The 72,089-nt window shown below is 36.8% G+C and overlaps 3 protein-coding genes across 6 annotated transcripts in view; 1 reads left to right on the top strand and 2 right to left on the bottom strand.

Annotated features, from left to right (window-relative positions):
* Positions 1–13,836: 13,836 nt before the first annotated feature.
* On the top strand, positions 13,837–29,242 carry TOMM70 (translocase of outer mitochondrial membrane 70). Its single transcript, XM_014067048.2, has 12 exons — positions 13,837–14,183; positions 18,184–18,357; positions 18,874–19,000; positions 19,470–19,579; positions 21,323–21,471; positions 23,559–23,766; positions 24,650–24,784; positions 25,134–25,241; positions 25,418–25,534; positions 26,882–26,979; positions 28,238–28,360; positions 28,799–29,242. The coding sequence occupies exons 1-12, from the start codon at positions 13,914–13,916 to the stop codon at positions 28,950–28,952; spliced, it is 1,773 nt and encodes a 590-aa protein (XP_013922523.2). The 5' UTR covers positions 13,837–13,913; the 3' UTR covers positions 28,953–29,242.
* Positions 29,243–33,057: 3,815 nt separating this feature from the next.
* Positions 33,058–44,978, bottom strand: NIT2 (nitrilase family member 2). Its single transcript, XM_014067047.2, has 10 exons — positions 44,845–44,978; positions 42,966–43,084; positions 40,610–40,730; positions 40,438–40,526; positions 38,763–38,856; positions 38,194–38,268; positions 37,255–37,333; positions 36,863–36,961; positions 35,432–35,487; positions 33,058–34,923 (listed from the first exon to the last, which is right to left on the bottom strand). Exons 1-10 carry the CDS (start codon positions 44,870–44,872, stop codon positions 34,832–34,834), a joined length of 852 nt encoding a protein of 283 aa, XP_013922522.2. The 5' UTR covers positions 44,873–44,978; the 3' UTR covers positions 33,058–34,831.
* Positions 44,979–52,278: 7,300 nt separating this feature from the next.
* TBC1D23 (TBC1 domain family member 23) overlaps positions 52,279–72,089 on the bottom strand; it is a 29,396-nt gene continuing 9,585 nt past the window's right edge. For 2 of the 4 annotated variants that reach the window (XM_014067056.2, XM_014067054.2), the window contains 14 exons: positions 70,432–70,556; positions 70,299–70,345; positions 69,339–69,442; positions 68,491–68,613; positions 67,208–67,300; positions 65,574–65,744; positions 65,389–65,431; positions 64,541–64,650; positions 63,566–63,708; positions 59,302–59,346; positions 56,596–56,684; positions 55,507–55,642; positions 54,765–54,959; positions 52,279–53,819 (listed from right to left, as the gene is read on the bottom strand). In XM_014067056.2, coding sequence (XP_013922531.2) covers positions 53,738–53,819; positions 54,765–54,959; positions 55,507–55,642; positions 56,596–56,684; positions 59,302–59,346; positions 63,566–63,708; positions 64,541–64,650; positions 65,389–65,431; positions 65,574–65,744; positions 67,208–67,300; positions 68,491–68,613; positions 69,339–69,442; positions 70,299–70,345; positions 70,432–70,556 — 1,506 coding nt within the window. In that variant the 3' untranslated portion in view covers positions 52,279–53,737. The remainder of the gene's footprint in view (positions 53,820–54,764; positions 54,960–55,506; positions 55,643–56,595; positions 56,685–59,301; positions 59,347–63,565; positions 63,709–64,540; positions 64,651–65,388; positions 65,432–65,573; positions 65,745–67,207; positions 67,301–68,490; positions 68,614–69,338; positions 69,443–70,298; positions 70,346–70,431; positions 70,557–72,089) is intronic. The other 2 variants (XM_014067057.2, XM_087721377.1) reach the window with 1 other exon arrangement.

The raw sequence follows: 72,089 nt of genomic DNA, 5'->3' as shown, positions 1-72,089 counted from the left end.
AAAGACCAGCTTCATGGAAGCCCAGTGATGATTGCCAGAAACAGCCTGCATTAGGAGGGATCTTCTGCCTGCAGTTTTGACCAGCACTGCATTACTCCTCTTCAGTACCATGCTGCATTTAGGATTGCATGTCCCGCCATTCAAATGGTTCAGCCTGTCTATCCCCTTTTATGTATTTCCCTTGCTGAAATGCATTTTAGTCAAAGTAACTGTTCTCCTTTATCTCAAATGAAGGATTTTGGTTTATTTCACTTACTTCCATAATTGATATAAGGTAGCTTATGTGCAGAAATTGATTTGTAAGTTTTATTTTGTGTTGTTCTTACGAACAAGAAATGAGGATTGTGAGAATCAAGAAATATAGCCTATTGATCTATTAGATTCAATTAGTCCTACGGATGATAGAAGGTCCCAGAAGAAAGAGATATGAACCAAAGTTTTCAGCTAGTATGATTTCAAAATTTAATATTTGTAATCCTACTGAACCATTACTAATTGTGAAATATTTTTTTTTTGCAAAATATGTACTTGTATGGATAGTTTAAAACAGGAAGAATGAAACTGTTGGAAATGAGGAACTGAAGTAATGTACAGAGGTGTTCACAGAAACTGACGGTAAGGTTGTGAAACATGTATGGTTAGAAGAACAGTATTCAAGATTGTGTATTACTGCTATTATATCTTTTACATCTATTCATTTCTAATGTTCCAAATTATTAGAAACACTAAACCTCTGATCTTAAAGTAAAAATTTTTGCTTGCGTTGTTGCCTTTGTTTCCTATTGGAATTTTCCTTTCACAGGTGCGTCTTATACTCTTGAAAAATATGGTACTTTTGTCCATTTTTTTTTTTTTTTTGCCTTTGGCCATGTCCACCATATGATAGTACGAACACACTATCTGATTGCATTTCCAACATTTGGTGGACATGTCTTTAAACATCTTTGCCAGCCTTGCTGGTGGCAAATGCCACCTGTAAAACATTTTTTACAGGTTTTCCTTGTACATAGCTGCCATTGTCAATTTATAATTTCTATCCCAAAGTTTTTGCCATTTATCTAATTCTAAAGTACAGTGATGGCTAACCTTTTTGTTGTCACATGGTGAAAATGTCCGTGCGTACCCATAATTCAATGCACGTGTGTGCCCCGCATGCACCCAGCTCCCCCTGATCTCACTTGTTACCATCTCTGTTACAAGTTACTTTGAACTTATGTATAATACTGCCAAAATTTTAAAATCATCTGCAAAGTTATTAGAGCCACTTTTCCATTAAAAAGAAAAATAGCTGCATGGAAAACAGAAGTAAAACACACTACTTTTACAAGAATTCCTTTTCATGGTTTTCTTCTAGCCCATATTAAAAAAAAACCTCTCATACTAAAAAACCCAAAACCCATGATAACATAATAAAGGAGAGTCCTGTATCCCAGGGGTTCCAATATCTCAGAGGTTGCCTCAAAGAAAAGGGAGTCAAGCTATTCTCCAAAACACCTGAAGGTAGAACAAGAAGCAATAGGTGGAAACTAATCAAGGAGAGAAGTAATTTAGAACTAATGAGAAATTTCCTGACAGTTAGAACAATTAATCCGTGGAAGAACTTGCCTCCAGAAGTTGTGAATGCCCCAACACTGGACGATTTTAAGAAGATATTGGCTAACCATTTGTCTGATGTGGTGTAGGTTTCCTGCTTAAGCAGGAGATTGGACTAAAAGACCTCCAAGGTCCCTTCCAAGTCTGTTATTCTATTTTCTAAGTGATTGTATCTCCAGTCTTGCATGGTCTTTCTTCTCATCTCTTCCCACTTTTCTCATTTCCCATTTATTAAAGGGCAGATATTTCAGGATTCCCAAGCAGCCTCCATTCCCCCCCCATATCTCCTCTTATTTACTCTCCTGAAATTCCTTAGCAGCTGAACTGCCCAAGGAGTCTAGGTATTTCAATATATCTAACACACTCAGGGAAACGATCTAATCAGAACTCCGCTTGCAACTCCCCTTTCGTGCAGAAGCCAGCGAAAACCCAGAAACATTTCAAACAGACTTACCGAACTTGCGCTGCTTCTTTGCAACTTAAAGCACCCTCCAGAGTCTTTGGAATTTTACGAGGAATTCGACGCGCGGGATCCTGGATAGCCCATCGTCAAATGTGCGGACGTGCCGGAGCGCATCTCTTTTCCTCCCTGACGAGGAAGAATCCGGCTGCTCCTCGCCAGAGATGCTCCTTTTAGAGTGCTGCCTTCTCCACCCCGCCTTCTTCGACAGCCACCCAGAGGCTCCCTGCTGGCTCCACCGCTGGGGCACTCACGCCCTCCTGCCGTCCCGCTTTCATCTCTTCTCGCCTCAGGTTGGACTTCGGCGCAAATCCCTCCTTTGGACGGTCTCCCCTCCCCACTCTACCCCACCCCACCCGAAACAGCTGCCCTCTGCCGGAGGCGAGATACACTGTCAATGTAGTGATGTGGCAGTAAGCGGGAGTGGACGTAAGATCTGCTCAAAAGCCTCAGATTTCAGCTGCCTCTCCCGTTGCAGATGGCGAAAATGCTCGAACGAAGGATCCCAATGGTGCTCAGAAACTCAAGAGAACATCTTTGAGAGTTTCCAACTAGTTGTTTCAGAGCGCTCTCTCTCTCTCTCTCTCTCTCTCTCTCTCTCTCTCTCTCTCTCTCTCACACACACACACACACACACACACACACACACACACACACACACAAGTCCTCCTGCCCCCATCCCACTTAGGACTGTTTTTACCTCTTCCCTTAGAAACCACACATTCCTGTTTGCATTAATAGACACTTCAATACAATCACTATTGAGCAGAGAGCGTCAGTCAAATTCAGTTTCATAGGCAATTCTTCTACAGTGCTAAGTAACCAAACGCCTTTATTTTGGGCAAGCTGGTTCCATAATAACTTCATAAAAGGGGTAGTGGGGGAGGAAGCAGGCAGATATACAGAAGACGCTGCTAACATTAGAAGGAGAAACAAATGTCCCATTCTTATTTCTCAGATCAATTATTTGCAGGCACTTCATGGACATATCATATATTTGCAATGACTCCCTGAAATTCCATTGCTCTACACAGAACAATGTTCCTTTTAGTAACTTGAAATAATTTTAAAATCCTCCAACCACTATTGTGCCAAAATCACAGTAATGACAATTTACCATTATATCATCTCAATGATGACAGAGAAGGTACCATGGCCATGAAGATATAAGCCACCATTGGGAAAATGGTACAAGAGTATCCTATCCTTGATCAATTATTTTTGAAAATGTAATTCAGTGCCTTATGTTTTATATGTAAATCTTTAAGAACACCAACAGAGAATCAGCGCACAAAGCAACTTTCAGAAAATACTAACAACATTTGGAGATTTGCAGAGGTATCTTAGACAAATATTATTAATGGAATACAAAAACCAGAAGAAAATGAAACTTTAAATCAATTCTGGGCAAAAATAGTTTTTAAAAGCACGATGACTCCACATCATAATGCTTTTAAAAACTATTTTTGCCCAGAATTGATTTAAAGTTTCATTTTCTTCTGGTTTTTGTATTCCATTAATAACATACAACTTTCAGATGAACCGGTTACTGTGTAATCCTCAATTATAAATTTTATAAGATATCCAAATATAATCATTTTCCAATTATAACCCTTCCTTGTATTTTCCATTAAAAATTCTTTTTCCTTGGTGAATCCACCAAGGAGGGGGGGGGGAGAAGTAAGAAAGATATATTTTTTCTTAACCATAGCATCAAGGATCTTATACCATAGAAGTTAGAAAAAGGATGGGACCTGTGACAAAATATTATAGAGTGAAATGTTTTTGTTCACAATTTGAGTGATTTAACTATTGCTTTCTTCCAAAAGTTTATTCAGTTTGTCTGGTTTCCCTTCCCTATACGATCAAACTTTTTTTCAAAGCTGCAGTTACATGCGTGATGCCTGTTTGCTTGCGTAAGCAATAACAATTATGCTTAATACTTGGAAATAAATGAAACTTATAGTTACCCTTCAAAAATGTTGCAGTGTAAAATTGTTCTGTTAAGATTGCTATATATTCTCAGTTTTTCCTTCCTCCCTCCCTCCCTCCCTCCTTCCCTCTCTCCCTCCCTCTCTCCCTCCCTCTCGCTCTGCAGCATTCAGTGCCCTAACATATACTTTTTCTTGAAGTCCAGTTCTTTTGCTCTGTCTCTTCAACTATTTTTTCCCCATTATAGTTAGACAGGTACCAGTGCCAATGCATTATTTGCCCATTATTTCCCTGGGTTAACTTTCACTTTAATCTTATGATTCATTTAATAATTTGGTTTGTTTTCATTATGAACCAAAAATAACTTTTCCAGATAATTAGAAGAAATGTGGAAGCTAAATTACACAATAAGGTATGGTATGGTATGGTATGGTATGGTATGGTATGGTATGGTATGGTATGGTATGGTATGGTATGGTATGGTATGGTATGGTATGGTATGGTATGGTATGGTATAGTATAGTATAGTATAGTATAGTATAGTATAGTATAGTATAGTATAGTATAGTATAGTATAGTATAGTATAGTATAAGGACTTTTGCCTTGGGCACAGGGTTGCACTAGAAGAGTTTCCCTTCCAGCCCTATGTGATTCTAAGGTTCATTTTTAATATTTATATATTCCTCAATCATTTTTCAATCACTCCTTGCTCATTCTATTTTTATTCCTCACCCCTATGCTGGTCCATACACACACAGACACCACACACAAAATCTCATTAGTTTCCAAGATTATTGACAAACCTCTCAGTTGCTTGTATAAAAATATAAAAATGAGTAATGAAATAGAATTAAAGTGATGATAATTATGATGGTGATGACGACGACAATGACAACAACAACAATAATAATAATTTCAACTCAGAATGCTTTCTTTTAAAACTATACAAGAACACTACATGCATTTATCTATTGTTGCAGAATTAGAAAAAAGTAGTCCACTTTATTTAAAATTATTTGGGTAGCAAGAAAAATTAATTCCATTCTGCAATGAAGTCATGTTCTGCTGGCTATTGTATCTACTGCAGAGAATTATGCTTGGCAGAGGAAAAAATGCTTATCTAGTATTATAATCATCTCCAAACATAATAGTCACTGAACTGGTGTCACCAAACTCATTGACAAAACCATGTTTTTGAGGCCTTGAGAAAAGCCAGTAGGGTGGAGCTAATCTGATCTTCATATTCCACAGGATGGTATCCATGACAGAAAAAGCTCTCTTCCTGGGCTCCACTAGATGACACTCTCTGTCAGATGGGAACTCAAGCATAGTTGTACTTGTCAAACCTAATGGGACAGGTAAATATGATTGGAGAAATGGCTCTTCAAATAATGCTGTAGCATTCACCATCTTGAATTGTATACAGAAATAGACTGGCAACCAATGCAGCCAACAGAGAGGTTAGGCTGAGAAATAGTTACCAAAGTTCACATAGTGAAGTTAGGGGCAACTGGAGATTTGAAACTGTGATTCCAGAATCCTGCTTAAGCAACTTTAATTACACAGGCACATTGCCTTTCTATTAAACAGAAACACAGTGAATAGCTTTGCAAATATAAATATAAAGAAAGATACATAGCTCATGATGATTAGCACCAGTATAGTTTAATTCCAAAGCTACTTTTGTACTGGTCTATTGCCCAGTGACATCATTGCTGATTTAATAATTCTGCGATGCTGGCCTTCTATGATCTTGATGTAAGACAATTACCTGAATATTTCAGCAACTCTTAACAATGAAGTTGGCTTATAGGACAGGAAACCTCAGGCAAAAAGAGCTTTAAGTGTAAGGAAATATTTGTTGATAAAGAATGGGCAGGTATGAATACAAGGATATAACTTTCTTATTTAAAAGACAAAAACAAGTTTTAAAATTGTACCTCTAAAACAGTGGTGGGTTACAAAATTGTTTCGAACCTCTTCTGTGGGTGTGGCCAGCTTTCTGGAAGTGGCTTGCCGGCCATGTGACTGGGTGGGCATGGCCAACTTGTAAAATGTGGTGAAACTCACTTAACAATGCTCTTGCTTAGCAACCAAAATATTGACTGTCAAGTTACCCCTAACCCTTTAGAAAAAAAAACCCAAGGGTGTTCAAACTTGACAGCTTTAAGACTTGTGGACTTCAACTCCCAGAATTCCTCCTCTCGCTCTTCATCTTGATGATGTGCGGATGGGCTGGGGGAGGGAGCTGGAACCGATTCTAAACGGCACTGTAGATTTGTGGAACCTCTTCTATAGAAGAGATTAGAACTGGCAGGAACCCACCCCTGCTCTAAAACATTCAGTCAATTAGGCCTTAATAGTGGCTCTACTTCATGTCCAATCATCTTTGCTCCCTGTCCTTCACGTTGGTCATTCCTTAGCCTGCTTAAGTTTCCTTAATTCCATCATTAAAACATCCAGAACATTTATTGATCCATTTTATTTACCTGTTTTTTTATCATGATAGTGTGTGGAATTGAAATTAAACATTTCCATTTTAAGCTTAAACCAATCTTGTTTTATTGTTTTCTTAATTCTTTTGTTCTGTTAAGATTGCTTTCTTAATTCTTAAGAAGAAAAACATCATGAACAATGAATAGACTGATGCTCTCAATGAAATGGTGATGGGTTCATATCTAAATTCTAGTGAACACCTGCCTGCTGCATAAAACTCCAATGTGATTCTTCTTCCAAATAATGAAAAAGGCTACGAAGCAGCAGATATCCAGGCTACAGTCTCAGGTAGGAAAGAAAATAAATCCATTTCTTTTAAAAAGTTGCCAATAGAAATAAAATACATATATAGTTTAGAAACAGATAAAATAAGCTTATTGGGAAGAAATAAACACACACACACACAGAGACACTCTTCTAGTTGCTCTAAATATTTAGTGCTATTTTTCTTTGTGGTCATCTAGATTTATAGAACCATGAGTTTGTGGGAAATATTTTTCAGTTACATATCCCAATTAGTTGGGAACAAACATCTTATAATGATTACACTCAAATATTATATGCATGTTTATTCAGAATTTTGACCCATAATAAAGTTAAGAATTGATTACCAAGGTAAATATTTTTATAATTGTTAACCTAATGCGCTCTCCACTTATCTTTCTTAGACTTTTTTTTAGTAAAAAAATTTATTTTTTCATTTTCATAACATATAATCACATGTATACTATTACATAGCCAGCATCATTTTGTATTATTAAATGTTTACATCATCTTACCATCAACTCCCAAAACACAATTATTAACTCTTCTGCTCTCCATACACCATATTTGTCCTTATCCATCACTTTCTTCTCCCTCTCTTCTCTTCCTCCCTACCTCCTTTCTTCCCTCTGTCATCCTCCCCTACTCTACTTCCCCTTCCTCTCTCCTTTTTTCCCCACTCTTCATCTCATTTACTTGGTGTATTTCAGCTTCTGAGCAAACTCCATTTTATGTTGGTGGTATTCATAGTTCCTTTTTGATATACATATTTAATTTGAACATATATTCTCCTCCTTTCTTAAAAAACATAGAACAAAAAAGTATACATATATAGTAATTGTACTTTTAATCACCACCACCCCAGCTTAGTTTTGGTAGCGATGTAGACCTGGTTACAATTCCCAGCTATTCTCATCATTATCTTTATATACTGTAATTATAATTCTTATGCGCTCCCAATTTGTGATTCTGTATTTAAATCTAATTTCCCATTGTAGATATATTCCATGTTCCCTTTCCATTTTTCCATATCTTAGATTAGAGTACCCTTAAATTATCTATAAATGACAAACTTCACTGTTCAATGTTCATTACAATTCCCTTAATCTATTATGTAAAATGACAAGCATAAACTTCTCACTTTATTCATCATCTTAAAAATTCTATATATATATCCATGTTTCATATATTTTAACCCCTATTTAGTTATCCTTCTGTTGTCATTTTCAGTCAATTCACAACTCAGTTTAATTCTCATGTATAAAAGTGAAATACAAACCTATTCTTTACAACCTCCCCATATCAGTTTCATATTTATCCATATTCCATATATTTTGGCTGTTTTAAGTTATCTTTCCATTATTATGTTCAACCAGTTAGCAACTTTATTTTATTGTCATATTCAGGAATAAAACCCTTATCTTGCTTTATATTTTCCCATATCTAGATATCTGATTTTTTCCTAGTGAGTCTTTTGTCCCACTTTTCTGTTCCTGTCTTCACCCTTTTCTTTAACACCTCCACTCCTATCAATTTTCCCGAAGCCCCCCTCACAAGAGTATTTTATATTTTTCTTTGTTGGGGCATAGTCTCATAGTTCAATTCTCCTTATGCCTCTAACAACTCCCAAAACCACTTCTGTCTGCTTTTTATTCCCTTTTGTTGTGACATCTCCTCTTTTTGCAGTTTTCCCTATACCACTGCCAAAACTGATGGAGTTTTTTTTCCTGCTTTTTATTTCCCTTCGTTTCTCCCCCTTCGTTGTCTTCCCCCCCCCCCTTCTTCTTTAAATTCTTCTTTATATCTCTGATTCTCTGGGTTCAGAATTCTATTTAGGCTTGACTTTAATGATTAATGCATATTTTTTATAATTTCACGTAGTTCTTCTAATTCCCAATTTTCCCTGATGTCCAGTTCCAAAGTTATAGTTATTTATACAATTCTTTTTTCAGAGTTCTAATCCACCTTAAGTTTATCTACTTCAACTGCTGTGGGGAAAACGGAATGGGAGCCATCTTAGTCTTTTGTTCTTCCTTAATATCCAGTTCCAAGATTGTAGTTAGTTATACAAATCTTATTTCAAAATTTTGGTCCACCTTAAATTTAGTTAATTCAACTACTTTGAAACTGAAAGAGAAGCTGACACCATCTTAATATTTTGCAGAAAAGAGAAAAAGACAAAAAAGATAAGAAAGGAGAAGAGAAAAAAACCCTTCATATTTCCCAGGTCTTGATCCCGATATTTTTTCTTTCCTTAAACTGCTCAAAATAAATCACTTGTAAGAAGCTTGTAATCACTCAAAAGTTTTCCTCTGCTTCCTGCTTTTCCAAATTCTGATTTATGGGAGTTGGTTAATTAAAATTTCCTGCACAGTCAAGGTTAAGTTATCCATTAGCAGTAAAAAGACGTGTTCTTCCTTAATATCCCGTTCCAAGTTTGCAGTTAGTTATACAAATCTTATATCAAAATTCTGGTTCACCTTAAATTAGTCAAAGTACTTTGAAACCGGAAGAGAAGCTGACGCCATCTTAATCTTTTGCAGAAGAAAAAAAAGAGGAGGGAAAAAAAACCCTTCATATTTCCCAAGTCTGAGTCTGATATTTTTTCTTTCCTTTAATAACTGATCAAAACAAATCACTTGTAAGAAGCTTGTAATCAGTCAAAAGTTTTCCTTTGCCTCCTGCTTTTCCAAATTCTGATTTACGGGAGTTGGTTAATTAAAACTTCCCGCACAGTCAAAGTTAAGTTGCTAAACTTATTATCATTATTATTATTGGTAAAAAGACATGTTTTTTTCTTAATTATATTAACTGGAAGGAATTCAAGCAAAGTAAAAGTAAACTTTTCGGGATATTGGTTTCTATTTCAAATTCATAACCAAATTTAAAGTTTATGGTTGAATGGATTTGTTACTTCTCTGCTTTCTATTCTTCTTTCTGAAAGCGTTTTAAACAAAGAACTTCGAGAGGCGGGCCGGTGTTACAACCCTTCACCTTCCTTTCTTCCTTATCTTTTGGAATAAGAAAGTCCCGATCTAACCATCAATATTATTTATGTTCTCAAGATTTCTTTACCTTTTCCAGGTTTAATTTATAGTTGTGGGTAAGATAAATTTTCTTACCTGGTCTTTTATCTCTTCCACCTCCCTCCTGTTCCATTTCCTTTGACAAAAAGTCAGCATCTTGTCAGCCATGTTGAAGGCTGCTGCCCTGACTCCGATTCATAGGCAAATCTCTGACCTGCAAGGGACTGTTACTTCTCTCTGGGTCTGATGAGACGCCGCCCTTCTACACCTCCACCTCCAGTGGGGATTCTGATCCAAAAAAGGATCCCCGGAGTTGGTTTGTCAGACGGGGTTCATGTGAAGCTCTTCAGAGCTCACAACCCCCACATCTGTCCAGCTGGAGAACTTCCTGTCAACCCTTTCTTAGACATTTTTGTGCTGCTTTGAAAAACTTTAGATGGCCTTTTTCTCACTATCTAGTATTGATTTTCATCTAAAGCAAAATTAGCCCTCTGACACAATTTTCCTAAAATGTTAGATTATAAAAACCAACTCATAAAAGAAAAAGATGTGCTGGACATAGTAAGTTTTGTTGCACATTGTTTAAATTTTCTCAGACTGTTTCCTTTTCATGGACTGCCCTTCATTAATTAACATCTGCAATTTTAGAGAACAGAACAATATCAATTTATTTTTATTCTTTCATTTGGAATTTTTTAAAAAGCCAATCTATAATAATTTATAAAAATATATTCCTTCTCTATATACCCGTCTTTTACTCAGATGCTGGTAAAATAGTTTTCTTTAGATTTCATGTTCTTACAGCTTCACCAACATCTCAGTAAAAGGCTACTGCTTTCTTGCCATGGTCCAGACCTGCACAGCACTGCAGCAGCCTCCTGCTGGCTGTTGGGTTGTGGGTTTGAATGACTCAGCCTGCTCTGGAGATCTTCTAAAAGGTTAACTAAGCAATCAGAAATGAAGTAGGAAGGAGCAAGCAGAATCCAATAAGGTAGCAAAGCAGTGCAAAGTACCTGTGGAGACCCAGCAGGGCAGGGTAGTGTGGGGAAATAACTGTGGGGACCCCAGGGGAGCATGAGATATCTCAGTGTGTCGGGGGAGGCCTTGGGTAGTTGGAAGCAGGCGGCCTGTTCCAGGGACCATCTCTCCCCCCCACCATTGATCTGCCCCACCTTGAAATATCTCATGTGTACTTAACAACCTGTGCATTTGATTAACAAATACATTGGGGAAAGCAGGGTGGAATTAACATGATCCAACCAATGAATCCTCGTGTTACTAATGTAATTGGCTGGCTTTGCTACATTCATACATTGAGGATTACCTGTATTGCATTGGCCTCACCCTAACATGATTGGACTTTGCACACTCAGAAAATTAGTGATAAAGAACTCCTGAAACTAAAAGGGGAAAAAGTAGCTTTAGCTCTTTAAAGCAATAAGAGATTCCGGCAAATTGGCTTCTTGATTCTGTTTCCAGAAGGAAGCTCTAACTTGAATTCAATTAATTACAGAACATTAAAAATCTACATCTATCATTAACTTTTATTAGTACACAATTGAAAATAATGCAAATTATTAATTACCATGTCTCCTTAAATATCACTTAAGGAGACAAAACCTATGAGTATGCTTTTAGCTCTGCAATTTATGCCCCTTGAAAGAACATGGTATGTAGTTTAAAAACAACAGTATTTATCCTGTTTTTAATTTAAAAATGATTCTTCTTTTCTCAGGAGAGTTTCACAGATGTTTATGCTATGGCAAAATTTTCTCTTCCACCATTAAAACCACCAGGAAAGCCACCATCAGTGTTTAAAGTGCACCTACCACCAATGAAACTATCAGGCAGCCAAATACCAACATCTTCAACTATCACAGCTGCGCCCTTGTATCAAAATAGAGAATCAAACAAACAGTTATTAACTTGTATACCAGATACAAACCCCATTTTCCTTCTCCCTGAAGTGAATATTTCAGCAAAGAAAATAGGAAGAAAATATAATGAACTCCCTCCATTGACCACTACAGTCACACCGACAGAAGCAACTCAGGAAGCAATTTATCTGCAGGTGAGCAATATTCAGGCAGATTCATTTTAAAATAGCCATCAATATGTTATGTTTGGCAATAGACTAGACAACATTTCATTAAGAACAAAATAATATGAGATGCTGTTTTCAAGGAAAAAAGAAAACAGAAAAAAAGACAAAACTCATTTATTTCAAGTTTAAACATAGATTTACTTAAGCTTAGGCTATGTAATATGGCAGTGTACAACCACAGTGAAAGAAAATTAGGGCATTTGATTGTGCAAAATATTTGCTACATTCATAGGTAGCTTCGCTTTAAGAGACTCCCTCCTGGAATGTCTGAACAAAGTTCCCAGGTTGAGATTGTTACTGTAAACTGTCTCCCTTCCACAATTGCATATGAAGCTGAATAATTACCATATTCTGTAATGAAATTGTATACTTTTATTCCAATCATGCTGCTCCGGTTTAGAGTAAACAATATTATGCAAAACACATAAATGGAATTAAAATAAGCTCAATAAGATAAAGAAATTTAACTGTAGTTATCCAGTTCGTACATTAATTTATAGCAATGTATTTTGTTCTTTATAAACCATCCACCCTTCTTTTCTGAATATCTCATCAGCTGTCTATAACCATGACTTTCTACATCTTTTCTTACCTCTTAAACCACTCTTCCTTCACATAATCATTTTGAAATTTTGCTTTGGTCATTCTTTCCCCATGACCAAACCTCAAATGTATTTCTTTTTTATTGATTGCTCACTTGCACACACCTGTGGATTCCACAGGTAATCCCAAAGGTGCTTTTTTCGGAAGTCAACTGGATTTCCTATTTTTCTTTGAAAACGTTTCGCTTCTCATCCAAAAAGTTTCTTCAGCTTAACAGGACAGTGGAGAATGAAAGGATTTATATTCCTGCAGACAGCTGGTCATTTGCATCCTTTTAGACTGCAGGGCTGTCAAACTTGTGGCCCCTGGACTGGATGAGTGACGCACTGGCTATGCCCACCCCAGTTTAGCGAAGGCGAAACAAGTCCTGATATGTCACATAACAATGTGATGTTGCAAGTTTGACACCTGTGTTTTAGAGGGTCGCTGAAGCACTTGGAGGTTTATCTGGGTCCTAAGGGTCACCTGAGCAGTGCTCCTGCTTCCTGTAGTCTGCAATTTTTCTGGTAATTTTTTCTCTGCTTCAATGACCCTCTAAAACATTGTCATCACGTAATGTATCACAACTTTTCTCCCTTTCCTAAAACGGGGTGGGTGTGGTCAGCCCATGACGCATCCAGCCCATGAGCTGCAAGTTTGACACCCTTGCTCTAAAAGGATGCAAATGACTAGCTTTCTGCAAGGAATATAAATCCTTCCAATGACCCACTCTCCTGTCAGGCCTGAAGAAGCTTCTTGGATGAGAAGCCAAACGTCTTCAAAGATAAAACAAAGTGCAGTTGCCTCTTGAAAAAGCACCCTTGGGGCAACCATGACCCGGATGACTGAGAACCTCTACAGACATTCCACAGGTAAAGTACTTTGGTTCACATCAGTAGCATTTTATCTTAATTTGCATTCATTCAGCATCTATCCTTGTTTTACTACACATGCTTCTGGCTGCTGTTGAGCCGCTCCTGCCTTACCAACTCTCCCTTCCATACAACTTAGTAGGCAGAGGCACGCTCTTATCGAATTTCTTTTCAAATCTGGCGAACCTTCGTATTTACTTATTAAAATATTAACAATATATTAAAATATATTAAAAATAACCAATTTCGTTGTATACATGATGTACAATGACACTAAAGGCTATAGTATTAAAACTTAAGCGACCTTTGCGTAACTGAGCGTATGAGTTAGCCGTGCTACCCAGCCCACACCATGCCTAACGAACGAACGATTTTCCTTTCTATGCAATCCTGCCGCGCCCTGCTATTTTCCCGCCAGCAGGCGGCCCTACAGCTTAGGGTTTTAATCGAGGTAATAGGTAGCAGGCCGCGGGCGGAAGCTTTTCCGGACCGCCTTTCCCGTTATGCCCCTGGTTTCCGTTGACTCTTTTCTTTCCTGGGCTGCTTCGCCGCCGCCACTGAAAGCGCGAGGCGAGCGGGAGTCATGGCCGCCTCGAAGCCCGTGGAGGCCGCCGCAGGTGGAAACGGGACGGGCTCGGGGATCCCGCGCTGGCAGCTGGCACTGGCAATCGGGGTGCCGCTGATTGGGGTCGGAGCCTTTTACTGGTGGAACCGACGGAGGCGTGGGACGCGGGCCGGAGGCAAAGGAACCAGCGAGAGGAAGACTCCCGAGGGGAGAGCCAGCCCGGCCTTCACCGACTCTTCAGGGGGTAGTCATCTCGATGGCCCCGCCGGCGGCGGCGGCGACGAGTTGGTGAGAAGGGGGCGATGGCGGGGAAAGGGCGATGGCGGGGGCTTTCGTCGGAGGAAGAGCAGCGTTCAGGCTGTGGCGCGCGAGCGAGCCACGTGCTTGGGGTTGGAGGGCAGGGCTCGGTGGAAGTTTTGCGGTTCGAAGTGCTTGAAGAGGGCAGGTCGATCTCCAAGGGTCCCTGTTCCAACGGTTCCTTTGGGGGAGGAGGAGGCTACCCTGCGAGGGGAAAGAGAGCGCGGGTCCTCATGACTTTTTGACAGCGCTGCCGTCCTTCAGCCAGCAAGAAGCGCGCGCGGTTGGGGGGGGGGGATTGGTTTTGTTTGCTGGGCCAGATTTGTCTCTTGAGACTTTATCCCTTGCTTTTTCGCCTTCCCTCAAGGCTTCTCTTCTCTGTTACTATTTTGAACTTTATGAGAAGAGAAATACACAAATAGTTTTTTTAATAGAAATGAATACATGCGTTACACTCAAATTTAGTAATATTGTGTGTGTTGTTTACTGGGAAAAAGCATTAAAATTTGGCATTTTTAAGTGCTGAAAAATGATTTTTTAAAATAATATATAAACTAATATAATGTATTATACTGTTTATATTGTATAATATAAATTAGTATATAGAATAGCCATTGTGGTCAAACTAATGTATTTAATTGGTGACACTAAATACGGTAATTGATGGAACTGAGTTCTAAAATTATATGAACAAGTGGACTATTTATTATCCACTTCTTAAACATATCTTTTTTTCATGTTTCTTTTTGAATGTTTTTTCTTTCTAAGATTAAAGATCTGCTGGTGTAAGGAGTTTTATTTCAGGCTCTTTTGGTTTTCATTTCTTGAAAACATTGATTTGTAGTTAAAGCAGTATTTCATATTCCAGATATAGGTGCATCGTACTCAAGTATGAAACATTGTGATATTGTATTAGTTGCTTTCATAGATCTGTGTATCAACCTTTAGTCTTGCATTATTTTTCCAATTGCACACTGCTTTATCATATTGTTTCAATATATATGTTCAGAGCAATCTATCCAGCATGCAGGTGAATTCACTTAGAATATTTTTGGACACTCAAAGGCAATGTATAAATTTCCATGCACTTAAGATTGAATTGTATTTATTTACATCCTCTTAAGTCTCAAGACTCTTGAGAGTGTACAATAATTACTGGCAACATAATCATTTAAATAAATGTCATTTTAGGAATTAAATAGTTTAACATGCTAAAACAAAACTATAAAATCAAGAAAACTATCAAGCCACCGTAGGCCTTCCAGAATTCAGTTTTCAAAGGTTTTTGGAAGGTCACATCAATGGAAGGCCAATCTAATTTATATTAGCAGACTGTTACTTAAGATTGGTGTTATCACTGAGAAGCAATGCCTCTGTACCTCCTTCATGGCAGAAATGAGGAATCATAAAAGCTTTAAGGATGCAGGAGTTGATCCTGCAAGTATCTCAGTGCCAAATCATATAGGATTTTATAAGCAACAGTGCATATTTGAGTTACACTAGCAACTAATAGGAAGCCAGTGCAGAGTTTGGAGTTCCAGATGTAATATGCTCACAATGATAATTTCTAGCTATAGATGGGCTGCTACACCCTATGCTAATTGAAACTTGAGGCAGCCCCAAGTACAGCATATTGGAATAATACAAATGAATGTTAATGGGTTTTGCCCCAACTATATCTGTATAACCTGGATATCTTGATTACAGTCACAAGTCTAGCAGGCCACCACATCATGGACTACTTCAGGATCACTGCTGTCTCTTCAAGATACAATACCAGAAGAGTCAGATCAATTTGATCAACAACCTGCCACCTTGTCTTGCTGCAATTCAATTTCAATTCATTTCACAACATCCAGATCCAGACAGCTCTAGACACTAGGAGAAAACATTAATGGCATCTCCTGTCTAACCTGAGGTGATGATAAATAGCTGAAGATCATCAGCATGTTAATGATAGTACACCTCATATTAGTAAATGCTCTTTCCTTGTAGTTTTGCACATAATGCTGACCATAACAAGTTTATTGCAAGTTGCTTGAAGGCAAAGGCAAGGTCCAAGGATGTTGCCAGTATGTATTGGACAGATCCACAGATTACCTGAGACCACAATAACAACCATGAAATTCACTCACCAAAGCATGGAAGTTAAAGTCACCAAGCACCAAGTGGTGAGGAAATGCCACACCAGCTTAGAAACAGGTTGAGAAACTTAAGCAGGATCCCTGCTGGCAACAGAGTGGCTGCTTGATCCTCATCCAAATGAACATAGCGGCATTCATATCCTCCATAGAATCATAGGGCTGGGAAGGACCTTGGAGATCTTCTAGTCCAAGCCCTGCCCAAGTTCTTATAATACCATCATGGACAAGTGGTTGTCCAATCTTTTCTTGAAAAGCTCCAGTGGTGCAAGCTGTTCCATTGAGTAACTGTTCTTACTGTCAGGAAATTCCTCCTTATTTCCAGGTTGAGTCTCACTCTGATTAGTTTCTATCCATAGTTTTTTGTCCCATAACTTGGAGGCAGAGATTCCAGTCACAGGTCTGGTAGTTTTGAGGATCAATGTTTGCCGTACTTCCTAGCTCTGAGGTCAAGACTATTGATGTACCCAAAAGCCAATTGGGCAAATCCTGAATGGATAAGATTTCTACCCTTGCACAATTAGGTTTTTATAATATGTGTCAGGTCTGCATCTTTATACTAAATAATGAATTGATTGTTTTTTATTATTTATGAATGTGTTGTTTACCATTAGAAACTTAAAATTGGGAACTACAATGATCTGACCATCAAAATTCAGGCCATCACACCACTTTTTAAAAACAATCTGATTGTGACAATGCTATAGCAAACACATTGTCCAGGATTCCCAGGACAGCTCTTTCATAATGTAGTAAATATTAGTTCCTTCAAGCTAACAGCTATAGGATTTGTGCCATATAGTATTGAGAAAGAGCCTTAACTTAAAAATATTTGAAAAGCTTTTCTCTTGCAATAGTAATTTCTCCAAGCTGTGATCAAAATATCACTTTCCACAAACAGGAAAGTACTGTATCAATAGACTTAGGAGATCTGTAAGATTTATAGAAATAGCTTGAAAGAGAAGCATCCTTACTGAATGGCACTTAAGTTTACTTAGTGACCACAGAATAATTGGTCAGAGGCAACAGGAAAAAAAAAGGGAAGTGATGGAATGAAGTGTGGGATAGAGCTTTGTAGCTTTATATACCAGGTATACTTCTATAAGAAATTAAGTTACACCTAATAAATATATTTTGTAAGTAATAATGGTAGTATATGTGTAAAGGATATTACAAGCTAATAAATGTCTATGCTCTCCAAACTAAATGAAGGTCCGATATAACTTTCATTACCAACTTTTTGACATCCTTAAAAGAGATGATGAGGCACAGAGAAAATAAATGGTTAGAGTAGTAGAACTGCTATTGATTTTCTACTTAAAAATCTCTGCTAAAGGATTGCTAGAGCATAGAACCCAGAACTTTGTCTCATTTGCTGGAAATTTTAGAAAAGAGAAAAACAGGAAAAATTGAATATTCTATCTTTGGGGGAACAGATATTTTTCTCTATTTTTTGTCAATCTTGTAACAACTAGGTAGCAGAAAAAGTTGAATAAAACTACTTATTGCTTATTGTCTAGCTTTGCAAACTAAGAGGTTGCTGACAATACTTTTCACAGAGGGCAAGAGATACTTACGTCTGGTAGACGGAAGAAGGTGACATTTTTAGTTTTAATAAAGTGTAGGACACACATTTATTTGTTGATGTTACAAGAAATGACCTTTGGAAAGTTCTATGGCTAATGTTTGCATTGTTAAATTCTGCTAGTATGTAAAGTAATGTATGTAGTAACCATGCTGTTTAGATACTGAATTTTACAAATGATTCTTGAAAGTTTATAAAGTTTTAACCAAAGCTGGCTTTTTTCTATTTTTATTTTTAAGAATTCATACGTGATTTTTATTTTCAGAGTCCTCTAGATAAAGCACAGGCTGCAAAGAACAAAGGCAACAAATACTTTAAAGCTGGAAAATACGAACAAGCTATTCAATGCTATACTGAAGCCATTAGTTTATGTCCTTCTGAAAAAAATAGTGACCTTTCTACATTTTATCAGAACCGAGCTGCAGCTTATGAACAACTGGTATGAAAACATCTAATCTATATTTAAGTTCATTTGCAATTTAAATATAGTTTCCACCTGTTAGTACAATTAGAAGGCATGTTGGACACAGTGCTTCCCATTGCAAATAAATAAATAAATAATGTACCAAATTGCCTAGATGTTAAAAATGGAAACTTTTGGTTTTGAAAATGTTAACATTTTTAAAAATGAAATTCTGTTGGTTTTAAAAATGATAACAGAACTTTGAGTTGTTGCAGACATAACCAAGCATTCTAGTGAGGGTCTTTTAAAAACATGAAAGTATTTTGTGGCCAACACTGCTTTATTTTTTTGTAGTTTTTAAGAAAGAAAACGTGAAAATAAAGGAAAGACGAAAAATTGATTGCATGCCTAAAAAGTGACCTTTTTTTAATGTGGGTGTAATCACTAGTCAGAATTACAGTTAATATTTACGCTACAAGTATTAGAAATACATAGCAATATTACTTTTTTTATTTGAACAAATATGTTAATTAGTTGTTTTTGTATCTACAGCAAAAATGGAAAGAAGTGGCCCAGGATTGCACAAAGGCAGTTGAACTTAATCCCAGATATGTGAAAGCACTTTTTAGGCGTGCAAAAGCACATGAGAAACTAGACAACAAAAAAGAATGTTTAGAAGGTGAGTATTTTGTATGTTAAAATATATCATTATTAAACAGAAAGATTATTTAAGCATGAAATAAAATCTGTTCTTCAAGTACCTGGTGACATGAGAATTTGTAGAGGGTGATTTGGGAATAAAATTTGCATAGGTGTCAAACCTCAGGAAATCAGGAGTTGGGGCAGTTCAAATGAATATATAGATTTATTGTATGTTAAAGCTCTCTACAAGAATCTGAACTACTAATGGCCAAAGTAAATTGGTGGTAGGTAAGAGTTAAGGAAATTCAAGGTGGGCTGTGCTTAGATCTATTGTGGGTGCAAAGGTATTCACGACTGATAACACCCTTGACCCTACTCTTGGACTCAGCTGGTCATTTCCAACATCAGGATTAATTGTTGCAGGGGATATTAATCTACTTGGTAGCAGTTCCCTAGGTAGCATTTCAAGAATTGAATGATTAGAAATTTATCTTTTATGTTTCCAGATGTTACTGCAGTTTGCATTTTAGAGGGCTTTCAAAATCAACAAAGTATGTTGCTAGCTGATAAAATTCTTAAACTTCTTGGGAAAGAAAAAGCCAAAGAGAAATATAAGGTATGATTTGTTCTCTATAATAAATGGTAAAATGTTAGCTAGCTTAAATGATTACCCCAATATAGTTGTGCTGGTAAAGTTGCAAGAATATTCCAAATGCAATTCTTTTTTTAGTAATGTTAACTTCAATGAAACGTCATATAGTTGTGCTGGTAAAGTTGCAAGAATATTCAAAATGCAATTCTTTTTTTAGTAATGTTAACTTCAATGAAATGTCGTAGAATTTATACGAATTAATTGGAGTGTTATCATTAACTGATATAAAGAACTGTGAGATATCTTGTTTTGATCATGTAATAGAACTCACTAAAATGACACTCAGATCTAGTTGGAAGCGATCAAATAGTTACATTTGATATTTTGACTATGCTTGAAGGCAATTGATTGCCACTGCACCAGGATGACTATAAGTTTATATAAATATAAGAAGTGTTATGTATATGAAGAGCATTCCACATATGTAAATATGAGATACACATATATATCATTTTAACAGATAAGTATCTCATATTTAAAGTAAATCAAAAGTTTAGAGTACTTAAAATCACTATACTAGAAGTCAATTTGAAATTCTCTAGTCTATACAAGTAGTCTTCGACATACAACCATTCATTTAATAACGGTCCACAATTATGACATCCCATAAAGTCAGGAAAGCCATTAGGAAAGGTCCTTCCTACAAAAAGGATTACTTTCATCTCTGGGGGCTGACTAAAGAGCTACCTGCTGAACTTCTTTGGCAGCATCCAGAAATGGAACGCCAATCATGAAGATTTGAGTTTTGTTCCTGCACTTCATCAGAATGTGAAGGAGAATTGGTTTGATGAGTAGCTCTTTCAACCAGCCCCCAGAAACAAGGGGAAGCAAAGAGGCAGCACAGTAAAGTAAGAATTGTTGGGAGTCTCATGGGAGAAGGAAGCCTAGCAAGGCTGTGCATTTCACTCAGGGACTGGGAATTGTGCTTAGAGTTCAGTAGAAAGGATTTTTTGCTCCTGAACAGAGCCTCCTAGGGTCTACCCAGCCCTCACCCCTAAGGCATGCCATGCTCCTTATCTAGAACTCTGTCCCCTTGTCAGCCCTTGAGATTGCTTAATGACCTAAACAGGTAAGGTAGAGATTGCGGTGGTTGAGCTAAACAGTCACGTGACATCTCATTTAAAGATCACCTAATTCAGTGACCAAGATTCTGGTTCCAATTATGATTTTAAGTCAAGGATTACCTGTATGTAGCTTTGTGGGGAGGAAAAACACATCCAAAAACTTCTGTTGATTTGGAGCTTTCCACAATAATAGGGACAAATGGAAGAGAAATAGAAAAAGGCTACTTGAAAAGAATGTTGTTATTCTGTTCAAATACATTTAAGATAATTTTTAGTAGGATCTTGGATATAAGTGATTACTGTCAAATGAAATATGAATAATAGAAGTATCTGTTAATGAACAAGTCAGTCAGTACACCAATATTGCAAAACCTTTTTTTTACCTGGGATCTAAATAATGACAGAAAGATCTCCTTTGAATGAAAATTCTTGAGAATGTGTCTCTTTAACACTTACTTAATGCAAGAAATGGAATCTTGAGCTCTGAAAATCAAACAGGATAAAAAAGCTAATAATTGGAAGAAACGTTCAGTTGGCTATATTTGCAGCTAAATTCTGAAAATAATTTGCTAGTTTGGTTCATTTCTTTAATAGCATTGGCTGGTTTGCCTTATTCAAATTATCAATGTTTACCTTTTTATAGAACCGGGAACCCTTGATGCCTTCACCACAGTTTATCAAATCTTACTTCAGCTCTTTCACGGATGACATTATATCTCAGCCTCTTCAAAGGGAAGAGAAATCTGATGAAGATAAAGATAAAGAAGGAGAGGCCTCCATAATAAAAGAAAAGTAAGTGACTGAGCAGTTAAACAACTAAACTTCCAGTAGAGATTGTATTATATAATATATAAATGTAGCATTATTATATTTATTTTTGTTACCATTTATTGTATTTTCTGAAAGAGAAATGAGCTTTTGTAGATAGACAGTAAGGGTTTTCACTCACTGTGAGACGCAGGTTATTTTTAGCTTATTGTGGCCACATTTAGTAACAAAATGCTGAAAAGTCATTCTATGGAGGAAGATTGATTTTCAGTGGAGTGGAGGGACATGGCAATGCCAAAGGAGATGACTGTTGAAATCCCACTCTGTGTTCAAGACCAAGAAGCAATTCCCCTAAACACAGGAGAAGTGAGATGCTACACAGTCTTCTATGCCAGATGTCCCCAACCTTTCCAGCTTTGTGGCCTGGTGGAGAGGAGAGAATAGTTCTGTGTGAGTGCAGATGCGTGAGCACTGTTTACCCACCCTGATTGTACACTTTTGGCCATTCACTTCAGTTAAAATTCCTTGATAATTTGGAACTCAGTCTTATAGCACATGGCTCTTTACTGGTAGCTGACTTATTCTGTGGCAAGAAACTTCTAACTGAAATTCTAGACTTTTCATATCAGAATATATAGTACTAAGATCAATTTGTCTGATTTTATATTTATTTAATTACTAAATCTGTTTGCCACCCATCTCATTGCGAAGTGACTGTTAAGGTGGATATCTATGGATATTCTCAGTCATCCAGGTCATGGTTGTCACAAAGGTGCTTTTTCAAAAATTAACTTGAAATGTTTTCAAGGGGAAAAAAAGTCCAGTTAGCTTTTTAAAAAGCACATTTAGGATTATAAAGTAGCTTTTTGTATTGCTGATTAAATATGCTGATGTGGACAGAGCGCTCCTGGTTGTTTTATCTGCATTGTGATATAGATACATTTGCTCTCATCATAGTCTCTGTTGCCTTAACAGTGATTAAAGCTGAGGTTTGAAGATGTGGTTTGTTTTTTCAGACTAACTGGAAGGCATAATTTTTTTGTTCCTTTGTTAATTTCTAGTGCTTATGGGAATTATAAATCCAAAATATGTCAGATTGTTCCTACTAAAGAAGATTTCTATAGTTTAAAAAAATAGAATAAACACAATACTTTACTTTCTTATAGTTTTGAATGATTGTTCAGATACTTGAATGAAAATTTCTTTTAAAAATTAATGATAGAATATCTGAAATATGATTATATAGAAAATATCAAATGCAAAAGCAATTCAGGTTGCTTAGTTTTGCTTAAGGCAAGAATATGGCTCTGTATAATGACAATCCTTTTAATTGGAAATCATTCAATTAGCCAAATTCCAATCCTTTTCATTGGGAGCTTCCCAGAGTTGATTAGAAGATGGATAGCTATCTAAGTATTTTAAATAAATAAAATAAAATAATAAATAGCAAATCTGTAGTAATGGATGGATTTGCACATATTTAGAATTGCTTGGTTCAAAACAATCTTATATATACATTGAGAATTACAAAAATCTTGCTAGTCCAATATTATTACAAAATATATAAAGAGGATTTTCTTTCATCCAGGCTCATGATGGCAAACTTATGGCACGCGTGCCACAGGTGGCACATGAAGCCGTATTTGGTGGAATGCCAGCTGTGAGCTCCAGCATGCATGCACGCACCAGCCAGCTGATTTTTTGCCCTTCCAGAGGGCCAGCGGAGGAGGCTGTTTTCGCCCTCCCCAGGCTTCAGGAAAGCCTCCGGAGGCTGGGGAGGGTGAAAAACTGCCCCAACGGCCCAACCAGAAGTTTGGAAAAGATTCATTTCCGGCTTCTGAGGGGCCCTCCCCAGGCTTCAGGAAAGCGTCCAGAGCTTTGGGAAGGGTCGTGCGTGCATGTGCCCCAGGGTGTATGTGTCACACGTGTATGCACGGGGGTGGGTGGGGAGGATTAAGGGCACAAATAAGTGCACAAACAATTTTGGCACGTCGTAAGAAAAAGGTTCGCCATCACTGATCTAGGTGGTTTTTCAGAAATAGTTTATTATGGTTTTGACTAGAGAAACATTTCTCTTGCATATTAATAACTGTTTTTCACATTTCTTTCAGCTGTGGCTATTTAAAGGCAAAGAAATATATGGAGGAAGAAAACTACGACAAAATAATTAGCGAGTGTACTAAAGAAATTGAAGCTAAAGGAAAATATATGGCAGAAGCTTTGCTATTAAGAGCTACATTCTATTTACTTATTGGTAATGCAAATGCTGCCAACCCTGATTTGAATCAGGTTATTGTTATGGAAGATGCAAATGTAAAGGTAAGTGTTTTATAGATTTACAAAACATTTCTTAGTGGTGATAGGGACATTCAAGAAATAAAGTGATTGTGTTGTTTTCAGGGGAAATCAAATTTTTAGAACAGAAATGAAGTTTGAAAAAAATCTTTCCCCTCTAGAAGCGTGCTAAGGGCAACCCTGATAATTCTAGAGAAGCCATTGAGGATATTTTATGTTGGACTAAAAAATATTTTATGTTTTCTCTAGCTTCTACTTTGCCCTCTAGAACTGCCTATTTTCACACAAGAGTATAACAGGATTAACTCTTTGCTACCCATACTCTCTGTTGTAGACTTCAGAATGTAATGTTTAATTTTCAGTGTTTATTGTAGTAAATAATTCCTTCAAATATTCCACTTTTCAACTGTTGCTTTTGATAAAACACTTGCCCTCTTTTTTTCCTGGCCTGGAAATAATGCTGTTTGCTGTATCACATCTCTTTTTTGCTCCCTCTTCATGGAGGTCCTGCAACTGCTGATGACCCTTGGCTGTAGTAAAGTACATCAGTCTGAGTGCACTGCTGATATGCTTTCTGTAGTTACTTATTTAAACTTTATGTGATGTGTTTTAATTCTTATGAGTATATTAGTTTTTATTGGAGGGATATTACCAATCAAGGGTTTAGATGCTCTATGAATTAGGAATGGTATTATTTTGGGAAATAATATGCATTAAATGTTCAGCACTGTGTACAAGCCATTTTGTGACATGGAAAAAGTCCAAAAGAAGAGGCTTAAGATTTTACCTGAGATACTAGTGCAGAGTGTTTTTAAATCTTAAAAATAATGATCGAAAAGATACTTCTGTAATGAAACTGAAATATCCAAGAAAAGAAATGCATAACAGTTTTAATTCTTCTCAATAGCTTCGTGCTAATGCCCTCATCAAACGAGGAAGTATGTATATGCAGCAGCAACAGCCTTCGCTCTCTACTCAAGACTTTAATATGGCTGCTGATATTGATCCTCAGAATGCAGATGTTTATCATCATAGAGGACAGGTAGGGATTATTCTACCACCTTAATATTTTTCTCATCTCATCAGATGTTTCATTGTATGGATAAGTCCAGGATAAAAACCACAACAGACTGACAATAATAAATGGAAACTATTGTAACTGTGTACTGAATTATGCATATTGAAGTGACAATTCTACATTCATCAGTACTTTGGTAGAGGTACAAGTTTAATATTAATGACATTATGAGAGATGCTACGTAACTTGTAAACATCTGCTAGGTTTTTAAAGAATTCAACCATGTAATACAGGTTGAGTCAGTATGTTTTTAACTGATAACTGTATTACAGGGGGTATTTTACTTTCATTTGATAGTTTTTGTCTCTTTCAGCTAAAAATTTTGCTTGACCGTGTAGAAGAAGCTGTAGAAGATTTTGATGAATGTATCCGTTTGCGCCCAGATTCTGCCTTGGCACAGGCACAGAAATGTTTTGCTTTGGTGAGTATTTGAAAGTTTATTAGACTTTATTGTAACATACCTCACAAGCTGTTTGGAAAAACAATATCATTTGTAGCAAGTTTACAAGTTACACTTACAATTACCTGGGAATGAGTATGTAGGCTTTCTACTAAGGTTTATTATTTTTTTAACTCAATAATTCTATTTCGTTGCAGTATCGTCAAGCCTATACTGGAAACAATACTTCGCAAGTACAAGCAGCAATGAAAGGTTTTGAGGATGTTATTAAGAAATTTCCAAAGTGTGCTGAAGGTTATGCGTTGTATGCCCAGGTATATAATTTCTTTAGTCCCTTATTTAAAAATCTCATGTGCTATCATGAACCAGCTCAATAGAAAATATTCTTGTAAGAGATGTTACATGCAAAACACCATAGGAGATCATGCAAATATATGTAAGTACTAATGACATAGATGTAAGTGCTAATGAGAATAGCATGACAGTTTCAGAGGGCCCTGGATAAAATGAATTATCTGGAACCCTTTCAATTGGGTTTCAAATCTTGTTATGGAACAGAAACAGCATTTATTGCATTTGTAGATGAGAGCAGGATTTTGGCTCCTTTTAGCAAGGCCAGTCATAATTGTAGCAGATCCAGACCACTGCTTCTCCTTTATGATGCACCACAGGGTTAGTACTTAGTACTCTCTACAATCTTTTTAATATCTTCATGAATTCACTGGGTGAGATCATCAGACGTCCTAGGATGAAGTATCATCAAGTGCTGATATTCAATAATATATCTTGGTCCTGTGTTACTGCCTTTTTGCAGTGCCTGGAGGCCATAAGGATCTGGATAGGGAAAACAGACTTCAGCTGGACTCTGCCAACACTCAGTGGCTATGGGTGTGAGGAGCCTAGGGTTCTGGAAGTTTAGCAACTTTAGTTCTGGATGGGGTTGCGCTGCAGTGCAGTGCACTGCACATGGGGCTACCTTTGAAGAGTATTTGGAAGCTACAGCTTGCACAGAACACCACTATGCTGACAGTTCAATAGGGCCCTAGAGTAACACATATAACACTGCTGTTAAGCAAGCTGCATTGGCTGCCGATTTGCTTCTGGGTCCAATTCTAGGCGTTCGACCTTTAAACCCTTCATGGTATAGTTCTAGGTTACCTGAGGAACTGTCAGTAGGTTAGCCTGCCCTACTCTTTCTGACAGAAGGGGAGTTTTACTGACTTTGTCAGTCAACAAATTTCAGTTCACAGGAAAAAGCCTTTTCTGTGATACTGGCAACATTTTAGGACATCTTGCTACCAGAAGTGAGATCCACCTCCAGTCTCCTGGCCTTCCAAAAGGAATTCAAAAGGTAGCTCTGCCGATTGGCCTGGTATCCCAATGGGGTCACTTTATGCTGGAGGAATAAGATCCCACCCCTGTACCTCTTGGATACTTAATTCCTAGCTTTATCTCATTAATGTTAATGCTTTAAATGTTTGTATATTTGTGTTTTTATTGTATTGTAAGATGGCCAGAGATGCTTTAGATAGTGATATGGATGACATATACATTTAATAATAAAGAATTTAATAATAAACAACAATATTTTATTTATTATTAGAACTGTTATAAAACACACATTAACAGATGAACTATGTTGTTATTGTGTCTCCTTGCAGGCATTAACAGACCAACAACAGTTTGGCAAAGCTGATGATATGTATGATAAATGTATTGATCTTGAGCCAGATAATGCTACTACCTATGTTCATAAGGGGTAACTATTTGTTTTAATATTAAGTTCACATACGATAACATAATTTTTAATTATACAATAGCACTTCTTAATACAGTTAATATAATTATAGTGCAGAATAATACTTTGCTCAGTGAATCATAATAAAACTTTATTGGTAAAATATCTGAATTTTAGCCCTAAGTACTATTACTGTGGATCCTAGTCTGAAATTGTTAATTTAAGCATCAAATGTGAAAGTTGAAAAGTTTACATTATTTCTATTGGTCAGTTGCTTAACTACTAAATGGGTTAATGAGATGCCCAATTTCATATTATCTTTTTTCTCTCAAATATGACACCATGAATTTGAATTTAGAATGCCAGATCTGTGTGCAGTGACAGAAAGGATCCAGTACTCAAAGACCTGATCACAGTTCGGGCACTTAGCATTTACAATGATTGCAATGGCTATCATGTGACCCCAACCTTCCCTGCTAGTTTGTGATAAAGTCAATGGGAGAAGTCATTGAATGGGACAAAAAAAACCCATAAAATTGGTTGTGACTCAACCAATTCCCAAGTTCCAATCCAAGTTGGGGTCATACATCGAAGACTGCCTGTAGAACTAAAGTGTTTTATCCAGAAAAAAAGGAGATGAGGGATGCTTGGTATGGACAAAAGTGAATGAAGAGAAACTTTATCTCATTGTGGGGAAAAAATACAACTATAGCAATAGCAGTTAGACTTATATACCACTTCATAGGGCTTTCAGCCCTCTCTAAGCGGTTTACAGAGTCAGCATATTGCCCTCAACAACAATCTGGGTCCTCATTTTACCCACCTCGGAAGGATGGAAGGCTGAGTCAACCTTGAGCCGGTGAGATTTGAATAGCCGAACTGCAGAACTGCAGTCAGCTGAAGTAGCCTGCAGTGCTGCATTTAACCACTGCGCCACCTCGGCTCTATGTACGTATTTACATGATCCTGTAAAGTTCATCACTGCAAGAGTTTCATGATGACTAGTAATTGAATAGTTTTAAAAGGAGAATGGATAAATTCATGAAGGGAAAATCTATCAAGGGTTATTTTCATTTGTTATTTTGTGTAACTATTCTTATGATTGTAAATTATAGCAAAAATAGGGACATATTTAGACTTCAGCTTCATCGAAAATGTATCCGATCGGCTATTGTGAAAATGAATCCAAGCTTGATTCAGCAGGAATATATTTGTCATTTTCATGCACATGAGTTGTAGACTAAATGTTCACCATTGATCTGTAATGATTTTTTTCCAGTTTACTTCAGCTTCAGTGGAAGCAAGATTTAGATAAAGGTTTGGAACTTATAAGCAAAGCTATTGAAATTGATAACAAATGCGATTTTGCATATGAAACCATGGGGACAATTGAAGTGCAAAGGTAAACATATTTTTTTAAGTTTGGCATCTAAAATTCTGAATTACTGTTGGAAAAACATACCATAAATTGTTCTCAGTAGCTGTAGAATTTATGCATTAGATTAACATATGTTTAGTTCAGGCAGAGTTAGATATTAATTAAAAAAGAACTTTTTGTGGTTATATTGTACAATCATCAACTTTTCCCATTATGAATTTCATTTAAAGATAAATTGTTTTCATAGTCTTTCCTTTGATCAGATGTGCCTAATCTTTGAGCTTTTTGGGAGATGGCCCTGCATCTGTTTCCAAAATTTTATAATTTATATATTTTAATGTTCTATTAAACCTCATATCAGTTGCAGACTATTTTTAAACTTGAAATGTATATGACTGATTTCTACTTGTTGCCATATCAGTCTTTCCTTCTTTCTTTACAATACATTTTTCACTATTGCAGGGGCAATCTGGATAAAGCCATTGATATGTTCAACAAAGCTATTAATCTAGCCAAATCAGAAATGGAAATGGCTCACCTCTACTCACTCTGTGATGCTGCTTATGCCCAGACAGAAGTTGCTAAAAAATATGGATTGAAGCCACCAACGCTGTAAAACAAAAAAAGGAGAGGAATGATCTTTTAAAAAGTAAAGCTGCCCACTTCACCCTAGTCCTAAAGACACTGTTGCAGTGTGTTGAATGGTGGAAGTTACTTTTTTTTGTGCGTGTGCTGTTGTAATTCTGTTAAATGTTTAGGTGTTGTGGGAATGGCTATTTAAGAAAGAAAACAATTCCACCCCTTGCCCTCCCCCATCAAATAATTGTTAGAGGAAACTTAAAAGCAAAATTACAAGGGGATCAAATATTATTTTGGCCATGCAAATAAAAATCTTCCTGACTCGTTTTTTAAGGGTGTGTTGTGAATGACTGGTTCTAACCACAAGAGTGTTATGCAACATGCTTTCCTGTTGATTTTAACAATATATATCCATTATTTTAGGTTTGGGGAAACAACAAAAATTGTGAATTGTTTGATGGGGAAGATTTTGTAGCAATAGGTACTGAAGCTTTTTCCCCCCAAAAGAAGATCTCGTATGCAACATTTCCTTCCCTTTGGCTTCTGTTTCATGAGAGACAGTGGCTAAACTGTTTTAAGGATATTTTTGTATATATTTTATAGTTCATTCACTGTCATGTGAGGATGTTCTGTGTTCCAAAAGCAAATTATTTTGATTTGAGCATTCTTGGAATTTATTATTATTATTAAACAGTTTTTCAAAACAATAGCAAAATTGCATAGTCACTGCCTAAGAGATCCTGGAACTGTTCAAAACAATATGCTGCAATTGCTGTGTCATACAAGTAAGGGTTTAGAGCAGTGGTCCCCAACCCCCGGTCCGCGGACCGGTGCCGGGCCGTGGAGTACCTGGCACCGGGCCGCGCAGCGGCCCGGGGCCATGATCCCTGCTGCCTCTTCACCCACACGCGCAGCCTGAGATCAACCCCGGGACTCGAACCCGAGAGCCGCCTCTCTGGTCCAAACCCCACTCCCACCCCGGCCGCCCACCCGGCCGCCTTGGTAACCCGTGGAGACGGAGCGCGTTCGGTTCACCACTACCTGGGGTCGCCGTCCCCATGACGTCACCGCGGAGTCCTCGCCTCCTTCCCTGGCGAGGCTTTCTCCCCGCCAGCCAATCAGAGGCCAGTCCCCGGGCAAGCGGGGACAAGTTGCTGGCCAGTCGAAGCAGAAGCGGGAGATTGGAGGGGGGGAGAGAGAGAGAGAGCGAGAGAGAGAGCGCTGGGTGGGTGGCAGCGCGTTCCACAGCGGACTAGCCAACCCCCCCCCCCACACACACACATGTACACACACTGCCTCTCTGGCAATTGGCTGCCCAGGAAGGGAGCGGGGAGCTTTCACAGATAGGAACGTGATGGGGTTTGTTTTCTTCCCCCACTCCTGAGCCCTTTTTTTTTTTTGCTTGCCTTCTGGGGTCTCCGCCGTGGAGCAGCCGAGGTCAGATGGGGAGGCGGAGAGAGAGAGAGAGAGAGATGGGCGGGTGGCAGCTGTCTGTGAAACATCTTCCCCTCCCCACCTCCTGGGCAGCCAATTGCCAGAGAGGCACGGTGGGGGTGGTGGGGGTGGAAGGAAATAAAAAGAGAAGTTGCCCTTTCATTTTGCAATCTCTCTCTACGACCTTGTTTCATTCTCTTCCCTTTTGTTTCGTCCTCATTTCTCAATCTCAGCAACTTTAACACTTTTGGACTTCAACTCCCCAAATTGCCCAGCCAGCTAGAATAGATAGATAGATGGTGGATAGGTGATTGATAGATAGAGAGGGATGGATGGATGGATGGATGGATGGATGGATGGATGGATGGATAAATAGATAAATAGATAGATAGATGATAGATAGAGGATATATGCACATACACGCATACACACATACATACACAGAGAGAGACAGAGACAGAGACAGAGCCAGAGACAGACATGGATGGATAGATATCACAGAAGTGAGTACACCCCCTCACATTTTATCAATATTTAAGTATATCTTGCAGCAGTTTAGACATTAATGGCTGGGGGCCATGATCGCTGCAGCGGCCGGGGGCCATGATCGCTGCAGCGGCCAGGTGACATGATCGCTGCAGCGGCCGGGGGACATGATCGCTGCAGCGGCCGGGGGACATGATCGCTGCAGCGCAAAGGCTCCTGGGCCATGCACAAAAGCTCCTGGGCCGTGCGCAAAGGCTCCAGGGAAGAGAGCCCCACACAGGTACGCACATGTGGCCCAAAGCTGACGTGTACCTGCGACCCTGCAGATGTCTCCCCAGTCTCCCTGCGGCTCTACAGAAAACGCCTCGCTCAGAAGACGTCTCCCCGGTGTTCCTGCGCCTTTAATCAAAACAATCTGATATATAAACAATCAATGTCGCGAACAACGCCCCCCCACCCCTGCGCGCGCTCAGCGGGCCACGGTAAAATTATCAAAGGCTGACTGGTCCGCGGCGATAAAAAGGTTGGGGACCACTGGTTTAGAGCCTTGGAATGAAGTTTGATTCAAAAGGTCTGACTGATTTGAAAACTATAGTTAATTATTCTTTCATGAAAAAAATATTTTCTTGTATTGATACTACAGTACACAAACTTTACTTATGTTAAAACAGTCTTACTCTGAATTAGAGTACTTAGAAAATTAAATATGTTATCAGTTGTTCCACTGTTATTTGGAAATTCAATCCATAATTCTTGTAGTGCTATTTCAACTTACCTGAAATGCATTGTATAGCACATTTGAATATTCCTTTATTGGAATTTCTTTTTGCTACCAATGCCAAAGAAATAAAATTGTATTTACAATGTCTTTCCCCAAAGATTGTTGTCTTTTTCACTTATTAAAAGATGGTGGCTGACCTGGAATGATTGAGCAAAGACGAATAATATTGCTCAACGTTCAAGTTAGAATTTCAGTGCTTCAAAAAGAGCAGTGCAATGAAACTTTATTTCCTATATGTCCATCTCCATTTCCCTGCTATCATATTTTAAAAGGAGTTTTTATTTGCATGGCCATTCAGGCATTTTTCTCTTAAAAGCAATGAAGAATTAAGCATGTGTGAACTAATACTAGCATTTTGAATTATCAGAATTTTTGCCTGTTATTCAGATATTTGAAGTTGCACTGAAACAATGCATATGATTCTTTTTGTAAATGACTTATACATGTAAAGTCACCAAATAAATATTCTGTTCAGATATCTTTATACATCTGTGGTCTGGGGTATTGGTTGGAAATTGTCTATAATTGGGTAAAGAAATGTACTAAAAGCTGTTGCAGAAATGAAATTAATGAAACTTCTAAAATTCTGTTTATTTTCTTTGCTGATATTTGGGGAGAAAATCCATTCCATATTAGGGATGAGTTTCAGCCTTTAAACACCCCAATTGTGAATGTAGAGTTTTCTTCAAAATGTTCACAAAGAGTGAAATTGGAAATTTCAAAAGACATAACTTTCAGTATTCTGGCTGTTCTAACATTGTCACTAAGCTGTTTATGACTTATGATTGGGCTGTATTTTTCGGAATTTTTACAGTCTAATTAGTATGTGCAATAGCAAGGACCAATTATGCCCCTGCAGCTCTTGGTGTAGAGTGAATAGGGGGATATGGGAATGAAGTGTGTAGAGCAGTGGTTCCCAACCTTTTTTTGGCCAAGCCCCACCTAAGCACCTTTAAAATCCTGATGCCCTGGTGAAATATAATTCTTACTTTACTCAAAAAGTGAACTCTACTCACGTGGAAGAAGCCTAAGAGGCCATTAACTTGGTTTAAACAAGGTTCAAATTGCCCCATTTAGAAATCAAATTGCCCTCCTGTGGGGCATAGGCCCCACGTTAGGAACCACTGGTGTAGAGGAAAAAAACAAGTATATGCTGGACAGAAGAATATTAATAGCCAAACAACCTTCTCATCTATTTGATAAGTTGCTTTTTTAAAAAGTATGTCATAAAAAGCTAACTTCAAATGGGTAAATGGATGGATTCTATTAATGTTTTATTGTCAGATAATGCAGAAGCTGTGTGTGTTTGTCTCTATACACACTGCATTGATAATGCTGCTAAAAGTTACATAAAGACTAGAACATATGGGGTTGATTTGTTGTATTTTAATATTATTCATGCAATTAAGAAGCATCATAAAGCACACTTTTGACCAGAAGATATTGTTATAAGCAAGCACACATTTTATTTTAAAGATTTATATGGCCACCAATCGTAATTAACTCTGGATGAATTAAAACAATCATAAAACTAATAAACAATATTAAAAAAATAAAAACTCTGCACCCCAATTGTCTCATGAAGATTCCACATAGCAGGCTCATCTACTCTTTTACCATGCCTCCCACCCATACAATACCAGCAATTCAGTATAAAAAACAACCAGCCAAATCGCGAGCAGGAAGATGTTGCACAAGGTAGGAAAGCATTTGCTTTCAGAAAGTGGGGGAGGAGGTTCCTACAAAACAGAGGTCTTCAATCTTGGCAACTTTAAGACTTGTGGACTTCAACCCCCAGAATTCTACAAGTCTTAAAGTTGCCAAGTTTGGGGGCTCTTGCTACAGTACATTGGGCAAAGCTAATATTTTTTAAAAGTGTAAGAAAACTTGAAGACAGTTATTAAGGAGTTTAGTTGTCCTATCTGGCTTATAATTATGTTGAGTGACCAAGAGAGTTAGTTTATTTAAAGCACTAAATAAATATCTGCAGTCCAGGCAGCTGCAATCCATTCATGGTGTTCCATACCATAAACCATTCCCAGTTTTGAATATAATTTAAGGGGGGAAGAGGGCCAGAACACCCTTGGAATGACAAGAGTGGTAGGTTAATTTACTGGACTATAATGCACAAATTTCTAAATGGTTCTCAAGAACTAGCTATAGATCTGAATTATTGAAAGCTGAATTGTAGCTTAAATTCATTCCTACCAACCTCCAGGTGTGAGACCATTTTAGATTTGGATAACACTATTCCTGCATGAGGTTTAGTTTGATGTGAGGAACCAGGGATTGTGGATAGCTGCAGCAGCTGAAAATACAAGCTCTTCTGGGTCAGTTGGAAGATACAGGATGACTTCTTCATATAAATCTTGGGAAGTGGGAGTAATGAGAAGATAGAGAGGCAATCTGGACCTTGTGATGTTGGGACTTCTGAGAGACAGAATGCCAAAACTGCTTCTTTAGGTAATAACTCAAACCTTTTTGATGAATGTTTAGAAGTCCATTATAAAAAAAACCCAGCCCAAGCCTTTTAAAAGTCCGGTTCAATTATCACTACTGAAACAGAGATCTAAATGGCACTTAATTCATGTAAGGTGTGTGCAATATTAAAGGATTTAAAGTGCTTTGCAATCTGGACAGAGTTTGCACATTGACTAAGTATCTGATTTGTAAGCAACTGACTAAACCTTGATGCAGAGAATTTGATTCTTGTACACAAAAGCTCCCCATTAGAACTGGATAAACATTGTTCAGACTTGCATGATGCTTCAAAAGTGTCTTCAAAATACTGTTGGGGGAGTTCAGCTAATTTAATCTCTTCTGATTATTTTTCATAAACCATATTTTTTTAAAAAACATGTATTCGATAATGAATTTTCAGAAGTAACCAATTTAGGTCAACTAACAAAAATGAAATTTTTCCGCTTTTATCGAATATTATTTTGATAAAAAAATATATTGTCCAAAGTTGAGCATTTCTTGATATGACTGATTATTCCATTTTCATAAAAATATTTTTATATGTATAAGTGTCAAAAAAGTTTCTAATGCAATACAAAATGTCCAAAATCTATACAGACTAAAAAAAAATTAAGCTTAAACTTTCACCATTATATGGAGATCATTTTAATTATCTATAAACTTGATTTACTTGTTTATTACACTGAATTAGCTCATAATATCTATTAGAAAAGGTGTGTCAGTCCAAATTAGAATCATACAATTTTTGCTTCAACAGCGTAAAGATCAGATCGTTTCTGGGAAAGAATGGGGATTTGTTCACGGATTTCTTCAGCCTTCTTTAAGTCTGTATAAAAAAAATAAAGCCATATTAATCCCAATTCTGTTTTCTTCCCATACCGATATGATTATGCAGCACGTAGCTTGAACACATTTCCTATCAATCATTAATTAAAGCATCTGTATTTTTCCTGTGTTGTATGGTCAAAATAAAATCAACGCCCTAGGAGCTGTATGATCCTAGAAAAGGATGCATGCTTTAATGAATTACCGAAAAGAGCAGCATTTGTGTTCCAGCAACTTCTGATATATATATTCTCAACCAAATTTGAAGCAATGCATTGAGTTAGTATCTAATACTGTATATTTACATCTCATAAGCCAATCTTATATCAACAGATTGATCTGTTATAATTGCTGCACCTCTTATAGATGAAAAGTTCTTAAATGACTTCACTTGTCTAATCTTATGAATATGATCAATATTCCAACTAATAGGCAGAAAACTGGGACAGAACTACTTAAGCTAATTTATAAGACCATCTATAAGATTTAAATTAGCCCTAACACCTCACCTATTTCTGCGTAGACAATTGTTTCTTCAGTACCAGCTTTGGCTATAACCTCACCCCTAGAAAGGAAAACAAAAATTTAACAAATCATACATTGCCATAGTGTGACCTTACTGATTTCTTATTCCCCTGCTGGTCTTCAAGGGAAACATCCTAGAACTGTTCTAGAAATTTACATCTTCCTCACTTTTTATGTTCTTATGAATAGTGATTGAAAAATAGGAAAGAGACATTATTCAAGAAGCAGAAATTGGCAAAAATCACTTCCTCTTCAGAGTTGCTTCTCAACAGAATTTAACCTGCATTTGTTCAAAGGCAATAGAGAATCTGAAAAAAAACACCAATGTACTTTCAAGTCCTACACAATTCTTCCTTTCTTGTTAAAGATAAAGACAACTACAATGTACTTCAGTTTAAGACATTTTTTCCTATCCTGATAGAACTGTGACATGCTGAATAATTCCTTCCAAATGGAGTCCTAACATACCTGATGGTCAGGAGTTAATGAAAATTGATCTAGGGAATCAGTATTACAGATCAGGGATGTATGAATATGTTCCACGTTTGTTATTATCTTCATTGACTTCACAGGTTCAAGCTGTGGGCATGTAAGCCACAGCTTTCTATGAGGTATCTAAAGGCTGTGTCTATTTTGCACTATTTCAAAGTAGAAAGGAACTGGAATGAACCTATCATTTCAAGACTTATCTTTGCTTTCCAGCTAAAAAAAGAAGTCACATGAAAAAAGAGCAAGTGTTAACATTTCAAAGGTAACAAGTGTGCTAAGATTCAACTTAGACAAGATAAAAACTTTATAATATGTAAAATGTAACCTGTTTTGAGTATTTTAAACTTCTTGTACTTATTAATTGTATTGTTGATTTTCTTATAACGGAAAATTGTAAAGCAATAAGTTCTGAAGTAATGTAGGTTTGTACGTAGATACTGAAATGCATTGCCATATCTTTCTCACATGCACCTCCCCTTTTTCCTATACTGTTGGAAGATATTATTAGAAATAATGATACAAAATTGATACTTTCATTAAAGATTTTATAATCATTTTTTCTTTTCCCAAAAAAACTAGTCAAAAATAATATGAAAAATTTCGGGCATGGGGATTTTAAAAAGAGAACAGAATACCTAAATCTGTTGCCAGCCATGCTATTAAAAATACATTTGAAGTTGAACTTGTCCTTTGATGATGTTATCTGTGAATTCAAACAAAATGGAAGGAGCAAATTTTTAGTGACCAGGGCAAAGATACAATTTTTTATACCAAGGTGCCATAGAAATAGTGAACATTCTTTCTGCCAGGTTTAGGTACCTGTGAGGGTAATTTGCTACTTAAAAAAAAGTTACTGTAATTTTAATTTGGCAATTATGTCTTGTTGGTTGTGACATATTATGGAAGAAGTTTGTTTTCATACTTACCATGGATTTACTACTGTACTATGTCCCCATGCCACATAAGATCCTGTCTCATCCCTAGCAGGAGATGCAGTTGCTACATAGACCTGGTTATCCACAGCTCTGCCAAAAAAGAAGAGGAAGAGTATCAGCCAATTAGTCCTTTCAGGTGGAATTAAAAAATGTGGCACTTGAGTTCTTAAATATGGAAAACTTTGGGTTTTTTAGTTCAATAAAATTCAATAGCCAGCACTATATTCAATCACAAGTATCTAAAAGATCAGCAAATGAGATAACATAGTTTGAATTTAAATTTTTAAAAAGTTAAATACAATAACCAAGAGTTACAGTACCGAGAGTCATTTCAATGTAAGAAATGTAGGAATGAGTGTAAGCACAAATAAATTGATTCATACCGGCCTCTCTGCAGCAGTTCCCAGTGGGCTGGCCCAGTTGTCAAGTTAAAAGCCCCTGGATATACTAGGAGTTTGCAACCTTAGTTCAAAAGGAAGGTAGAGGACAATATGAACAGAAAGATACAACATAGGCAATAGAAAGTCATCACTGTTGATTTGATACACATTAGTCAATCTTTCTATTTGTTTTCATTGGTGAGTCTTTGAAGTATATTTGAAACTATAATTTTAAGAAGTCAGTTTGCACTAAAACCTGCCAGATTAGAATTCCAAACTGATAATTGAAAACAATGGTTTGCTCCCAGACCCAGGGTTGATGTTTATTGGTTTGAAGCCTCTGTTTTGTCTTGTTGATTTTGTTGCTTATTGGATCATTTTAGTCTGAACTGTCTGGTTTTATATTTTTAGTTATTTTTGTTTTTTCTACTTTTGTACACTATCCAGTATCCACTGGAGATTGACAGCTAATAAATTTAAATAATTCTGCTCCTCCTCCTCCTCCTCCTCCACCACCACCACCACCACCACCACCACCACCACCACCACCACCACCACCACGGGAATAATTACCCGCCACTTGACTTCCAGAAAAGGTCCCTTGGAAATGACGCTTTGATTTGCCAGTGGAATGGTTGCGATTTTGAAGCAGGAAACCTATTAGAACTAGTTCTAATTCTATCCAATTGTAGCACAATTGGAATGGCCTCAACACTATAGGCCTTCGGGAAAGTGATGAAGACCTGCCTTTTTCCCCAAGCACTGGGCCAGGATGAATAAGATATATTTTTACTGCATGCTCAACTTTGTCTCCTTTAAGTTTATTTGATTTGATAATTGTATAGTGTTTTTATCCTTATTTGCTGCCCAGGGTTTCTGTAGTAGCAGGTGGGTAGCCATGTGCATTTAATTTAATAAATAAAGAGATGTTCTCAATTTTACCTTTCTGGGTGTAGATTTGAGCTAGCTCAGGAAATCGGATGTCATAACAAATGCCAATTCCTATTTTACAGTATGCTGTATCAAAACAAAACATGCAAGACATTTCTTATTACTACAGTTCAACATTGATGTCTCTAGAATGCTAATTTTTTGTATCTATTACATCTATTTTTGTATGTAAATTTTGTTTGGATTTATTATGTCATAGGAAAGGAATACTGATTTATAACATTCATATAACAAGTTTGCTCTAAATCACAAGTTTCATCTCAGGAATTAAATATTTCATCAATTCATATCTTTCTACTAAAAACAGGGTTAAGAGCTCTGCAAATAAGTAGTTACATATAGAGAAATTCACAGAATATCTTTTCCAGCACTATGAGGTACATTAAACATTTATAATGGTACATTTGGCTGTAATTTATAATCAAATATGATGGAACTGAATGTATATTGAGATAAATGTTAATCGTGAATAAAATCCTAGCTTTAGAAAAAAACATGAGATTAAAAAAATCTGAAAGTGAATTAGTTTTCACTGTCAAAAACAAAGCTCTTTTACTTACGCGTTTCAAACACAGAAAACTTGTCACCCGGACTAAGAGTTTCTGATTCTTGAAATCGGATTTTTCCAGGCACATCAATGTCAAACAAATGAATCTGTTTTAAGAGAAGACAATTCTTCTTTAAAGATTCTTTAATTGTATTTTCTCTGCACAAATTCACAGAATGGTACATTGAATGCAATGGTACAATGAGCCCTTCCAACTAGGGAAAAGCTTCGTCCAGGCAGAAACGATCAATCACTAAACTGAAAGATGACACTGATACATTGAGAGTCAACCATTTTGCTCCTAGCTTCTTGTGAGTAGTAAAAAACTTCAAGACATTTCTGTTAAATCTGAACTAAGTAGTTTCAAATAAACTTTAAGCCACTTGTCTGGAAAAAAGGTATGCTTTTTAATTGCAAGATATTGGCAGGTACAAAGCAGCTACACTTTGTCTTAATGCAACTATATGTACAAACTAAAGTAGCATGTCAAATAATACTGTATACCCAAGCAACATATACTTCATTTAGATCACCTGAAAAGACTTAACTTTCAGAAAACACTATAGAAGTTTTGTTTAATGAGTATGACTACTGGTTAAATTATAATGTCATTCCACCAGCTCTTTCTAGAAATAATTAAATCAGGATCATTGCAACAGTAAATAATTTACTGGTTAATATAGTTAACAAGGAGTGGATGATTGTGACAAAGGCAGGGTGCTGAAATATCCTTACTTTTCTGTTACTTTGACACACACGCATACTATTTCTAGTTTATTGCAGTAAATACAAAAATGTTTCCACAAGTTAAAGTTTCAGTGTATAGCTTTAGCTTAAATCTCTTTACTGTTATCACTGTCATACAAATCATTTTAAAATGTGTGATATTGACGGTATAGGGAAAGGAACAAATGCCCCTAGGCTCAGATGCAGTCAATTTAAATCCAGATATGAAAATGGAAATGAGATACTTTGAGTTCTTCTATAAAAATTAGAGCCTGTGCTAAGTTCAGATTCTCAAGCTAAATTCTAGTATTTTTAAAAGTTGTTTTTAAGTAAAATCTATTCCTAAGTTGTAGGAGGAGAAATGTATGCAACCAATTTCACTGTGTACATGATGTGCAATGACAATAAAGGCTATACTATGTGACAAAAAAAATATTATAGAATTCTATTAAATTACCCAAATGAGACCTCCACGCTTCTCTCAATAAAGAATTGTATTATTATTTTTAAAAATGAGGCATATACAGGTAGTCCTCAACTTACAACAGTTTATTTAGTGATCCTTCAAAGTTACAATGGCACTGAAAAAGTGACTTATAACCATTTTTCACGTATACAACATTTATAGCATCCTAATGATTCAAATGGTCAAAACTCAGGTGCTTGGCAACTGCTTCATACTTACGACTGTTACTGTTTCCCCAAGGTCATGTGACCATGTTTTGCAACCTTTTGACAATCAAAATCAATTGGAAAGCTGGATTAACAACCATGTTGCCAATTTATCAACTGCAGTGATTCACTTAACTGTGGCAAGAAAATTTGTAAAATGGGGCAAAATTCACTTAACAAATGTTTCACTTAATAGCAGAAATTTGGGGTCTATTGTGATTGTTAGTCGAGGACTACCTGTAATGTTATCAAACTGAAAGAAAAAGGGACAAACAATTTTTTTTTTTTACCTTTCTGTATTTAGCTAACATAGTGCCATCAGGACCAAAAGCTGTACATGTATTATACAATTTTCCTGCATCGTCCTCTGGAATAGAACCTGTTAAAAACAAAAATTATTATGTAGTCAAATAAATGGGTTGTATTTATATACAAAAGTAAAATTTAAAAACAACAATTTACCTCCAATGAGATATATACCACATTCCTTTGCAATATCGGAGAGCTTCTGTGTGCAGTCTCCAGGAATTTTCTCTGCATATTCTGGGAAATATTTTGTGCCATAGGGACAATTGAAGCATTCCTATAATGAGAATCAAAGTAACCATATTTAAGGTATATATATATATATACATACATACACACACACACACACACACACACACATACACACACACACACACGATAAAAATACACTCATGATAGATTTGTTGGAGCAGGCTTAATTCCATATCTCCCTCTCCCCCAGCTGGGGGAATAGACTGCTAAATGGCTGAACTGATACTGGAATTATACAAACCTGGTTCACATAACACGTAAAGTCATACTACACTATATAAATCATGAGAGACAAACAGTTTGGTGTAGCGATTAAATTGCTTAACCGAGAAACCAGGAGACTGGGAATTCTTGGCTCTTTCAGGCATAAAAGCTGGCTGTGTGACTTTGAGCCAGTAATTCTTTATGAGCCCAACCAATCTCACAAGACTGTTGTTGTGAGGTAAATAAGAGGCAGAGATATCAGGAATGTTTACCACCTTGAGTTTATATGTGTGGTTGTATGTGTGTATAAATCAAGGCAGAATAAAAATATAATATACACAGTACAGGTAGTCCTTCATTTATAACATGTTGCTTAGTAAGAGTTCAAAGTTACAATTGACCCCCCCAAAACAGACTAACAACCTAATTTTGAAGTTGCAACATTCTCCCCCCCCCACGTCCACACGACCCACTTTTACAGCTATTTGCAGCACCCTGCAGTCATGTGATCAAGATGTATGTTTTTGCCAAAAACCAGCATTTACTTTTAGTTTCCAGCAAAAACTGCCCTACAGCCAACAATGGATTCACTTAATGAGCACCACATTTGCTTAATGATTGCTGCAAAATGTATTGTAAAATTAGTCCTAATTTTAGTACTGTGATCAGTAGGCTCCATTGTGGTCATAAGTCAAGGACTACCTGAATGAATAAGCTTCTACAGGTTTCAACAGCACACTAAGCCATAATGTGTTGTCTTTGGCTTAATAGCTAAGGAAACCTCTATCCCACAAAACCTACTTTATACCTTAGCCTGATCTATAAACTTAGGTTTCAAAATATCAAAAGCAAATAAACCCTTTGTTGTTCTAAGAAGTTCATTTCAGACCTTGTTGCTTAATTAAGATCACTATTTGAATAGACAGGTCAGTAAGCATCCAGCTGGTTGGCCTCTTTCAGGCATAAAAACTGCTACATGGCTTTGGGCCACTAATGTATAAGGCCTTGGATTTTGACTACATCAGATACACGTTCTTTCAACTTAACCCAGCAGAGTCAGAGATAAGCACTTTCAACAAATGGGAAAACTTGTCTGGGCCAGAGGTATTACTCAACTCTCCCCCCCCCCCGCCCCACATTAATATTTCAGGTTGCCTTCTGTCACTGCAAATGATACTCTAATATTCACTTGAAACCAGAATGAAAACCCACTTTTAAATCAAAATAAACTGTCCTTATTTCCCCAAATATTTGTCACTTGGCCAAACACTAAATAAAACATTTGGAAAGAGCCCAGTGCTCTGCAGAAAAGCAACAAAATATCAACTTTAAAATATGTGAAAAATACATTATTATAAAACAAGAAATAAATAATGCTTTAAAAATATAAAATGCTACAACAGCCACAACTTTGCAAATACAACTGGCATGAAAAACATTTAAATTTCAATTACAGAGGAGTAATGGCTCCTGGACGTGGTATGCATTCTTTAAATTAGTGGATTGGAGGCAGTGGTGGGATTCAAAATATTTTACTACTGGTTCTGTGAGAGTGGCTTGGCATGGCTTTGTGGGCATGTAAATTCTCCATTCCCGCCCCACTCCAGGGGAAGGTTACTGCAAAATCCCCATTTCCTCCTGGGACTCAGGAGGCAGAGAATAGATGGGGGCGGGGCCAGACAGAGATGGTACTTACCAGTTCTTTGAACTACTCAAAATTTCTGCTACCGGTTCTCCAAAACTGGTCAGAACCTGCTGAATACCACCTCTGATTTGAGGTACCTTGATTAAAAATGGTTGTGCTATGATGCACCCTTTGTGTACTTGAAAGTTATAAATCAACAGGCAGGGTAGTTTTAGTAGCATATAGATGCAGGGATAGCTTTAGCAGTTAGTGTTTGTCTGAAGCCCAATCTTAATATTCATTCTGATCTTGGAAAGAAATCCCTAACAATGCCAGGAACAAAAAGTAAGCACCAAACGTAGGGCTCAGGAACAATAACAAAATAAATAAATCTGAATTTGGAGAGTAGTTTTTGAAAAAAATTATACGCACTGGCAAAATTACAATTTTTGCTCCTTGTTCTGCTGCAGTTTTCACCAGTCTACAGGCTCTGTTCACGTTGTCTGTTTTGACAGCAGACACATGGAGTTGGATGAGTGCTAAACGAAAATCTAAATGTAAAAAAAGGGTAAAGGATCAGCTATGAAGAAAAACAAAAAATCATATCATCAATTTTTAATTAGAAAGATTGTTAAGCAACCAAAAGCCTTAAAGAATTGGGGCCACCAAAGACCATGTTGAACAGGGACTGGTATCTCAATATAACTATGTAGCTAGATGGCACCAAGATGAAGAAATTGATGTAAAGAAAAAAGAGGTGTTAAGCAGCACTCTTGATTAAAATCACAATTCTTCATCAACCTAATTTCAACAACTAAAGCTTTGATTTCTCTTCCTTATATAAATTGTGTTACAGTTGAATACAGGTTGAACATTAGCAAACTATATGATGCAGTTGTTAAAAACATGTTAGTGAAAATGTACTGTGTACAGGGTTGAATTGGGCCTTTAAAAGTAACAATATTACTATTTTAGGGCTTATAGTATAGGAAATCATGTTATCAATTTTGAGAAATCCTTCCAAAAAGGATCTCAATTTATTTGGTCACATGAGCAGAAGTAGCCAGAAGGAATGAAACATCCTGGTATCATTCCATGAGACCATGATCATAAAATGTTTTTCTTGAGTGCACAATGCTATAAAATTATTGTAATTATAAGGTTTCCCAAAATTTCAGATATTTTTTTAAAAAGTTCCAAACAAGTTCCAAAACTTTTTTGAACTTAGTGGAGCATAATTTACAAAATGTTTACAAAACTGACAGAACAGCAAAACTTCCTATCACCAATGTTTTCCTGCACCTCAACCCAATGGTACAAATACAGTTGTGTAGACTTCTTAATATTTTACAACTGGAGTCCAAATGAGCAAACTCAGTAACACATTTAGATTATAACTCATTGCACAGTAACCGAGAGACATTGGTCCAGTTAGAGGATAAGTTAATTTGTGGTATTAAATATTGATATTAAATAGAGATAAGTTCATTTAAAATATTACTGTAAATGAGAGCCAGTTTATTGTAGTGGTTAAGACATCAAGATAGACACCAGGAGATCACCTTAGCCATGAAGCCAACTGAGTGATCTGGGCCAATCACTTTCTCTCAGTCCTAAGATGACAAACCACTTCTGGAAATAAAACTTTGCCAAGAAAACGCTAGTAACTTGTCCAGGCAGACTTTGAGAATTAGATCTGATTGAATGGAATTTACTAACATAGTTATATAGCTGGGAATTACACACATGAACCACATACATACATATAAACAAACACAATTTCCTCAGGACTTTATTCCATACATTTAAAATATAGACTGATTCATGAAAGTTACTGTGATAATAAACTGATTTCTGTTTTTGCTAAGGGTTCTTTTCTTTATATTAGACACACATTTTGGATAACTTTATACTAGATTTAATTTTGGATAACTTCCACTGAAGTTATTCAAAATTACATTTAAAAAAAAGTACTTAAGGTAAGAGAAAATGTTTTCTTAAACAGAAACAGTACCTTTAAAAAAAAAATTACTTCCCTCACCAGCAACCCAGACAAATCAAGCCATTGCACGACTACAGCTCCACATCAACCTATATAAAATTGCACTGACAGGTCTCTAAGTTAAGTTTGTTTAAAAATTAGACGCAAAGGAACCCAGCACCTCTGCCAGTCATTTACCCCTTAGCAGGCAGAAGGCAAGCCTCAGGCCAGAGACAAAGTTTCTCTTCCCTTTTACTCCCCTCTTATTAAGCCTTCAGTGGAAACTGAACTACCTAAGCACACATTCCCCTTGTAGGAAAAATTACTCACTGGCCATGACTCCTTTCACCAGCTGCATAACATTGATTCGCTACGAATTGCCTCCGTCCAGAAAAAGATTCTTAGAGAACACAGCGCATGCTCAAAAGGAGCCAGGGCTTCTAGGAAATGTAGTTCTTTTGGAGCATTTATTTCCTAATTTTTAGCTACAGCGTCTATAGTACTCCCACAAGCCCTTGCTCTTAATAGTGTTTCTGAGAATGATGGGAGTTGAAGTCCAGATCATTGGGCGGGTTCCAGATTCTCTCTCCTTGAAAAGGGGCTTTATTATTTCCTCCTTCCTTCCGCCGTCAGGGCTTTTATAGTATTGTGAAAATGTGTGAAAATCATAAAGCTCTATACTTCCTCATGGAAAACTGCCAAGAGGAATGATAAGCTTGCTGAATTTGTAATCATTAGCCCTGCAGAGGGAGAGCGGTCATGAATAACACTTAATCCGAGAAGCATATATGAGCTACAAAGATACAGACGGCATTTACAATAGAAACCTATTTTCTGCCATTTAGCAGCCATGTGGGATTTTGCAGCTCTCATATACTGAATACCACCTGAAGTAAAAGCCCCCAAGAATGACAAAATGGCAAGTGTAATTCAGTGCAAAGAGCTGCGTGTCTTGCTGTCTATAGAGACCAAATTTCACATATATTAATGGAACTTCAGCTGAGCAACTCATCATGGTTGGTAAGCTCAAAGAAAATGTAAACCGAGAATGTGACTATTAAGAAAACACATTGAGCATGAAATGTTAAATAAAACTTCAAATATAATGATGCCCTTGTGTAAAAAGGAGTGAGATCGATTGGAATGCTGTATACTTCGGATCATTGTGTCTCAAATAGAGAATTGTTTTTGCACCTTTACCAAAAGTGGGGGCGTAGCCAAAGTCAGAGAAACAATTCAAGAAAATGAAACGTTCTAGTTTACAGTCAAAAATGAGTAAAGGGAGGTCATGATAGAGGTACAGTAAATAAACTGCATGGTGTCAAGTGTGCAAAGTGGGGGGGGGATTGCTTTATTTTTAGTCTTCCTCACAATCCACGCAAGAATGGTTCTAAGTGTTGCTTTGAGTGAGATAGGCAGCAAATAAAACAAAACAAGTAATAAAAGTGCTTCTTTAGAGTGTAGTGTTCGTATTAAAAAATTTAATCTACCAACGGGACCATCAAAGGGAGCCTCAACACATTTGTGCAGAATTAATATATGAAGTAATAGTTGTACGGAGCCAGAGATACTCTTTTTATGTTAACATTGTTGTAAAAATTAATATGTAAAACAATTTTATTAATAATGTGTGTTGAATTTCAATTTAAAGTTATAATACTGTAGGTTTTTAGTTTACTTTTTAGAATGGGTGCTGGCCTGTGTATTCCTGCCTGATCTGGAACCTTCCAAGTGTGTTGGATGAGAAATGACCAGGTTGTCTAAGTGGTGATGTTATTGGGCTGAGAATGGCCAAGATGAGGAATTAGACCTGCAAAAATGTGTTGTCTAATTGTTTACTTTCTGTTCAATTGGCAACTCTGCTTCATGATGTGCAGCCTTAGGCATATTCTTTGTACCAATAATATTTCTCAGTTCAGCTAATTCTTGATTTACAAGAGTTCATTTGGTGACCATTCAAACTTACAACGGCACTTTGAAAAAGTGACTTATAACCATTTTTCACCCTCACAAGTATTGCAGCATCCCTCTGGTCACATGACCAAAATTCGGGTGCTTGGAAACTGGTTCAAATTTATGGCGGTTGCAGTGTCCCAGGATCAAATTATCTTCTGCAACCTTCTGATAAGCAAAGTCAATTGGGAAGACAGATTCACTTAACGATCATGTTACTAACTTAACTACAGTGATTCACTTAACAATTGTGGCAAGAATGGTTGTAAAATGGGGGCACTCACCAAATGTTTTGCTTAACAACATAAATTTTGGGCTCAATTATGGTCGTAAATTGAGGTCAACTTGTATTTCCTCCTAGGTAACTATCAGTGTAGGCCCCCGTGTATTAAAAGACCGTTGGCTTACCTGAATGGTCGTTCTCGGGGCACTGCGAGGAGAGTCCAATCGTGGGTTAACACACCCTATCTGCCCTTGGACTGAGTGATGTTTTTCAATTGACCACGCCTCCCTTTGCCTCTGCATGCTCAGTTTGAAAACGAAGGAGACAGTCCTGTAATCAGTTACAGTCAATACAGTCACATCGTATAAGAGAAGTAAACACCCTGGGAGGGTTTGGACTCTCCTTGCAGTGCCCGGAGAACGACCGTTCAGGTAAGCCAACGGTCTTTCTCCAGTGCACTGCTCGGAGAGTCCAATTGTGGGACATGCCCAAGCTATTGAGTCCCAGGGTGGGGAAGCGCCGGAGCCTCTGGAACTTCAGCTACTCTTTGTAATACTCTTCTCCCAAAGGAGGCTTCGGCTGAGGCAAAGGTGTCAATTCTATAGTTTTTAATGAAGGCCGTGGGGGAGGCCCACGTGGCCGCCCTGCAAATGTCCACAATAGATGCCTGGGTCACCCAGGCTGCAGAAGCTGCTGCGCTCCTAGTAGAGTGTGCGGTGACCCGGCACAGAACTGTCTTGCCCTGGTGCTCATATGCCAGCTTTATGCAAGCGCGCAACCAACGACCCACTGTGTGTGAAGAGACTTTGTGGCCCAGAGACGTAGGGAGGAATGAGACAAAGAACGCCTCTGAACGGCGGAAATCTTTTGTTCTCTTTACATACATGCGCACGGCTCGTCTCACGTCCAACCTATGCCACTCACGCTCCTTAGGGTGAGAAGGCTGGGGGCAGAAGTTGGGCAAAATAATCTCTTGAGTCCTGTGAAACAGAGAGTTAATTTTGGGATTTTGGTCAGCTAATGGCGCCATCTAGATTTCCTGGGGGGCGGCCGAGATCTGAGTTAGCGCAGCCAAAATAAGGTGGCTCTGATAAAGAAGGAAGGAGAGGTGGATGCCTTAATGGCCCAGGCGGACGCCATGTGTGTTTTCTGGCACGCCTTTTCTGACCTCTTATCTTCTGCCTTTAGTCCCTCTAGGAGCTCAGCTGGCAGGTTTGAGTTGGAAGTTAGGGACACAACCGGGGCATCTACTTCGGGAAATTTCAGGATGTCTTCCATCTTCCCCTCCAGGGCATAGAGTGCCCTGTTACCTCCACTGGGGTTGGTCAGCGTGCCTGGCTGTAGCCACTGGCGCTGCACCGCATCCATAAAGAGGTCAGGTACAGGAATGACCTCGGGTGCTGCTACTGTCTCTTTGAACAGGCCATGCTTGTGATCCTTGGATGTAGAAGCCTGAGCAGCCTCAGGCTTGGAAGAGGGCCCTAGCTCTGTGGCCGTCATGGCTTTGTGCAAGATGGATTTAAATAAAGACGGCTTGAATAGGCCAGTGAAGGCCGGTTTGTCAGGGGTAAGGTTTTTGTCCTCAGAGAGAACAAAAATTTCTCCCTCCTCCTGCTCAGAACTGGAAAGCTCAGAATGAGATGGGCTGGAGGAGCCAGAAGAGGATACAGGCTCTTTAGAAGTGGAGGCCTTAGGTTGGCATTTTTTCTTTGGGACTTTGGATTTGCGAGAACCCCTGTGCTTAATGTCTTCAGCTATCCCTTGGGAAATGGCCAATGAGATCACCTCCCTCATCTCCTCCGATAGAGCAGGACCTTTGCCCTTTTTCAGCTGTCGTTTGCTGGGCCTGCGGTGGCCAGTCCTGCCTGAGCTGGATTCACCTTTCTCACACTGAGAATCCTGGATGGAATCGCATTCCTCCCCAATGGAAAAACTAGGGGAGTCAGGGTACCCCCAAGAGGCCTCTGGAGAGTGATCCCTTGACCTATATTCATCCCCAGACATGAATTCACTGTCCCCAGGGGACTGGGCCTCATGCCCCAGGGAATCTAACTCCCTGCTGCGATGGTCCGGGCTAGGTTCTGCCTGATGGGGCCTAGAAACCTCCCTGGGATCCACTGTGGCTCTTGCAGTCTCTGGTGAAGACCTGTCAGTAGAGCCCTTGTGCCCTTTGCCTTTTTTAGCTGAGTGACCCAGCTTGCTGCGCTTGCTGGAGGGCCCTGCATGCTCCCCTAAGGCCTCCCTGCATTCCTCTGCCATGCTCAGGTCACCCACGGGGCCTGGAAGCAATCTGGAACTGGGATGGGCACGCACTGGCCAAAAACGGCTCGAAAACACTTGCAGAATCTTCAGGAGGGAAGGGCCGCCTGTTGATCGGATTCCTTCCTCCCACCGCCCTCGGATCCCCGAGACTTAGCTTTTTTCTTTCGGAGGGGGAGACTAGCTGGCTCTCCAGCCTAGTCCCCAGCCTCCTCGTGGCGTTCTGCGGTCGCTGAGGGTCTGATGTCTCTCCGTTAAGGCTGCCTGGGGCCTCCGCTCTTCCAGAAACGAGGCTTTTTGCAGATCTTTGCTCCCCTCACGAGCTGATCCTCCTCTCGTCTCTGCCTCGCTCCGGAGCACTCAAAATGGCAGCGGGTGCGCGTGCAGCCACCTCCCGCTTTTTCATCCTCACAGCCTAAAAAGTGTGCGAAGGCTTAACTGTTGCCGCTGTTTCCGGGCAGAATTGAAACCGACGTGGCCAGCGGCAAGAGGGCCTGCAGGCTCCCTGAGCGTCAGTTGGGGGTTTAAGCCCCTGGGCTGAGATTGGGATGGCCTACCACCGCCCCTGCCACCCGCCAGCAGCCTCTGGGCGAGGGTTCACAGACCCCTGGAGCGCTTGCGACCAGCAGCTGCAGGGGAAGCCTGGGCGCTCTCTCAAAGCGACACCAACCTTTAGGAATTCAAATTTGACAGTTCAGCAACAACTAGAATTCTTCAAATTACAGAAGTTAAATGTGGTCCAATGTGGGAAACTTCCAGCCTATCTGATCTCAGACTGGAGCACTCCCAAAACAATCCCAACGGGCGGACTGAGTTTTCAAACTGAGCATGCAGAGGCAAAGGGAGGCGTGGTCAACTGAAAAACATCACTCAGTCCAAGGGCAGATAGGCTGTGTTAACCCACGATTGGACTCTCCGAGCAGTGCACTGGAGAAATGCCTCTAAAGTAATCCTTCAAAATCATGTCCCATAGATCTGACACACTCATCATAAATAATAAAATAGATTTGAAAATGTTGTTGTAAAATGTTTTGATTTCACCAAGGTCACCTGTTTTTCCCTGTCTTCTCAGATTTCTTTTATCAATTAGTAAAATTTGTAGCTGAGAGCAAAAGGAGTACAATATGTGTGTGCTTAAGGAAAACTTCACTACATTGAAATCAAGAAAGCTAAATGGTCAACAAATAATTCTTTATGTATTGTCAATTTGTGTGAACCATTTGCCTGATCATGATCTCAAGGAAAGATTGGCGTCTCTGAGAAAGGTGAGCATATTCTCAGCATAAATTACTGACCACTGATCAAGACTATAACTCCAACAGTCTCAATCCCAGCCATTCCCAAGTCATGAAAGTGTCTATAGAGCTTCTCATTCATCTAGGTCAGAGTTATGCCAAAGCCGCTTTTCCAAACAACATTTTCTTTGAAAATATTTTGCTTCTCATCCAAGAAACTTTTTCAGTTCTTCATCCAGAGCTGAAGAAGCTTCTTGGATGAAAAGTAAAGTTTTCAAAGAAGAAAACCAAGAAAGTCCAGTTGACTTTTTGAAAAGCCCCTTGGGCCAAGCCATGAAACATTGCAAATGGAGAGAGCTGATAAGGTGTTGCAAGGAGTACTGGTTGACTATAAGTAATAAGTTACATGTAACATACATTCATGCTGATTTTTTCTACTTAAAAAGTGCAGCACAGCCATGATGGTGCAGCGGTTAGAATGCAATATTGCAGGCTAACTGCCAACTGCCAGCAGTTCGATCCTGACTGCTCCATGTTGATTCAGCCTTCCATCCTTCTGAGATTGGTAAAATAAGAACCCAGATTGTTGGAGGCAATATGATGATTATGTAAACAATTTAGGGCTGTAAAGCACCATGAAACAATATATAAGTTTAAGTACTATTGCAATTTGAGTAATAAAATATGGATTTGAGCATTTAAAAACAATTGTTGCCAGTTAAATACGATCACTAATTACTGCAATGTTCTAAATACTGCAGACTGAAATACTGAACTTTAAAAGCATACTTGCTTTAGATTAATTATGATATTTACTTTCATTAAAATTGTTTGCAATCTTACACCATGGCTGTATGACAATGTAATTTTAAGCACATTTAATCTGTAATCAAATTGGAAATTCATAGCTTTATGGCCTTAAGAAGAAAAGATTGCTCCTCTTTAAATATGTATGACTTATTTTAAGATCAAATTAGACCAGGATCAAAAATATCACCCACAAATTAATACCATATCACTTATTTTATGTCTCATATATGGCAGTTTGCATTCCCATTAACTCATGCAGTAGGCAGTTGTTAAAGACTGGATTTTTTCAGTAGCAGCTCTCCTACTCCAAGGTTTATTTTGGGCTTAGGCAAAGTTATATAGACAGGCCTTTTAGCTTGTTAAATTTCTATTCTGTATTACGTGGCTCAAGAATTTGTTCTTCTGCCTTTTATGTTAGAATTTATTCCACACATAGAACTTACAGTATTTATTTCTTCATTATTGCATAGTTACAGTTTGTTTTGCTTTGCTTTTCCTAAATACCATCTCTTGTTGAACAACTAATAAAACCTTGTAATAAAATATATAACAACAGTGCTCCAATGCTCATGACCTGCTCAAATAGTAATGTAAGTGTAGTAAAGACAATAAGCTTGGCTGAAAGAGGAAATTGGGGCAGTTAGAGATTAGGATTCAAAGACAAAATATAACTTGAACCCAACCTGGTCAGAACACTTTAGAGCAATTGCTTTTTTTTTTAGGATTCTTTTCAACTGCAGAAGCAGCCATATAAGCACATGAAAAGGCTGACTGCTTTAGGGTGTTTGCAACAAGTGCCCCCACACTCCAAATCCCACCTTGTCTTTTAAAAACAAACCCTACTTAGACCAAAAATGGTTACTAAGCAGAGTTTCAATATGTTGTATTAACTTCATACACTCTTTGGATAATACCGGTACATCAAGGAACTGACATTTAAATGTGTGTATAATTTAACTGTACAAGCGTTTGCACACTTTGCAACTGCGCTAAGCAGAAGTAATGCTACACAACGCTAAAAATTGTGTAGCAGAGAATGCAAAAAAAGGTTTCACCAGTATCAGTGGATGGAATTCATTGAAACTTCCAGTGTATGACTGTTACTTTGCAAGCACCCAGATTCACAAAAGATTCCTCACCCTCCGGGAATGCAGAGTTAAAGAAAATAGTTAGAATTGCATTAACCCGATCATGATGTGAAGTGTAGATTTTTGCTATTATTGTTATTCCTTGGAAATGATGGTTGGATCAAGCATCCTGTATCCAAATGACTTGGACAAATAATTGGCTTTTAAGTAGTAATTATTTATTTACAATAGCACTTTTATAAACAATTGCACGAACATCTTTACATTAATATTATGAAAAAAGTGTCATTGCTAAATTAGGCAGGAAAACCTCTAGGAGATTTTAATTTGCTTTTTAAAGGAGGAGTGGAAAAAGGAAAAAAATAATGCTTTGGGACTGAATTATAAATACAGGAGTATTGGCAAAAGTGCAGTTCATGCAATTCATATTTATATACTTGTTTTATTTTTTTTAAAAAATGAGTGTTGGTTTCAGGATTAAAGTGCCTACATGATTCTTGTTAAGAACTCAAGTGAGTTGGTAATGAAGATCAGTTGATTTTAGTTTCCATTGGCATGTTGATTGGATCTGCAGATATTCTATAATTTTTTTTATCCAACCTAAAATCCGATGAATTATTATTCTCAGGTTTTGAAGCTTTCATGTCAGCATTTACAGGATTTTCTTGAGACTTCTAAGTGCATTCAAATACCTCTCACAACCATTTTGGTTATCTTTGAACACTATGGATTTTTGCACCAGATTTTATTTTTTTAATCTCAAGCACTGAAGACATTATTAATAGCATTCAGCTGATACATTTCAAAGAAAAACTAAAGACGTCATACATAAAGTTTCCACATTTTGCTTCACTCATGCGCATTGCAATTTTAGTAAGTGCTGGACAGATTTTGAACAGGTTTCTGAAAGATTATGTTTGCATGTCCATTAGTGTATCCAATTCTTATATTCTCTTATGAAAAAATGAATTATGATTTCATTTCCCAATCTAATGTTGACTTTGGAAAACCTTGGCTTTCATAATAAAGCATAAAGCTGTGAACATTCAACTGCTGTATGCTGCTTAGCATTTCAAGCTTCAGGAATTTAACTATTCTCTTAAACCTCATAGAAGACTTTAAAAATTACGTACACATTGTACGTCACTATAAACCTGCCAGAGTTTGATAGCAGTTTGTTTTAAAGAAGTTCTAGATTCTTGCCTCAAGTACTGTTGCCAAACCCTGATACTATGCGTAGCAGTTCAAATCAAATATTCAAGGCTTGTAAAAATATGTCATTTTTCAATTGTGAATTATGTAGTTCAAATATTTTCCAGTATTGGAAAGTATTGCCTGGCTACAGTACATCTTTTCAAACAGATCTGTGTACTGAGTTCTCTCCTTATGAATAAGTCAGCTTCTCCAAAGCTACTTTAAAAATAACTCAAGTTTATAACAAACAATATTTGCAAATGTGTTAAAGAAAATACTTTAAAAAAATCTCTTCAAAAGTATAGTTTACTTCTACCATAAAGTGGTTATCCAGGCACTCCCATCAATAAACTGAAATGTCCTCTTAAGTTAGTATGCAGCTGCAAAAAGTTGTTTTAGGCCACATACAATATTTTGGCCACCACTTTCTTCTGAAGACACAGTAAAAACATCTGTTTTTATTAGCTTTCCAGGGCATCCAGTACTTTCATAATCTGTAGTTTTATAGCTTTGGTGGCATCGCCTGCATTTGGAATCAAGTACCTTAAAAATGGAAATGATAACATCATTTGTTAATATACTAAATCATTTTTACAACATAAAATAATACAATTAAAATATTACATCATACAAAAAAAAAACAAAAAAACCACATCATGATCCATATAATCCTGATATATGATGTGCATGTGCGCACACAGACACAAACACACACATACACACATAAACAATGATGCTTATTTCCAAAGAAATTGAAATGAGATAAAGAATCAGTGTGTCATTTCTCTTCCACCCGGCCTTCAGGCTCTGCCTCATCATCAGCAACAGTTAGCCGCATAATGTTCTGGAAGTCTCTCCAGATATGGCTATGTCCTTAGGGTGAGGATCCCAGGATCACAGTGTCATTCTAAGATGGCTCCATTGATATAGTTAATATTTATTCTCTCTTGAGCCTTTTTATTTTTAATGATTGCTTTTATATATTTTTGTTTTACGTTCTTGTTGTCCCAGAGTAATTATTTATAAAATGGAGGCTACCTAAATTTGATAAATATGTAAATATATAAAATATTCTGCCTAGCAAATAATTTCCAATTTATTTTTACATTTGGGAAAAAATTAAATTATTTGGAACACTGATTAATATGTTGCTATTAAGGGAATCTCAAAATTTCAGGATGTATGTAGATGATTCACTCATGATCTAACATAGTGATTAAACTGCATCTTAATTAAATCAAAGGAGTAATAATTTCTAGACTATTGTTTAGCCAACTAAAGAATGTATAAAAAGTTCTATAGAACTTGCAGAAGGCTCAGCCTTTTGAATGGCACTTTACATTAAACATGATTCATTGTTTATATAAGGACTTTATAATTCTCCATATAATAAAGCTGCGCTTAACAATATTAGAAATTACTGTCAATTGATTATTTCATTTGATACATAAATGAATATAGTTGAATCTAATCATAGTAAAACCTTACCTCTCAATTGCCAAAATCTCTATGCCTGAAGCAGTGCTATTTCCATATTTAAAGGTTATTAATTCTGGATGCTTTTTCTTGGAAGTAATTTTGACCACAGCATTTAGTGCCTGACGAGATTGTATGTAAGCAAATCCCTTTCGAGAGACAATCTCTCGCAAACAGTACATGTGTGTTGTAGTTACCAAAAGGTGACTAGAAAAAAAAACACCAAAAAATAAATGGCATTATATCAGGAAACAGACACTTCCCCATCCTCAGCATTATTATCATAAAGCAAATGCATTTTGTAAATAATAATATTATGTGACTATACATAATAGTTATTTGGCAAGTTTACAATTGACTTTTCATCATGTTGTGGACATGTTTTATATTGTGGTAAAAGTGCAAATTTATATGCTACGACCAAAAACAAAATATCTGCTATGAAATGATTATATGCAGTCAATTTGCAATACAATCTGTGAGCCATTAATCCATACACTTAATTAGTCACCTTACATTTTTTTCATTAAGTAAGACTAAAGGTTAATTTGAAAAACAATTACAGAAGCCTACATACCTGGCATTTAAAAGATAGCCATTGTCTGTACTAAAGTGTGTGTATGTGTGCATACTTTGGTATACATACCTACACAACTACACATTCACATATATACACAGAGAGAGAGAGAGAGGGGGGGGGGCATTTTTTATCATTGGAAACATTATTAAGTTTATAAAGCCAATGCAACAATACCTAGGAAACATGTGTCCACTTTCTTTAACTTCATTACAAGGGAAATGATGTTTTATATCTGGCTTATTTATCCAAGTCTGAATGTTAACAATTTCTTTTCTATCATCATCAGACATTGAAGAGCTATCGATTTCATCTGTTTCAAAAAGAAAAAAAAATGCTGTCATGGACAAAATCCTTTCAATTGCTATCAAACATTTTGAAAAACAGTTTTCATTCTAATTTGAAATTTATGAAATAAAAGGCTGCTGCTCATCATCACCAAGCTTACAAATCCCATCACACATTATTCCAAATTGCAGGGTTAAAGTCAAGACATTAATTCTTAAGGTGCTGATTCCATGCAAAAGTCACAGTATATTTCACATGTTGTTTATATGTATGAAATATGTATTAATAGATAGTTTGATAAAGTAGAGATTTTCATACCATGTTCCATATAATTTAGGATTCCCTGAATGCTGAATAAAGATCCTAAAGAAGTTCATTTAATAATAACATATTTCTCTAATAACTATTGAGTGTCTCTGAAATATAGACGGAGGCCTTTACTTGAATTTATCAGTAATAAAGTCCAGCAGAGTTCATTAGTGCACTGAGTGAAATGAACATACCTGTATATTCTGGATGTCTATTTTGCCCAATCACATCCCTGAATTTTCTTGGCAAAAAGTACAGGTGTTTCCCAGAAAACCTGTCTGTGTGTATAGGAAATCTGATGCTATATGAATATAGATTTCTTTGTATGGCAATACGTTATCTAAACTTACAATTACAGTGAAATTTGGATTTAACAGACCATATAAGAGAAGGCATGTTATATTGTTTATAAAATTTATGAGAATTTTGTCTGATTTGTGTTCATTTTATGTAAACTATCTGTACTGATTTTCCAAACAGTGCACTTTTCTATTCTTTGTAAGGTGTATCTAAAGTCTGATAAATGATGGCCCCCCAAAATGATATTGATAATATTTCAGACTCCAGTTGGAATTTCAGACTACAATTAGAATATCTTTTTAATAACAGAATTCCAGACTTAGCTAGAAATTATAACATATAATTTGCTTATAAAAACTTCTACTATACCAGTATCATATTCTTCTTCATCTCCGATACTGAAAACTGGTTTCACACCACGATAAGGTTTTCCTACTCGGTCACTGCTGCTGACATGCCTGTTGGCAGGAAAAGAACATAAGAAAGGAAAAAATAATCTTCATTTTAAAATATATTTTATCAAAACATTTTTGTCCTTAGCAGCATGCAATGTGATCCAGGTGTGTGTGTGTGTGTGTGTGTGTGTGTGTGTGTGTGTGTGTGTGTGTGTAGTGAAAGAATTCAATAAAGATAGCCGGCTGTGCAAAAGCAATGAACTAAATTGAATTAGTGAAAAGCAGGCAAAAGAGCACTGAACTGGCTGGACTGTATTACGTACAAGAAGTTTGGTTTGAAAAGTTCAGTAAGCGTAGTCAGAAAACACAGATCTCTTCAGTGGGTTGTATGTAGCTTTCCAGATATTATTAATTTACAGTTCCAAGCTCATCTTCTCACTGGCCTTTGTAATTCAGCAACATCTGGAGGGCAACACAGTGTACACCTATGTTTTCAACAAGTCAAAGGTTTCCTTAAAGTGATAATATATCAAGGTGTGTTTGGAGACAAACTATTATTGGTTTCCAATATTCCAATGTATGCCATACTGACAGATAAAAATCTGAGAATATGTTAAGTGTTAATTTAATTGAATAAATATCTCTGGAGCAATCATAACATCAGATAATACAACAGACATGAGAGGTATAGAATGTGAATTATAGCATTTCTTCTTTTCAGAATTTTCACAGATGGATGTTGTTTCTTGCTCATTCAACTTTCATCGTTTGCTGAAAGCGTACTTTATTGCAGGAACTGAATGCCATGTTAAATAGTTTCATACTTCATAGCAAGTAGCTCATTCCAGCGTGTTATGCATACATTCTAAAAACTGTAATGCTGATTGGGTATAAGCGAATCTCTGTCGAGATTAAGAGCCAAGGTGGCGCAGTGGTTAAATGCAGCACTGCAGGCTACTGCTAGATCAGCAGGTCAGCGGTTCAAATCTCACCGGCTCAGGGTTGACTCATCCTTCCATCCTTCCGAGGTGGGTAAAATGAGGACCCAGATTGTTGGGGGCAATATGCTGACTCTCTGTAAACCGCTTAGAGAGGCCTGAAAGGCCTATGAAGCGGTATATAAGTCTACTGCTATTGTCCGATTCATTTTTGAAAAAGATTCAAATTTCACTTATTAGTGTAGAAATGGCTACTAGAGGAGACAAATAGTAACACAAGGAAGAAGAATGGGAAAACTGAGGGCAACGCTCACATTTATCGCTATTCCCGAAGGAATCTCCCATTTATCTCCTATTTTCTAGGAGTTGGCAGATTAAAGTAATAGGAAACTGAACTGTGTTAAAGAGAGAGAACAAATGTGCCATCCAAAGAAAGCCAGATGAGGAGTGCTTGTTAGTAATTTATAAAGATAAGCATCTGTAACACTGACAGTGTTCAATAAAATAGCTGGTGTATGAGATACATATATTCTGATCGATACTTTGTTTTATTTACTATCTCCAGAATGCCCACTGTTTTGACAAAATAGCCTTGGGTAACAATTTATCCTTTCTTGCAACCGTTTCAAAATTTGCAGGCCCTCTTTATACACTTTTAAGGCCTATACAATTCTCTATTCTTTCATATTTCACTATAAGCCCATCATACAATAGTTGCTATCTAGGCAAAGATAATGCTAACTGTGATGTGTTCTTTTAAGATTTGTTGTCTATCTATTAATTTTTTTGTTTGTGTGCTGCCCATCGCATCTAGATCCAAGATACCTTAGTTTGATGGGCTTAACTACACGGCCAGAAGGTATAAAGAATACATGCCAGTATGGAAATCATTAGTGACGTGCTTAACCATGACCTTTAGCCATAATCTGCTTGTTTTAATATAAGCATGGTTAATGCAAACCATGGTTTGCAAACCAAATTACACATACCCAGTCATTTAGTTTTGGAGGGTAATTTTTTTCACACTTCATGTAAATAAATAAATAAATATCTTTAAGGTAATTTGTTGTTATAAGCTAGATATTCAGATGATATTAAATAAAACCACAATTTAGAAACAATGTTCCCACACTCAACTGCTAAATTTATTTAGCATAAGAATTCTGGATACTTTAACTTATCCATCATCAAAGTGATTTATTCTTGCATTGTGCCTGTGAAATCCATTTGGTTCTTATTATATTCTATCAAAATTCTTTTCTGTGATACTTAGTCAAAGCATCACTGGCAATGTAATGTGCCATAAGAATATGCTTAAGATATGCTATAAGGGTATACTTTTAAAAATATTATTGAAATGTAATTTAATAATGAAACCTCTCTTCCATATCAGCTCTCATTCAAAATCTAATTAATCACAGAATCCCATTTTGTTGAGTAGGATTATCAAAAATGTAACTGCATTTTAACGTTCAAACAACACAGTAAATTGTGGCTAACATTTGTTTGACTGCATCATGCTGCAAAGGACGTAGTATTTATTACATATGCAGGTGTCATCTATAAATGAATGTGAACATCTGTGGCTATAGTTAAAATATTTGAGCTTGATGTAAAGCATTCCTAATTTTAAAAAAAATCTGAGAACTATTGACAGTGTAACTGATGCTTACAAATAGTATGAAGTCATGCTAAAAAAGGACAAAGGCAGTTTTGCTCAGATGGTTCTGCATGTGGCTTACCGCAGCATACTTTCTCTGTCAGGCCAGGGAAGATTGAAAGAAATTCTATAGCAAATTGGGCAGAGGACAGAATAAATAATTACAATATATTTAAAAATCTGGTTTATGTCTTCCCATTTGGAATTATACTTTTACCACAATACCCATTGGCTTTCATGAATATATGTATATGTGTGAGTATATGTGTCTGGAGTGAGTATACATGTGTCTGTATATGTGTATACCCCCCAACACATGGATGCATGCATGCATGCATGCATGCATGCATGCATACATACATACATACATACATACATACATACATATATATATATATATATATATATACACACACACACACAAAGCACACACATATATATTCATATACATCGACAGACAGATCTCCTACAGCACCAGAGGTGGTATTAACTTATCTTCCCTACTGGTTCGCAAATGTGAGCGTGCTGAGCCTTCCGTGCATGCACTTTTGGCTAAAAAAGGGCCTAAATGGGATGCCATAGAGATGGGTAGGTTGGGCCACCCACAATCTCTGCTACTGGTTCGGGCGAACCAGTAGAATATCACCTCTGTAAAGCACCTAATACTTTTCAAGGTTCAAGAGTTTAAGAAGGAGCTGTGAGAAAAGTATGTGGAACAAGAAATGAGAAATAACAATTTTCCAATCTAAAAAATGTTGCATATATGTTTGCTAACACAGAGGAATAATTCTAAGACCAACCCATTACATCTCTTCACAGTAGCACAAAACAATCAGGGTGGAATAAAATGTGTGATTTAACATGCAAGAAGATTGGTCAGAAATACCGTATTTTTCAGACTATAAGATGCTCCGGAGTATAAGACGCACCTTAGTTTTTGGAGGAAAATGAGAAGAAGAAAAAATCTGCCTCTGACTACCAGCATCCATGGTATTCAGCTGGCTAGCTTCCTGTCAGTGTGTGAGAGTTCATGATGTGGAACACATGGTAACAAGGTCATCCAATGAATAGGCATAGCAACAAAGTCAGCCAATGAGGACTATTTTGACTCTGAAACAGTATTTGCTGTGTGAGTAACTAGGAGACAGGCAGGAGCCTGGCTTAGCTGAGAACTGAAAGTGAAACTGCTTGTGTTTTGCTTGTATTTACTGATATCTTGGAAAACATGCTTTAGGCATTGCATTGTATATTATTATTATACAATTGTATCACAGCGGCCAGTTGTTTTGCCGGATTTGGCATTGGTTACTAGTCGGCCCCCACCCAGGGGCCTAGGACATCATAATGTATTTTCGTAATATGCGTGCAGATCCAAGCAGTGCGGCTTTTTGCATTTGACTGATGGTGATTTTGTCAATTTTTAACTGTTTTAAATGTAATTCTAGTGCTTTTGGAATAGCACCCAGTGTGCCAATTACCACTGGAATTACCACTGCTGGTTTGTGCCATAGTCGTTGAATTTCGATTTTTTAAGTCCTGGTATTTTGCGATTTTTTCATGTTCCTTCTCGTTGACCCTGCTATCACCTGGTATTGCGATGTCTATGATTGTAACCTTATTTTTCTCAACCAGTGTGATGTCTGGTGTATTATGCGCCAGTATTTTGTCCATTTGTATACGGAAATCCCACAAGATCTTGACCATCTGATTTTCGGTGACTTTTTCAGGTTGATGTTCCCACCAGTTTGTTGCTGTTTTAATATTATAATTTTTGCACAAATTCCAATGGATCATTTGTGCTACTGAATTGTGCCGCAATTTATAATCAGTCTGCGCATTTTTTTTTACAGCAGCTGAGTATGTGATCAACAGTTTCATCAGCTTCTTTACAAAGTCTGCATTTGGCATCATCAAAGGATTTTTCGATTTTGGCCTTAATGGCATTTGTGCGGATAGCTTGTTCTGGCGCAGACAGGATTAGTGACTCTGTTTCTTTCTTTAATGTACCTGTTGTTAACCATAACCAAGTTTGTTCACTGTCCACTTTATCTTTTATTTTTTCCAGAAATTGGCCATGCAGTGCTTTGTTCTGCCAACTCTCCATTCTTGATTTTATCACATCTTTTCTGTATTCTTGTTTCGTCTGTTGGGCCTTCAGTAGATTTTTGTTCTTTACTTCGATTAATAGATGTTCTTGACTTTCTTTTAAATAATCAGTCAGTGAATGTTTTTCTTCTTCAACTGTAGTGCATTGTCATTAGTTTCCTGGTTTTTCGGTCCAAAATGTCCAAATCAGCTTGTGTCCAGTTAACTGTACCAGCTGTGTATCTTATAACTGGTATTGCCCAGGTATTTATGGCCTTGATTGTATTTCCACCATTCAATTTAGATTTCAAAATTTTCCTAACTCTGTTGGTGTACTCTCGCCTGACAATAGTTTTTGCTTCTCCATGCTTGATGTTATCCAACTGCAGATTGCCTAAGTATTTGTAGGCTTCATTTTCATTGCATTTAATTAGTTGGCCATTGGGCATTTCAATTCCCTCACATGCAGTGATTTTGCCTCTTTTTATGGATACAGTGGCGCATTTTTCTATGCCAAACTGCATTGAAATATCGGTGCTGAATACTCGGACTGTGTTTGTCAATGATTGAATTTCTATTTCTGACTTTCCATAGAGTTTCAAATCATCCATATATAGTAAATGCGAAATTTTTTCAGCTTCTTTGGCTGTTTGGTAGCCTAATTTCATTTTTTTAAAGATTACTGATAGTGGGATCATTGCGATGGTGAAGAGAAGAGGTGAAAGTGAATCACCCTGGAAAATTCCTTGCTTGATATTAACCATTCCGTAGATCTCATTCCCTACTGCCAACTCAGTTGTCCATTGTTATATCGCCTTTTCAGTAAAGGATGTAATATTTTTGCTAATGCCAGTTGTTTCTAAGCATTTTATGATCCAACTATGTGGCAGTGAGTCAAATGCTTTTTTGTAATCAATCCAGACCATATTCAAGTTTGTTTTTCTGTTCTTACAATTTTCTAATATCATTTTATCAATTAGGAGCTGATCTTTTGTGCCCCTGCTTCTTCTTTTGCTGCCTTTTTGCTCTACCGGCAAGATGTTGTTTGTTTCCAAATAATCCATCATGTTATCTGCAATAGTGCCTGTGAGTAATTTGAAGGTTGTTGGCAAGCATGTTATTGGTCTGTAGTTTTCAGATGTTGTTCCTTTAGTTGCATCTTTCTGAATCAAGTATGTTTTTCTAGTTGTCAACCATTCATAAATTTGGCCCTTTTGTAAAATTTCATCCAGTTGCCTGGCCAATATTGCATGTAAACTGGTCAGATATTTGAGCCAGAAACCATGTAAATTGGTCCTTTCCAGGTGATGTCCAATCCTTTACCTTTTTTACTCGATTTTTGACCATCTCAGTTGTTATTTCTAATACTTGCATTTGTTTGTTGCCAATGCTTTTTTCAAAGTCATGTATCCACTTTGCTTCCTTATTGTAGTCCTTTGCATTTTCCCACAATTTTTTCCAGAATTTCAACTGTGGCCTGCTTTTCTGGTTTTTCACTTTTGGTGTGACCATTCACATTAAGACTTTGATAAAAACGCTGTTGGTCTAATTGAAATTGCTGATTTTGTTTATATTGGATGATTCGTGTCTCATATCTTTCAATTTTTATAGCTGTTGCTGTTATCTGCTGTTTTACAATCTCTACAGCTTCATTGATGTTTATTGTATCCAATCTATATCTTCTGATTAGCCGATCTATGGTTTTGTTGTTTTTAAGCCGTTGCTCCTGCATGTTCTTTAAGTTACGAGCATATGCCGTTTATTATTATTATTATTATTATTATTATTATTATTATTATTATTTTGAATCCTGCTGAATCAGTTACTTTTGTGTGCTCTCTGAATGTGATTGTTGCTGCAAACTCTGACCACCCAGTTCCAGGCTGCAGGGATTTCCACAGACCATTGCTGCCTCTATGCCTTGGCATGCTACTGGTGGGGGTGGGTGGGGCTACATTTGGTGTACAAGACACACCTAAATTTTCACCTTCTTTGGGGGGTGGGGTGCGAAGGTGCATCTTATACTCCAAAAAACATGGTAGTTTATATGCAAAGTGATCCAAAAAATGTGATCTTAGAAAATTCCCTTTTTCCTGAAATGTACCAATCCAGTCCCGGATTATCATTTATCCATGGAATTGATAAAGAAGTAATTTAATATTTTAGATGTAATCACTGCACTCTGGGAAAAAGTGAAACATTCCAAAGAATTCACATTCCTGACCTACAATCCCCATAATAAATATGCCAATATAACTCACCTATCTACAGGAGTTGAAGTATTTTCAATAAAACTAATAACTTTTTCTTTCACATTTACAGATTTTGTCTTGAAAACTTCAGTCATCTTGTTTACCAGAGACTTGACACCCTTTCCATCATTTGATCCATTTGGAGAATCGCCCTAAAAAACAATGTTTTTGAGTAAAATTTATTTATATTCCATAATGACCAAAATCTGAACTTGATACAAGCACTATTTGTAAGGAACAAAAGTGCGCAATCTAAGTCCCCAAGGTTACACATGCTCCCTTCCGACCTGCTTATGAAATTTGCTTATATAGTTTATGTTGAACCTCTACGAACCTCTAAGTATGGCCACAGTATATAAACTATTTGGACTAATACATAGAGCATATATGAAGGCAAGGTTCTTTTTTCTATATTCTTCTCTAAAAACAAGGATAAATAAATAAAATACTCTATATATTTGTTACTACACTGACTATTCCTAATGTAGAGGCAACTGCAGATGGAAAACGCTGCCATAATCTAGTTTATAACATGATGCTAAGGAATCAATTTTGTTTGTTTTAACAATCCTGTAATCCCTTGCATCAGGATGGAGTCAGGGTGACTGAATGGCATTTACTGGCTGTATGCCCTTCCTGACACCTACGCAGAGTTCACAGCAGATATTTTCTAATTGCACCCAGAGAAGTATTTGCTGTTAATTGGATTGAACTCATAGCCTCCTGATTTTGAGGTGAGATCTCCACCTCTAGCCAACACACCATTCAGCTAAGGCATCAAACTTAAAGTAGTGCTAATTATCACCCCTGCCCTTTATTAAAATTTGTTAACTGGGAAACGATTTACCAGCCGACTTCTGGCAACAAAGCCTAACATCTCTCTTCTCCTTCAATGCATGTGATATGTTGTTCTATATTATAAACAAATAAATACAATCATGAAACATGTTAAAAGCTAAACAATTTGATTTAAAAAGCACTCACATCAACTAAGGAGTTAATACTAATTTTTGAGCCTGAGGTACTAGCAATCCAATGGCCATATCCATTGTCTGGTCCTTCAATGTTAATGTCGGCTAAGTGCTGTTGCAGTGCTATGAAAAAAAATAATTAACGTTGGTTGATCAAAACTGTCTTGTTAACCTCATTAAAATATAATAAACTAAACTCTATATAAGAATAGAAGTATATAAATAATAATGTTAACTAATGTATGCAATAAAGTGCACAAAGATGCTAATAATTATGATGCACTTTATAAAGCATCATATTATGTAAAAGGCATTAGCTACAAATACAGTTCTAGCCAAAAACTGCACAATCAAAGCTACTAAAAACTGCTCAGTCTTCCTAGGAGTTGGTGCTATATAATATTAGTAATAAATAATTAATACATTTTTGTTCATTTTTTTTCTAATCATACAATCTTTCTTAAATTTAAGAATGCTTAGGTTACAAGCAGTATTTTGAACTGGGAACTATGAGAACAAATACTGTATGTGTACATTAATGCAAGGGGGAAAAAAGACTTCTGAGAGACTCTATTTTAGGCCAGATTAGGATTACAACTGTAATCCCCTATAGAATTCAAAATCGAGAGGTTAAAATGTCTGGGTAGGGCAGCTTGAGATTAACATCCTAGAATATTATAGAAACTATAGGTAGTCTTTGACATAATGTATATAGCCGTAAATCATAATGGTCCTAAAATGGATCACTCACATGACCAACTCAAATTTTATGACCCTTTTCGTTATGGTCATTAAGCAAATGTTACAGTTGTTTAATGAACCATGATTCAATTTATTCTTGTAGTTAAAAGAAAATCTTACCCATAAATCCTCCTTTAGCAATGCTTACATATTCTTTATTTTTCTGAAATAAGAAGATTGGAAAATTAATTGCAAGTATTTTTTTTTCAGTATGGTAAGGAGGGAATATCACCTAATGAGTTGAAGGCAGACAAAGGACTTATTATCTTGATTAAAGACAATATGTGATAGAATTTTAGATATACCTGTAAGAAATGTGCTAGTACCATGTTCATGTACATATCTTCCTCTTCTCGACCACTACCCATGAAACAAAGGTGTTCTCCACCAGCTACAGAACCAGATTCAATTGACTGTTTCTGTGCTTCTAACAAAGATTTCACAGACTGGGAAAATTCTGATGGGTTCTGAAGCATCTGTAAAAGAAGGCAAAAGCAGAAATCATTTCTGCAAATTTGTTCAGCTGATCAATTAATTTTTTCTCTAAATAATCACTTTAAAAGCCTACTGATATTTTTAAAATGGAGAAAAAATAATTCTCAGACAACTGTTAATATGAGACTGTTATAGCTAATTCATTTATTATGTTTTTCTATACCTAAACTACATTTTGGAAAAGTCAGTTACACAGAGATCTATAGTTACATTTTTGTTGATATATGCACCCTGAAAGCAAGGTAACCAGCATCAGACATCAGTGCGGAAATGCCAAGAACAAATCTTGCTCGATTAATCTCATTTTTAAGTTGGTAACTTCCTCATTAATTTATGGGAATGTTGTAGATGTAATGTAACTTGAATTTGGCGAAGAATTTTATCAAGTCTCCCATGAGGTTTGATCAGAAAGCTAGTTAAGTAATTAGCTGGGTGACAATAAAATCAAGTGAATAACTAGCACAAAAATAATATTCAGAGTGCTCATCAGTGGGTTCCTTATTATATATGGGAGAAGTTAAGTATCCCAATGATCAATCCTGGATTTTACTTTTCAGAATTTCAGCTTTTGGAAAACATTTAGACAAGGCATGAAGAAGTCTCACAATTATACAATTACTCACAAAAGATTTACATAGCAGTAATGAAAATATAACTTTTTAAATTTATTTTATTAACAAGAATAAAACAAAAAAGAACATCCAATGCTAACAAGAATAAACAATTCTTGTGTACAACCCCCCTCCCCCCCGGCCCTCACCAAATGTCAAATAGATCTAACATTAAACATAAGGAATCCACTCTGGGTGGATGCCGAAAAATAAATAAACAAATAAAAACTTATAGGTTTTTCTCCCCTTAACGTAACAGGTCTACAAATAGTTATAAGTTTTCCCTTCCTTATTTAACAAAAATACTATATTAAATTAACAAATATTCCAGATGAGGAAGTCTCTAATAATCAAATCAACCCAACATCTAATAATATGTTAAAAAAACAACAATCAGTCAACAGATTAACCCAAACATTACACTAATCTTCAAATCCCTCTGTTAACCATCTGCTATTATATTTAACATGTAGACTGTCCACAAATGGCTTCCAGTACGAAAAAATAACTTCTGAAGGATGAGCGTATACAACCAACAGCTATGGAACCTAATACAATTGGAACTAAAATTTTAATATTCTTGGACCTATATCTCCTGTTATGCAACTGGATTCTTGCACATACAATGCAGTATCCTGTCACCATTCTGTATGCCATGCTCCAAAGCTGCTTATCAAGAAGTGGTGCTTATATGGAAGTCTGCGACTAAGATTTTATTTCATTTTCAGACTGACATCTACCAGCAATATAACATCACTTGATACAATATCTGAACTCTAACTTTCTCTTCTAAAAATCTGAAAGTAAACATATTAAGCTGCCAGCTTACTTACTAAGTCAGAATCTAAATGAAATGCAGTTGATAAATGGCCAGCATTGTATTGTTCTGCAGGGCGACAATCCACCACAAAGAATCTTACGCCTTCCTAAAACAAGAACATTTTTTTAAAATAATATAATGTCAGTTGACAAGGCAAAGACAAGGCATAGCTTAAGATAATGTATTTATGCTAACAAAAGCATACAGCCAACTCTTTTAGTCAAGGATTATACTTTAAAGCTGTGCACTTTGAAAATGCTTTCTACAGAATTGCTTTGCAGTGAGTTGGTTATGATTTATAACAAATGTGAAAATAAAGACATCAATTTAAAGGAAAACAGTGTTCTTGATGCTCCTCAAAACTATCTTAATAACTAAAAACAGCAAGTTTTCTAAACAGTTTACACTTGTTCTTTTGCCTATATGAATTAAGAGTTACAATTCTTTGAGTCGATAGGACATTTTTTTAAAATAGCGATATGCAGCTATTTAAATGCAAAGTAAAATAAATACTTTTGGAAGGACAGGACTATGCTTGATACTGCTGCTGGAGTCTTCTTAAAAAGGCAAATATTTCCCTGAAATCACATGGTTGTCAGAAAAATATTCAGTGTCATACTTTGTTGACACCTCCTTACTATCTGAACTCAAATATGTATATTCCTGGGATCACTGTAGAGAGACAGGTACATAGGCAAGAACCATTATACAAGCCAAGAAGTTGAAACAATATTTAATGCTTGTGAAACAAGAGAGTATTTGGAGGAGACACCGGGAGGCTCCCCCTTGATTCACTGGGAGTATAAGAGGGAAAGTGTAGTCAAGCTTGAAAGATTTGTTATTCAAGCCTGTCTTAATAAAGCATAATGCAATACATCCTGTGGACTACACTTCTACATCTGATCTGCAGCCAAGAGCTGACATCTACTTGTGAATCCAAGAAAAGGCGCATCTTTAAAGTAGGAGCTGGTGAGTGCAGAGTCTGCTTATATCACAAATGAAGCACATTTTCTGCTTTGAATTCAAATAGCTGGGCTGGCAGAACGATGTGGTGGAAGTCCTGATAGGCTTTTAGAGAAGAAAGATGTTTAATAAATAACTACTAGCACTTATGTGAGAAGTACAGCCTAACTATATGATCTGTGTATACTATTGAGATTATACACAGATCATTAAATCGCAGCAATGGATCAGAGATTCAGTTGTCTGATTTGCTAATATTAAAATACTCTTAAGATACTCTTCTAGATATAGCAAATGATTTTAATTTTTCCCATTTGGGGAATACTTACTGACCCCTTGTTGTTGATTTGCTTGCAGTATCTCTGATACTGAAACTGCAAGACACAAAGCTTGGCTCAAGTCTGAATCATCATCTTTGATACCCAATAAGCTGCTGCCAAATAGGCTGTGATTTTCCTATGACAGTCAGAAAAAAAAACAATAGCTATAATAAATATTAAAATATAAGCGAAGTCAGTATATTAAGATGATGACCTTTTTGAAAGCTCTTGGATAAAACTTTTGTAACATATACAGCATTAGAAATATGAAGGTCTGCCTTTCTTATTGGATTAATTGAATTAATGTAATTACAAATTACATATTTATTCCTCAAGCCCTCATTCTGAATCTACTCTTTAACTAGTCCATTCTTGGAATTTAAAGTACAGGTAGTCAATTTACGACTACGATGGAGCCCAAGATTTCTGTTGTTAAGTGAGTTATTTGTTAAATAGGTTTTGCTACATTTTGCGACCTTGTTTGCCACAGTTGTTAAGTGAATCACTGCAGTTGATTAGTTAGTAACCTGGTTTTTAAATGAATCTGGCTTCCCCATTGACTTTGCTTGTCAGAAGTTTGCAAAAGGGGATGATGTGACCTTGGGACACAGCAACAGTCATAAATGTGAACCAGATGCCAAGCATCTGAATTTTGATAACATGATCATGGAGATGCTGTAAAGGTCGTAACTGTGTAAGACTGTCATGTCACTTTTTTCATTGCCCTTTTCCACTTTGAATGGTCACTAAACGGACTACTGAGGACCATCTGTACAACCATGCTGCTAAGCTTGCAATATTAGTACACATCATGTGGAGGGCACAGAATAGAGAAGACAACTCAATGTGCTTGACAATTACCTTTCTGAAAGAAATTGGAGTCTTGCTACAATAATATTGTGCTAAGGAGAAAAGGTCTTCTATATCTTCTACTTCCAAACTGCCAGGACATTTTTCAAGAAAGTCTGAAATATACAAAACATTACATTAAGTATTCCAAGATGATTTTTTTTAAAGCACAGGTCTGTGTTATTATAATCTTTTAATCAATACTTAGTTGATTTTGTTCATGATCAAGTTTCATAAAAATGGCTTGTAACACGGAGAATATAAAATCTCATGTAATAAAGAAGCAAAATGCAGTTGCTAACCAACCTAGATGCTGCTAATGGCAAAAAGAGAGATTGTGTCCTGGTGACTAAAGCAATGTCTCCTTATCTTGTAGTATTCTTCCACATTGCACAAACAACCGCAATCTTACTCACTCCAAGAACTTGATTAAAAATTGCTCATACATGGAGAAGAGAAAGAGAGTAGTAGCAAAAAATTGTTCAAGATGGAACATGAGAGGAAGAGAAAGGAACATACTAAATGCTTGATGTGCGAGCAGGTATACATGTTAGGTTTCAATGGACTTGTATTTTTTGCAGTAGCTCCACAGTATATAATTGTGTATTTCCCCAAAAGAACCATAGATTTGAGATAAAGATGTCCAGCATATAATAACTGAATGGACAGATAACAAAAATGTAAATCATAGAACAGATAACTGGAAAGAATTCAGGAAAAAAAGCAGAGCAAGACAAAAACAAAAACATTTGTAATGTGAAAAAGGGATATGACTGGTACACCAGTCAGTAGACAAAACAGTCCTGCATTAAACTACCTTTTATTTTTGGGTCTGAATTAGTTCAATGTGAGCTACAGTAATTTTGTATAGACCTATTTTTTTAAATATGAAAATGTAGCCTTCCACATATCAGTAGAACTTCACTGTATTACTTTGCCTGAATAGCATTACATTAAAGCTGAAGGACTTACTCATAACATCTTCTTTACTATCAGATTCTGGTGCCAGGACCAATTCCCTGTAAAGGCAAATGGAGAAACATAAAGCAAATGTAAAAAAAAGAATCAAGAGTAGCAGCTAAGTAATTTGCTGTCATTTACTTACTTAGCATTAACAAGAATGATAAGCATTAGAAAATAAATGAAGAATGGATCTGCTAGCTGAAAATATCCATCCCATATTGTTTGGGTGACTTCATCTGTGCAGTAACTTGAAAATAGGGACCCAAGCTGAAAAGTAGATGAAAAAGAAACTGAAACAGATTTTAGTAATATAATAAAACAAATATTAAATTTGTTTCATGAATTCCATATCTACAAATAAGATGATGTGACTGTCATAAACCGCCAAAAAAGTTTAAGTGTACAATTTCAGTTTGCAATATCAGAAAGGGGGATTGCCAAAATTATCACAGCCCATACTTCAAACTTTAATCGTGCTTTTATTAAACAACAGTGTTACATTTTTCTACAAACATAGCAGAGGTGGGTTCCTACCAGTTCGCACCTATTCGGTAGAACCGGTTCATCAAATCTACCGAACCGGTTAGAAGAGGTTCCACCAGTGGACCCAGAAAGCAGGGCACACTTACAGAAGAGGTTCCAAAATTTTTTGAAACCCACCACTGCTCCTTGGATATGATTATTCTACACTATCATGCTCCTATTTATAAAACTCAGTGCCTCTGTGAAAGGTAAGGATGACTACTGCATTTGTGGTGCAATCAGAACATTGCGTGTGTTGAAGTTGTTTTAACGCAAACCAAAGATGCCTTTTAAAAAACAAGTTTACATCACATTCTTATGCATGTGCTGTGTGTGAGGTAATTTAAGGTGGTTCTGACAAGTGTCGTTGGAATCTTCATATCCGGTCACATGGGCAGCAAGCCACTCCCACAAAGGCGGCCACACCCACAGAGTAGGTTCGAACAATTTTTGAAACCCACCACTGAAACACAGGCTATTAATTAATACTTAAAGTTTAAAGAACTATAAGAAATTCCAAGAACTGCTCTCAGAAACGTGAGAGCAAGAGAATATGCTCCAACTTTTAATTGTAAATTTAAAACAAGGTATTATTTATGATGCAGAATAACAAAACAATTTAATTTAATTTCTTGAAACTTCTGGCTGAGAAACAGACCTTATATATGCATGATCATATGCATTTTGGTTTTAACAGAAGTAAATTCAACCCAAAGTAGTACATTTACAAATAGAATATTTTAGAAAATAGAAAACATGGAAAACATGGAACATGTATTTACAACAGATTAACTATTTCTTTAATTTTCATATAAAGAGATTAAGCCATAGGAACAATTTAAAAATAAATTCTGATTAAATGTAAGTAATTTTTTTTAAATCCAGAAAAGTAGACATTGATTTTTAATGAAATATATGTAATTACTCTTTATTAAACCTGACAGATATTATAACATATGAAAATTAAATATACTTTTTATGAAACACTTTTATAAAGTGTTTTACAATCATTGAATTTAACCAGTTCTATTCGACATGACATAAAGATTCTGAAGTATCTATCTATTAGAACAAAGCAACTTTCATGTTAATAAGTGTCCTTCTTTGTAGGATAACTTTGTTGTGATTTTTATTGTTTTTAAACTATGATTAAATATGTACGTTTGTGTGTTTTCTTACAAGGCTAATATTAGATTAATAGATAGATCATAAATTATTCTTTAGGAACCATGGTATAATAGCATGCTATAAAAGTGCAACAAAAATAAAACCCTATAT

Source organism: Thamnophis sirtalis, unplaced genomic scaffold (genome assembly GCF_051295495.1).
Source record: "Thamnophis sirtalis isolate CommonGarterSnake01/CBP01778 unplaced genomic scaffold, rThaSir2_p1.2 scaffold_8, whole genome shotgun sequence".
NCBI classification, from domain to species: domain Eukaryota; kingdom Metazoa; phylum Chordata; class Lepidosauria; order Squamata; family Natricidae; genus Thamnophis; species Thamnophis sirtalis.
Note: the sequence above shows the minus strand (reverse complement) of the source record. Positions and strands in the feature narration are given on the sequence as shown.

Bases quoted from the DNA above. Each gene is read 5' to 3' on its own strand.
- NIT2 (XM_014067047.2), bottom strand. From the start codon at position 44,872: ATGCAGCTGGTGAAAGGAGTCATGGCCA. The intron at 43,085-44,844 runs GTGAGTAATTTT...TTTTACATTTAG, and splicing joins GGTGAAAGGAGTCATGGCCA to ATTTTCGTTTAGCACTCATC. The intron at 40,731-42,965 runs GTGCGTATAATT...TTCTCATTATAG, and splicing joins CAAAAATTGTAATTTTGCCA to GAATGCTTCAATTGTCCCTA.
- TOMM70 (XM_014067048.2), top strand. From the start codon at position 13,914: ATGGCCGCCTCGAAGCCCGTGGAGGCCGCCGCAGGTGGAAACGGGACG. The intron at 18,358-18,873 runs GTATGAAAACAT...TTGTATCTACAG, and splicing joins CTGCAGCTTATGAACAACTG to CAAAAATGGAAAGAAGTGGC. The intron at 19,001-19,469 runs GTGAGTATTTTG...TTATGTTTCCAG, and splicing joins CAAAAAAGAATGTTTAGAAG to ATGTTACTGCAGTTTGCATT.